General features: G+C 44.1%; 3 protein-coding genes across 4 annotated transcripts; 2 read left to right on the forward strand and 1 right to left on the reverse strand.

Moving 5' to 3' along the window:
* The first annotated feature begins 753 nt into the window (after positions 1-753).
* Positions 754-7,501, forward strand: THAP1 (THAP domain containing 1). The gene is made up of 3 exons (XM_027745146.2): positions 754-993; positions 1,357-1,552; positions 5,479-7,501. The coding sequence occupies exons 1-3, from the start codon at positions 923-925 to the stop codon at positions 5,941-5,943; spliced, it is 732 nt and encodes a 243-aa protein (XP_027600947.1). The 5' UTR covers positions 754-922; the 3' UTR covers positions 5,944-7,501.
* A 15,579-nt stretch (positions 7,502-23,080) lies between these two features.
* Positions 23,081-37,864, forward strand: CHRNB3 (cholinergic receptor nicotinic beta 3 subunit). The gene is made up of 6 exons (XM_027745185.2): positions 23,081-23,426; positions 27,020-27,171; positions 28,210-28,254; positions 34,198-34,307; positions 34,533-35,415; positions 36,288-37,864. The coding sequence occupies exons 1-6, from the start codon at positions 23,384-23,386 to the stop codon at positions 36,420-36,422; spliced, it is 1,368 nt and encodes a 455-aa protein (XP_027600986.1). The 5' UTR covers positions 23,081-23,383; the 3' UTR covers positions 36,423-37,864.
* Positions 37,865-39,703: 1,839 nt separating this feature from the next.
* CHRNA6 (cholinergic receptor nicotinic alpha 6 subunit) lies at positions 39,704-53,241 on the reverse strand. 2 transcript variants are annotated; one of them, XM_027745189.2, is made up of 6 exons: positions 53,027-53,241; positions 50,633-50,772; positions 48,776-48,820; positions 47,592-47,701; positions 46,478-47,465; positions 39,704-41,153 (listed from the first exon to the last, which is right to left on the reverse strand). In XM_027745189.2, exons 1-6 carry the CDS (start codon positions 53,103-53,105, stop codon positions 41,031-41,033), a joined length of 1,485 nt encoding a protein of 494 aa, XP_027600990.1. In that variant the 5' UTR covers positions 53,106-53,241; the 3' UTR covers positions 39,704-41,030. The 2 variants fall into 2 exon arrangements, with proteins under 2 accessions (XP_027600990.1, XP_039235246.1); XM_039379312.1 differs by lacking the exons at positions 50,633-50,772; positions 53,027-53,241 and adding an exon at positions 50,229-50,293.
* Positions 53,242-70,566: the final 17,325 nt, after the last annotated feature.

Consider the following 70,566-nt stretch of genomic DNA (forward strand, 5'->3'; position numbering starts at 1 on the left):
TTTTTGTTTTTTGGTTTTTTTTTTTTGTTTGTTTGTTTTTTAGTTTGGGGTTTTTTTTTCCTTTTCTTTTTGTTAGCCTGATTTGGTTTTGTTTTAGGTTTTTGTTTGGTTTTGTTTGTTTGTTTGTTTGTTTGTTTGTTTTTCCCGAAGGCAGTCAGAACCTCCCGCGGGGCTCACAGTGCCAACTTCTTCCTGCCCCAGTGCCGGCCGCGCTGTGCACGGCCGCCCGCAGCCCTGCCCCGCCGGCCGGGGCGAGCACCGCCGGCCGCGGCCCCGGGCAGAGCGGGGCGGAGGAGCCGCCGACGGGTCTCCGTCCGTGCAGGCACGGCTTCTGCGGGCCTCGGCCCGGGCTTGTGCCCGGCGGGGCGGGAGGGCGGGCGCGCAGCCCTGCCCAGATGTGGATGCGGGGGGGGCGGCCCTGCCCAGATGTGGATGTGGGGAAAAGGCGGGTGGCCCTGCCCAGATGTGGGGGCGGGGGGGGCGGCCCTGCCCACATGTGGATGCGGGGTGGTCGGGCAGTCCTGCCCAGATGCGGGTGCGGGGGGGAGGGGGCCTTGCCCAGATGTGGGTGCGGAGGGGGCGGAGCACGGTAGCGCGACAGGGGGCGGAGCCGGGGTAGGACGCGCCCCGATTGGACGGCCCGCCGGGGTAAGCCCCGCCCCCACTCCAAGGGCCGACTCGCATAATGGGCGGAGCGCGTCGCGCGCAGCTACCGCGAGAGTTTGCGTTGAAGCCGGAGCCGCCATCTTGGAGTTGGGAGAGGCCGCGCGTCCCGTTCCCGTCCCTCTCCAGAGGGTCACGGCGCGGGGGGGGCCGCGGGGGGCGGCAGGAGCAATGGGCGCCCTCCGCTGAGGCCGCGGCGCCCCGCTGGCTCGCCCCTGCCCGCTGAGGCCGCGCCGCCGCGGCCGCGGGGCTGGGCGGGATGGTGCAGTCGTGTTCCGCCTACCGCTGCCGGAACCGATACGACAAAGAGAAGCCCATCTCCTTCCACAAGTGAGCGCGCGCGGGCGGGGCGGGGCGCGCCGGGGGCGGGGCGGGGCCGGCGCGGGGGCGCGCGCGGGGAGGGGGCGGGAGCGCTCGCGCGTGGGCGGACGGACGGGCAGACAGACAGACAGACGTACGTACATACATACATACATACATGCGTACGGGCGGGTCCGTCCGCCCGCGGCCGCTGAGGTGGGGAGAGCCTCGCCTGCCCCTCCTGAGGGTCTCCCTGGGGAAAGCCGAGGGACAGGACCCTCTGAGCCGCCTTTTTCAGAGAGGGCTGGGAGCCCCCGCTGGGTTTTGCTCTGGCCATGACCCCCCCGCCTGACAAAGCTTTCCAGAAAGGCTGAAAGTGCCTCTTACTTGCAGGTTTCCTCTTACGAGACCCGATCTTTGCAAGAAGTGGGAAGCCGCTGTTAAGAGGAAAAACTTCAAGCCGACCAAGTACAGCAGCATTTGCTCAGAACACTTCACCCCCGATTGCTTTAAGAGGGAATGCAATAACAAGCTCCTAAAGGAGAATGCGGTGCCCACAATATTTTGTTACACTGAACCCGGTGAAAAGGTAAACCCCGAGGCAGCCGCGGCCGCAGGTGCCGGAGCGCGGGTGTGTCTCAGCGCGGCAGGGCAGCAGGCGGGGAGAGGATGCAGGCTGGGAAGGATGCTGAGCCTGTGTGCCTAAGGACACCAGGAGGGCTGCAGTGGCCGAAACTTAACCCACAGCTGTTCTCGTTGGCGCTAGCAAGAGCAGAGGTGTGGGCTGTCCCAGGCTGTGGAGCGCAGAGAGGCCGTACAGGCAGGCGGTAGCTCTGAGCAGCTCGTGTGCCCGTTCAGCACGCGGATGCTGAATTGAGTGGAACGACAGCAAAGTAAGAAGATATTACCCTGTAGTTAGGTTGTTCAGCAGTATTTCTGCTGTATCTGGAGTTAGAGAGAGCCTTCAGTAGTGCTCACACCTTGGCCGATGGCTGCTGCTAGCATTGAAGAGACGATGATGTTAATTAACAAAGTTAACTGTCCCCTCAAAAGGGCTCTGTCCTCTGGATTTGTAGAGTTAAAGTGAGGTAAAAACAGAAGGGCAGAACCTTACCTGCATCTACTATCTGTCTGTCCTGAAACCACCTCTGTCTTGCCTTAAGCTTGTGATCAAAAGCCAGACTGGTCCCTGACTTCTAATGGTAGAGTCTCCTGTGAGAAATGTTATTCCCTTCACTGTGCCACAAAAGCAGTTTACCACGAGATACAAGTCACTTATGAGTTCTTCCTTCTTGATAGCTGCAAAAAGCTGCAAGACAAGAATGGGAAAGATTGATTCTTAACTCCTATAAAGGATGTAAAATATTTGATCTCTTGTCACTTCACCATTGAGGAAGTGGCAAAGAAGAGAATGGTAAATACAGTACGTCTAGGGAGCAACAGCATGTGATGGGATGAAGTGCACAGAGGAGAACTCAGACTTTTCTCTTATATACAATGTTGGATTGATGCAGAAATAAAATGGCAATGTATTTGAAAAATGAAAAGTGGCTAATAAAAGATAAGAGAATATAAACAGAATGCATATAAGGAGACAGGCAATTTACAGGTAAATATGGCTATGGTTTTTGTTTGATTATGCTTCCCTGCTTGTCTGTAATAAACACATTTTCTTTGTTGTGTGTAAAATAGTTACAAATTTTTTCACAGTCTGAAAGCTGAGTGGGTGTACAGGATAATCTGCAAAAGTGCAGTTGGTGTAGCAGGATTAGTAGTGAACCATGTTCCCAATTTCATTGTCATGCCTGGATCTACAAAAAACCAGTGATGTGCCTTTTAATTATGAAGGATTTAGTTCTATTCCTATTTGTCTCATGGGACTTTAAATTAACTGCCACATATCTTAAGTAAGAATGTAGGAACAAAGAACAATAGTGGTTGTTTTGGAATTGAATCCACACTGATTTTGAAGTACAGGTTTTTATCTTTGGCACTATGTAGTTTGGTATACTTTCTCTTTCTTTACTTATGTCTTAGTAAAACCATTTATTGGCTGTAAGAAGTAATTAGAATTCCCTGATGTCTCAGGGATGCCAGCTGTTCTCTGTGATACATTTTGACAATAGTAACATATTTATAGAGGTAGCCTGTGCTCGGTAGCTGCAAATAAAAGTCTCTGTGTGAATTCAGCAGTCCAGCAATGATATGATTTTTGCTTTTGTTTCCATCAAGAATGAATTTCTCTTTGCCAGTTACATCTTCACTTTGTATTTTTTTTTAGTAGAAAAACATGATAGAGACAGCTGGTAGGGTCAAGCTCTTTGGAATATTCATGAGTGAATTAGATAGGCTAACAGCAGCAGTTTCTTATAGCTGAGAAATAAGACTGGTAGTTGGTTGGCTGGTTTTGTGCTTTTGTGTGATCAGTTATATTTGAGTGTGTGTGAAACTTCCCTTCATTACCAGTGGCCAAACTGCCTTTTCAGTTGCTGTCTGCCAGGTGTTGTAGTTTTTATGAGGGATAGGTAGACCCCCAAATATCAAATATTGTTGCCTTAAGTCAAGGAATTTAATGACATGACCTTCAAATCTAATGAATTTGATATTTAGATGGTGAGGATTGTCAAGGCTTCTTAAAATCAACATTTTCCCTGTCCTTAAGCTTTTCTGTGTAATAGTAATATTGGCAACAGGTGGGTAGGTAGAAAATTGTTACAGTGCCTCTTTCGCTGAGAATGTCTTAAGCTTTCTTCTTAACAGGAAACCTGCAAGCTCTTTTGTTTCAACAGTGCTTTTTTAATCATCATGAGCACAGAAGCATTTCTGAATTATGCCACATTCCTCTGGGGAAGGAAAAATCTGGTTCTCTGCTCTGTCCTAAACTCAAGTGGTGAGGGATCTGTGTTGTCCTGAACTGTACAAGTGAACCTATCAAGAGAAATGTGATAAAAGCTGCAGTTTTATCTGCAAAAAAAAGCTGCAGTGGAGTTGAGCCAATTGATATTTTGCTGCTGCCAAAAGGGAGAACTGTGCTTCTCCCTTCTCCATCCCATCTGCAAGCCGTGCAGTCCTGTTTCTCCACATGACTGGGCAGCGTGTGCTCACAGAGCAGCCGTATCCCAGGCTGCATCCAAAGCAGTGTGGCCAGCAGGGTGAGAGAGGTGATTCTGCCCCTCTACTATGCTCTGGTGAGACCCCACCTGGCACACTGCATTCAGCTCTGGGGCCCTGCAACATAAGAAGGATGTGGACCTGTTAGAGTGAGTCCAGAGGAGGCCACAAAGATGGTCAGAGGGATGGAGCACCTCTCCTACAAAGACAGGCTGAGAAAGTTGGGACTGTTCATCCTTCATCCTGAAGAATAGAAGGTTGCATGGAGACCTCATAGCAGCCTTCTAGTACCTAAAGGGGGCCTACAAAAAGGCTGAAAAAGGTCTTTCTACAAGGGCATGTAGTGACAGGCCAAGGGAGAATGGCCTTAAACTGAAAGAGGGCAGGTTTAGATTGGATATTAGGTAAAAATTTTCTGTTGTGAAGCTGGTGAGGAACAGGTTGCCCAGAGAAGCTGTGGGTGCCCCGTCTGTGGAAGTGTTCCAAGGCCAGGTAGGATGTGGCTTTGAGCAACCTGGTCTAGTGGAAGGTGTCCCTGCCCATGGCAGAGGGGACTTGAAACTGGGTGATCTTTAGGGTCCCTTCCAACCCAAACCATTCTATAAATCTGTGATTCTCAGCTTTTCCACGTATTAGGGCAGGTGTAGGTTATACCTGGTATTGCATTGCTTTGACTTCTAGAAATGGACAGAATATTTCTGCAGTGATGGTGGCAGAATGAATAGCTTTCTGTCATCTCAGCAGCTACCGAGGATGAGAGGCCTGCTTTGCTGTTGAACGAGCTGTTTATTTTGGCTTATCCTGTCTCTTGAAACCAAAACCAGTGACAGAGTCCCTTCCAGTTGTTGAGAAGACAGGCCTTGCTGTGTCCACCTTTCTGCTCCCTTAGTAGCTGACCCTTGTTCTACCTCAGCTTCTACTATGTTTTTGATGAAGTTAGCTGATAGGTTCAATTATGTAGTGGTAAGATGCAGCAGAAAGGAGGAGGGACAAAGGGGAATGGGTAGTAGCATTGAGTTACTAGGTTCTCTGAACTCCATTTCATGGAACTGCAGCCTGTGTTCTTGCTTCTTAGCTAACTGTGGATACTATTTGACCTAAGTCTTCAAGTAAGAGTAATTGCTACATTATTCAGGTTTTGATTTATTTGAGACATCAAGGGCTTGAGTTTCAAAGAGCCCTTAAAATGAAGCTGCTTAAAAATATCTCCAGTTGAGAAGCCAGACAAGGCAGGCCCAGAACTTTCTCTCAGTTTTGAAAGGGTGGGCTTTGGAATTTATTTTATTAATTTAAATCCTAGTTGTTTATGTTATTCCGAGGCCGTATAGCGAGGGAGTTGCGTTGCAAACAGCCTTAAGCCTGAAAATGTACTTTTTTTTTTTTTCCCCCTCTTGTTCTTTCTAGTCTGAAGAATTTGCAGAACAGCCGGAAGATCCGCTGCCACCTCCCCCGCTGCCGCCGCCGCCGCCGCCTCCGCCGCCACCGCCACCGCCAGCAGCTCCGGTGCTACCCCCACCTCCGTCGACTCCTTTCCATTTGCCCCAGATAGATGCCAGGTTTGTAGACCCGAGTATTGGATTACTGATGCCTCCTCTCCAGACCCCTAGCAACCTCGCCGTTTTTTGTGACCATAACTATACCGTAGAGGACACAGTCCATCAGCGGAAAAGAATTCAACAGCTGGAGGAACAGGTTGAAAAACTGCGGAAGAAGCTCAAGACGGCGCAGCAGCGATGCCGACGTCAGGAAAGGCAGATTGAAAAACTGAGAGAGGTCGTTCAGTTTCAGAAGGAAAAAGACATACTGGCAGGAAAAGGCTATGTGATTCTGCCTAATGACTGTTTTGAAGTTGTAGAAGTGCCTGCCTAGAAGTCACGAACATCACTTTTCACTTTGGCAGGCCAAGAAATTTAGTTTAAAACCTAAGTTCTTTCTAATTCTGTATGTAAGAGTCTTCAGAATTCTAAAACAGTAAGTAAGCAGTCATACAAATGAGGTAATATTTTTTCTTCGCTGTCGTTTCAGTTTGATACACTTTTAATACATTGAAGATGCACACATCTCAGAATTAGAATATGCAGTGAATTTACAAAATCTGAATTCCTTTACAGAAGGAAAGTATGCAAGGTTGAATACACCTAGAAATTTATTTTTTTTTTACAATGTCTTTCTTATGCTTAAAGGGAATGGAGATTGAATCTGGCTGAGAGTGAAGTTGAGGTGGTTGTACACCTGGTGCTTTGTCAAGGCATTTAACGTAGGCTTTGGTAATCCCCCAGTAAGTAATTTTCACTGATTTTTAGAAAGAGCAGAATTAGGTCAGCTAACAACATCTGCAAGTTTTTTAACAAGTGCTGCAGAAAGATAGCTAAGATACACATTTCAGTCTGGGAAAACTTCCAACCTCAGTTTGCTATGCATTTGAAGCACTGCGAAAAGTCTAATTCCTGGATCCCTTTGGGTGAGGTATGTAAATGAACCTCGTCTTTTGGAGTAGCTGTTCAACACATGTGAGTTTTGAGGGCGGAGAGCTGTGGAAGCAGCTTTTGTGAAGTGGAAGGCTGAACTGAACGTGTATGTTGCTGAACTGTTGACAGGATCAAGAGGGCAAAGTACTGTTCATGGTGACTGCTTTGCAAAAGTACCCTGGTAACATACAGTCCCCAATATGTTGTAGTGTCATGTTCCCATAAGCACTGTAATGGGGAGAGTGTTACCCTGGTTTTAAATTGTTGCACTTAAGTCACATGTGAACCCTGTGTAGCTTCAGGAGGTGAAAGTTTTTTTCTTATCCAAGGAGTCAGATATTTGTGACTGGCTCTGCAATATACTGTGGTTTTCTTTCTTTTGGTTTTTTTTTTTTTTTTCACTCCCCAATAGGCATCCACCAAAGGGCAATTAGGGAATTAGACTTTGGAGTTGCTTGGTGCTAGACTGGTTTATAACATCTCAAATGCTGCTGCCTCTCCTTCAGCCTTATTAAGACTCCTAGAAAGAGTTCAGCATGACAAAGTGGTGCAGCAGTTTGCACTTACTTTCTAATAATGTATGTAGTCAATTAATTCATTCAAAATCAGAGAAAAAGGCATCTTGCTAACCCTATTATAATCCTTACAGCTGAAATTCCTGGATGAACTAGATGTGAGGAAGATTGCTTTTCTCACTCTACATCAAACTTATGTGCAGTGTGGATTCTAGTTCTGATATTGAACAAGCCTTGTTCATGATGGCTTTAAGAGCCTCCCTTAATATCCTGTTAGCATGACATTTTGAAATGTTTCGAACCAGTCTTGAAACTTCTGACCTCACTCATGCCATGTGTCTATTTTCCCTGCCATTTCATGCAGTTAAAGTGAACAAAAATGCTGATGCTTCCATTTGTGTACATTTATTATACCTGATTAAAAATAAAAAAAAAAACAAATGACGTGTGAGATTTTTAATTACTCTCTTTTTTTCTTTTTCCCAGGATTTTGCCAAAACTGTCATGACATTTTGCCTTTTTTTTTTTCTTTTTTTTTCCTAGTAGTTCCTGGTTTAGCTGGGTTTTTCTCACAGAGTTCCAAAATCTTGTTGCTGTTACACTTTATGCTTAAAATAAACTTGAAATTGCTGAAATTCAGAAGTGACGAGGAAAAGACGTTTCAACAACTGTTGCCATGCTGTTGGCATGTGTGACCAGATAGCAGATTGCATCTGTTTTCTCTGCAAAATAACCCTCTCTTCTTACTCTACAGGAATTTCAGGTGTGACTTCCTGAGGCGTGGTGGGTTGTTGCAGTGCCACACCCCCGTGGCCTCTGCCCCCCGACATGGAGTTGGGTACTCCCACTATCATTCTTCTTATGCCCACCAGTTCTGGTGCTGGTTGCACTCTTCTGTGGGGCACTTCAGCTCGCTAAAGCAGCAGGTTTGGCTCGTGGCAGAGGAGGGCCAGCAGTACCACATCTGATAGGAGGGAAAGACTATGGCCAAGAGCGGGGAATGATGAGAAATAAATCCTCTCCTCTGGGCGCAATAAGTTGTTGCCTTATGTCAGCTGCTTCTGAAAAATATTAGGGTAACTTCATATTCTTAATGTTCAGCACTGTTTCCTTCCACTCTGGCCAGAGATCCCTGTTTTCCCCCGCCCTGTTATGCTCTGGCTGCTGTACTTGCTCAGCCCTTCCTTCAGATATTTTAGCTTCATAACCCTCCAGGAAAGCAGCACAACAAAATTAAGTCTGCAAGGTAGATTTAGGTGTGCTGATAGGTGGCTGATGTGTGGAGTTCTTGTGTGTTTAAGCTTTTTGTGTTGGTGAAATTGGTTTAATAGCTGACTGAAGTAGATGTTTCCCCCATTGAGAGGGATGATTATTTCTCCCCTGGAGCTTTTCAGAAGTACCAGATTGAAGAGGGGACTGCTGCACAGTTGCTGGCTTCCTTTCTTATTACCAGAGGACTTTTCGAAGAACAGATGCAGTCCATTCTGACAATGGGCTTGGATTTCTCCTACAGGAGCTCTTTTTTTTTTTTTTCCCCTTTAATAAAAAGTCTTGTTAACTGCTGATGCAGTCATGTTAGGGCTAGGTGTGGACTTTACTAGACCCATGAGAGCTCTCAGTATCACAGAACTCTGAAGTAAGGGAAGAAAGGCTGGCACAAAAACAACTAATTGTCTTTCAGTGGTTGACCTTTCATGCACTGCACCCTATTCCTCTCTATACCACAATGTCTCTTGTTTGGTAGCAATACAGAAAGAGAAGATGAAGGCTGTCTGCTACTGGCCAGGCTAGGAAAAGAATTCTGGGTAATAAGCACAATGTGTTTCCCCAGCATGTGTTAAAATTTCCTCGTCTTTTTTCAGGTGGGATCTGTTACATCCACACAATCATCTGTAAAAGAGGTCTGCATCACTTATTGTTTGCATTGGCCACAACTAGCACCTGCACAATAGCAGAAATTTTGGAAACTTCTCTGAAAAAACATGATTGGAAGTTAAAAAGCAGAGATGGGAATTGTAGAATGGCATATAGTTGTTCAATTGTGCTCATATGAAGTAGCTGACAATTTGTTTAAACGCATTTCACTGAAGCCTATTTTATAAAGCAAACAATTCAATGAAGTTAGAAAGTAGCAGAATAGGCAAAAATGCCCCACCCTTAAATTATGGAAAGAGAGATTTGTTTTGAAATGGGCTGATGCTTCAACAGGTAGGAATTGGAGCCAGTTCTAAAAAGAGAAGTTTTGGCTTCCCCCTGTTGCCCCAATTTTCATTTTGCAATGACATGGTATCTGACCTATGTGAAATGTTTGCTTTTTTTTCCTCCTTGCACCTCTGCAAAGTATGAGATTTCCCTGTCTAACTGGGACAGTTCAAATCCACAGGTATGTTTTATGGGGAAAAAATAAATAGCTAAATACTTGTATTACTTCTTGTCATACTGAGGGAGTAACTTTTCACTGGCCTTTTTTCTTCTGTGTTTCCAGTTCCCATCTTGTCTATGTTGTCACTAGCAGGGTCTTAATAACTGTAGCAGCAAATTAATGAAAATAAAATGTCCAAGAAATCTTCTGTCTTCCTAGGATTTCATTTTCCTTCAGCTCTACTTAGAGTTTGGGGTATGGGCACCCTGTGGGAATTTTGAAGGAGTTCTCTTGAAGCTGAAGAAAGTGCAAAGCAAATCCCAGTTTGAACTCAGGAAGAAGGAAAGCAAAGTAATTGCTTTGGTAAAACTAAAACCACAACAGTTTCTAAATACTTTTCAGAAGACTTCTCCTGTTACATGCTTTTCTGGACTCATGCAGTTATTCCTAGTTGCCCTTTTGCTTTCTTTCTTTCCTGAGACCTGTTTTAGGTTTTAATCTACTGGCTTTCTCCATTTCCCATCAGCTTACACCTTCATCAGGTGGCTTTGGCAGGGTGGAAGGGGGTTTTTTGAGCTATTTTAACGACCAAAACACAGTCTGCTGAAGCACGTTGATGACTGCAAGTTCAGGTATGTAACTCCTGCTGTTTTAAGCACAGCAGGTTATTTACCATACTTTGCCACAATAATGATTTGTTTATAAATGAGAAAGAGAAAAACAGGATACATGACTCAAAAGTGTGACAGCAATTGCTCTTAGAGATTTCCCTTTGTGTTCAATGCTTTCAATGGAAATTTTATCTTTGTACAGACATCTCTGATGGAACTGCAGCATTTTATTGTGCAAAATGGAAAGAAGGCCCAATTACAGTGTTACATAGGCTGAAACAGGTAAAAATGGGGGGGGGAAAGTGTTGCAAAGTTGCTGTATAATCCGCTATGACTAACTTGAAACAGTTGCCAAGGAATGTCATCTTAAATACTCCTAAATTAAAGAAAACATTTAAATAGGTTACTGAGAAGGAAATCCTCAAGTACCCCTCTTGAGAATAGTTATATTACATTGTTGTAATTACATTATTACAATAATTAAGTATTTCCACAGTCCTGCCACTATTAGTTCATGTAGCATTGACTATCAATATCAAGCCTTTTGTTGTGTGAAATGATCTGTTGATTCTCCTGTAGCTGTCTCATCCTATTGTACAAGGACAATAGGTTGTAAGGCCTAGGCTCACACATTTCCTGCAAGCTCTAGAACAAAGTGATTGTCCTCTGCCTCTTAATTGGTTCTACTGGTCTCTTGGTCAGGGAGGAGTATGGACAATACCATCTGGCCAATCATTAGGGTGGGGTTCATTCGTTTGTTCTGTTTTGGTTTGGTTTTGAACTCATGAAGGACTTGAGCAAATCAGGCAGGGTCCTCATTTCTTTTTTCAGGTTTCACTGGATGTGACCATTAATGATTCAGGGTGTGTGGCTATACTAGGCATCTATATAAGAATCAGTGCTCTGGTATTTGAGGCTGTGAAAGACGTTGTGACTTCCTACTGGAAAATCTTCAATTCAGTGACAGGTAATCCAGAAGAAGGAGGAGTTCTTGTCTCCAGTGATCATTTCTTCTTTTGCCTTGGACTCATGTTGCATCCCTCAGCCACAGTCCAGTGTTCTCCAACCAAGTTCTCGTAGATGTATCCAGGGCTTTGTTTTAGCAGAATGATACAGCAGTATTCCGAAACTGCAGCACAGGCACAAATATAGCAATTGTAATACACAGCAAAATCACAATACAAATGTACTGTGCAAATTACCATTGCTGGTTTCTAAATGTTTGCCATCATGGCACTGTGTCCCCCCCACTTTCTGGGAAGGAACGTGCAGGTTGAACCCAGATTAAGCCAGTTGTTTGTTTCCAACTGATTTTTGTGAGTTGTTTGGTTTTTAGGCTTTTTGTTGGGCTGAGTCACATACAGACTACCCTCCCACGCTGGTCTGGCTAGCTCAGGAAAACATTACTCTTGACTAACTATTCAGGGAAGGTTGTTTATGCAATCCAGTGACTGAATGATGCAGCTGTATTCCTAAAGCAAAGGTTACTGTCCAGTCCCCCTTGTGCTGAGATAATTTCATCTTCCTTTATGACAATTTGTTGTTTTTCCTTACATTCCTCCCTCAGCACATCATTCTTGCCTATCTCCTCTGGGCCTTCCTCCATTGCACAGATCAGTCACCCACGCTCACAGTGGCTCTTTTCAGGGGTGTCCTCACACATGTCTTTTGCAGAAATAAGTGAACTTTTTTGTCTTCAGGTGCTTTACAGCCTGGGCCTGTGGCTCAGAAGGGAAGGAATTTTCAGGAGTAGAACTTTTTTTCTACTAGGAGGAAGGGATCTTGTTTTCAGCTTGGGAAATCCCAAGATTTCCACCTGCACTTTCAGGTTTGGGATAGCTGGCTTTGCAGAGAAGGAAGCTTCTGGATGCCCACTTTCACAGCTCAGTTCAGATTTCTTGCCTTTTGTTTGTTTGTTTGTTTGTTCTTTTCTTGTGTTGATAGGATCAGACTCTTCATTCACCAATTCACTTATGTTGATGCTGTCAGGTCCAGAGGAATAGCACCTGCATGCAGAGAAAATCTGAAGGGAGTGTTATTCCCAAACTGGCTGTGAGGTACCAAGATGGAGTTTTCTGCTCCCACTAGAGCATGTCATGTGAACTCAGGCCACAGAGGATGGCTTTACTGATACTGTGTTTTATCAAGTGGTGATTATTTTGTGGTGGCAGTTTATCTGTGAGACACCAGGAATTGCTGCCAGAAGAATGAATATTTGCAGTGTTATGTCAAAGGACTGAAAAAGTATTTATTTATCAATAACCTCAAACTCTGTAGTCTGTATATACTTTTATTTCTTATCTTGATTTCTTTCTGTCTCAGTTCAGACGGGAAAATATTTTTATTAGTGTTTTTTTGTTCTTGTTTTTGGTTTTGGTTTTTGGTTTTTTTTGTTTGGTTGGGGTTTTTTGTTCAGGTTTTTTTTGTTTGTTTGGTTGGGTTTTTTTAATGACAAGGGACTGAAATTGCTCAGAGTTTATTTATGTGTTCAGTATGGTGAGGAACTGGGCAGGTTCTCTCCTACAGGTACTGCATCATGGAAATCTCATGGTTGTGGATAATAGGAAACATCTATTTCCCCAAGTGAATGTACATTTGGCTATTTCAGCTTGAAGAACTCTAATTACTTGAAGTTATCTATTTGAAATATAGACACACACAAACCATGGTTATAGTATCCGTGGCGTTATCTTTCTTTGATACTGTCATCAGCTGACAAAACTAGATTTCCATGTGGTAAATTTTCATATAACTAAAACCCAATGTATATATACATATATATATATATAACAACTTTTACACTCAAATGTGCAAGCAAGTTTATGATGACATTACTTAACCTAATTGTATCACTCTGAAAACCATTCTTCCGTCAATATTGACATTTACCTTTTGGCTTGTCTACTAAGGTTGCTAGAACTTATTTTTTTTTTTCTTCATGTGATATCTGTCAGGTGATTTATATGACTTCAGTGATAAGACGTAATTAAAATAAATGGTGCTTTCTTGTATTATTCCCAGTGCTGCCTCACGGACCGGATTCCTGCACCAAATAAAACCCCAGCTTTCTTCAACGCCATTTGCTCCTTCAGGTGCAGAAGAAACTGGAAACTTACACATAGGTTGGCCTTGCTTGTTTTTCACAGTATGATCACCACAAGGCCTTGCTGTCTAGTAAACCCATCATCTCTGTGACGAGATATGACTGTAGAAGTAAAACTTTTCTCCCCATTAGAAATCTTGTGTAATATTGAATGTTATATAATCTTCTCTGACTTTTTCTTGTGGGCCTGGCCTTGCTCCTCTAGAGCACCACTGTTTTCTCTTAACAAAGATTCATATGATTTTTTTCTACTAATACTCTCAGAATTTAAACATCTGTGTTTCTCCTTTTTTGACCTTTAGTACGTGGTAATGAGACACTGACCCATTCAGTTACAGAGGTTGTCAGCGACTGAGCAGGGGAGTATTTGGAAAGTGGGGCAGTAACCTTTTATTATGGACTGGTAACTTTTTGCCATTTCATAGTATCAAATGTGCCACAGAGATGAAAATGCAAAACACTGTTGGAAACAGCATGGGAATGAAAAGCATGTCTCAGCTGAAGGCTGCTTCAGGTTAATGGATGAGTTTGGCCCGAGGAAAGAGGAGGCTTGCTTAATATTTCAATAGATTTCACTCTTTGTGCTTTCAAGCTGTTTTTACTTTTATTCTACTTGCCTCTTGATTTCTATATATAAGAGATATAAAAGTGAGCTTAGCAATTCCCAGGGGACAGTGGAGAGCTTTCTGAGCAATGTCTTCACCACTGATGTAACTTTCCTCCCACAGAAGCCACCTGCAAAAGTCATGCTTTGCGCTGAAATGCTGAACATTTTGGGTAAAGATTTCCTGAGTCCCACGGAGCTGACATTTCTTCTTCAAATTTCTGGGAATGAGCTGGTATAATCAGGGAGCTGGCTGTGGATTTTTCTCATCAGCCTTGTGCAGAAGAGAGTTGTTGGGGCCGCGGCAAAACTAAGCAGCATTGTTCTTCAGGAACAAAGTCATGAAGTCACATATGGCTTCAGCTGCCAAGTGTTTGCTCATGATGCAACAGCAGGAGATGGGCTCTCAGCAGTGTGACAGTCTGCTGTGCTGCTGTCAGATCACGGTGAGGTGAAATCCCGTTGCCACGATGAGTGGTTATTTACCTGAGCGAGTAAGCTGTCTGATAGCATTCCTGTACCAACAGTCACCTGCAGGGGAATTAAACTCCAGATTAGGCTCTTTAGTATTTTTATTGCTCCTTTTGATTTTGCTGATTATCAGGTTGCTTGCACATGGCGTTAATGCATCAAGCTCGCTGGGCTTGCTGAGAGCCTTGGAACATTACAAACCATGTGAAATCAGGACCGCTGCCTGACTTGCATTGAAAGTGAATGTGAGGAGTTGCCCCACTGAGGAGATATAAGGGTGATAGTGTGGAGAAGGATGATGGCAGCCCAGTTTGTTTTGTTCAGGCCTGAGGCAGCTAAAAGGCCTTTTTGGGCCTTTGTGAAGCTTAGTGGAATTGGCGTTTGTTCTGCAAGCTATACAAGAGCCATGGCAAGTTGCCTCCTGGAACTCCTCCCCATCATCCATTGACCTGCCAGGAACTGACCCTACACTTATCAGCCTTCCTTTGGAAAGCTGGATCTCTTCCCAGCCCATTCCTCATGCACCATGGGAGTAGTCTGCAGAGTGTTTTGGCTGTGATCCCATGTGCTCCTCCTAATAGACACAAACAGTTGCACTGTGCTCGCAGTTCAGGGAGTTATTCCAGCTCAGCCTTGGCTTGCTTTTTAGGTGAAGGTACCTAAATACCTTTAGGTTAATTCTTCTGACTAGGCACAGACAGGCCATTAAAATAGTTACAGGAAATAGGACATTCCGACATGGTAGAAGAGGCAAAACTTGGTTTTGCATTTTTTTTTTGAGTAACATCACTTAACACTTTCTAGTGAGGTGAAGCTGTAAACATTTGGGATTTGTATTCAGCTTCTTCAGCTTGTAAAAAGCAAGCCAAATGACAGAAAGTTGTCATGCAGTAGAGATAAAATTTTAGGTCTCCAAACCTCTCAGTTTGCTGTATTGTATCTTTAAGCTATTTGATGAATTTATGCAGTTATAAGATACGTCCATTGGTTATGTATGCTACCAAATAATTGAAGGACATTCTACCGCCTAACACTACTCTCACATCCGTTTTGTTATGATTATATATTGACTAAAACTTAACTTTTGCAAATTATATGAAGAACATACTCTGACTTCATTCAGAAACTGTGAAGGCGTCTCATACACTGTGCTTTGTTTACACTCCTGTTTCACATCAATTGTTTCCATAGTTCCAGACTAGTTGATGTTTCTCAAAACTGCTCTCTTGTAGCTACAAGCTATTATGCATGCATGTCAAAGGCCAGATTTCTTCTGTACTCGATACTCTTGTGCGTGAAAACTGAAAAAAAAAGAAAACCACCAAAAAACTACCTAATAGTCACAATTTCACTTGTGCCACTCAGAAGTCTAACTGGGTTTTATTTGTACATGTTCATGAGCACAGCTTTGAAAACATAACATGACAGGCAAATACCTGGAGGTAGACAACACAGAATTTTAAACATGTAGGTAGACATTCAAGGGGACTATAATGGCTTCATGGAAGTTACCATGGATAGGAAATTGTAGAAGTTATTGTATGTAATTCTAGGTCTATATTTAAGTATACCATCTCTGTTTATGAGCCAGTGAAATGGAAGCCCAAAATATTCCACTGATGTTCAAAACAATGGTTCTGTTTAAACTGTCTTTGGTTCCTACCTGTATTTCTATCTAATCTCTGAGAAACCTCTAGAAGAAGTAAATATTGTTCTTTGTAAATTATTTGACATTAACCCCAACAATATCCACTCAACGTGGCAAACAGACATCTCTGGATAGAAGACTCACATCCCAGGTCAAATCTTCAGGAATTAGTTTCAGAACAGCAGAAAGTTAACTTGAGCTCTGCTCTGACAGCCTTAGAGAAGGATAGACGCGAGTTAGCAGGAGTTAAATTAATTAATTAAATATTAATTAATTAATGACCTCTTGCAAACTCTCCCACTACTGTTTTCCCATGGAGAAAGTGGTTTTATTATTCTGTGACAGAGATGAGGTCTGGTCTGCTGACTTGCTGCTGCCAGAGCAGTTTCTGCTTTTTGGCCGTGGACGATCCAAAGTAAAATTCATGCACTTCATAGGAGCTGCTCCACCCAGCTGAGTCTCCCAAGTGCTAAAATTCCCACTTTGTAAAATTCTTGGCTGTAATGTAGCTGAGCAGGAGTCTTTTGCTCTTGTTGTGCTACAGCCTCCAAATATGAGTCCAGGGTGGGTCCAGCACAGGGCCCAGGCCCCTTCTCCCTGGGCGAGAGTTGCAATCGTTTGTTATCATGCAAAAGGTGCATCTCAAACACAGAATCACAGAACCCTTAAGACTGGAAAATACCTCCAAGATCATCTAGTCCAACCTTTGACTGAATACTGCCATGCTCACCAAAACACACCATGAAGTGCCACACCTACTCATTTTTTTGAACACTTCCAAGGATTTTGACTCCACCTCTTCCCTGAGGAGCCTGTTCCAATGCTCAACCACCCTTTCAGTGAAGGAATCTTTCCTAATATGCAACCTGAACCTCCCCTAGCACAACTTGAGGCCATTTCCCCTTGTTCTATCGCTTGCTGCCTGGGAGAAGGGACCGACTCCCAGCTTACCACAACCTCCTTCAACATCAGGGGTCTTGCTCACAGGAATACTAAACAGCCTGGGTCCTGGGTGGCTGAAGATGCTTGGCATTGCCCGGGGCTCCTACCTCACAGAAACCCAGCCACCATTTGGAGATGGAACATTTCTAAGCGGAACACGCTCGGTTTCCCTTTGTGGGACTTCAGCATCTTCTCATTTGTTGAGCACCTAGAAAGTCAGTCTCAGCAAGACAGGGCCTGAATAGCTGGCCATCCTATACTCAGATTGTCTGTCAGCCAAACGGGGAGCCTTTTGACATCTCTGGCTCTGGTTTTTAGTGGGAAGGTATGCAAGGGGTGACAGGGTATGCTGCTGATGAGTGGTTGGCAGGAGAAAGTTTCTGAAAAGCTCACAGGGTGAAAGGGAAATGGTCAGAACAGATGTGAGTCAGCCAGGGAGCGTCCACCTTGGAACACAAGCAAGGGTTTAATACTTGGTTTTTTTGGTTTGTTTTGCTTTGCTTCGTTTTTCGTTTTTTTTTTTGTGGGGTTTTTTTTTTTGTCTTTTTTTTTTTTTTTAAATGCTCCTATCTTCTTCCAATTTATTTCTGAAAGCTAAAGATGAAGGCACAGGCAGCTGTCCTGTAGTTCAGTGGGAGGGCTGGGGAGCTATGTTTTTCAGCAACCTGAGTTTTGTAAGGCTTAACGTGGCTGAGACAATTGTCCTGCTGCATTTTCTGTAAAAATAGTAGCTCTCAAAAAAAAAAGAAAAAGGTAGAACAACTCACATTGTACAGAAATTCAAGTAAGAAGGTTGTATTCATGAAGCACAGTTTGATTGTGTACTTGCAGATTTGAGTATATGATATGTAACACTTTTCCACAGAAATGTAAGCTGAAAATGGTGGAGAACTTGTGGAATAATCTCTAAGTCTCTAATCCAACCAGGTAGCAAGAGGCAGAGAGCAGCACAGGAAAATGTACAACAGCAACTGCACTTCTTTTTATTAAAACATAATGGAAAAAGCCACAAGCACCACGACAAAGTTCAGTAATGTATGTAATGTAGTGAAGAAAGAGACAAAAGAGTATGGGCTTCCAAACATTCTTAGTACGTGTTGATGAAACATGGTGATTGTTTTAATCTTTTGGACAATACAGAATTATTATCTGTGTCCAGACATATTTCTGAAGCTAAAAAAAACCCTCTTTTTGAATTGCATGGACCCACAGAGCAACTATCTCTGCTGACTCAGGAGAAGATTATAAGAGCAGATGCCCTCAACTGCAGAGAGGGACAGAGCTTCTAGATCTCATCGAATTTCCAACAAAGCATTTGGTTTTGCTATGATATCTTCAAGGAAGTCCCCTACCCTCCCATGCCAGATGCAGCAGCTCCAAAAAGAAAGATTGTCAGGTACCACCATTCCAGCTGTGTGATGGGGCTGTCACATAAGAAGTGGATGAAATGAACAAAGCTGTGTGAGGATTCATGTGGCTTATCAAGGCCATAGGATGTGGCAGGAATTGCTCTTTGAATTTTATGATTGCCTTCAAGATAAAAAACCTTAAATTAAATCGGAAGGAGAAAGTGGAACCACTTGGCATGGAGCACTGCGTGTGCTGGGATAAAGGCTCCCAGGCAGCAGTTGTTACCACTAAAAATGAGAGGCAAACAGGTTGATGCAGAGCTAGGCATGAACAAAGTTTCTCTGACGCTCCTGAAGAAGTTATCTTTAAAACAGAGTTTTCTCTCACACTTTGCAAAGTCTTGGCCCTCACTAGTAGTTTGCCTACCCCTGAAGTCTTCCAAGCCTTGACATCTGAACAGCAAGTCCAGGATGCTGCGGACAAAATTTGGGCTGCGAGGAGCATTTATGAAAGCAGAGATCAATCAGCCTGATGAAATGGAAAGACAGGCTGAGAAAACAGCAGAGCCGAGCCAGATCTTTGTTTACGGTTATCAACTCAGAACAAATGGTTTCGAAGATTTTCATATTCAAAGCTAGGTAGTGCCACCAAAATGCAGGAAGTGATCAGAGTGCCCTGAGACATGATGCCACCTCCTGAATGAGACCTCACCGTAAAGTTAGAACTGGAAAAAGAAAACAAAGATTCTAATGCAGAGGACAATCTGTTAGAAATAATAATGTGCCTACAGCGGTGATGAGCCTGTGCATCTCCAAAGAGCCCAAGTCCCTACATGTCCTCAGTCCCAGTGAAGCAGTGGGAGGCTTTTACGGGGAAATGGGCAGCAGGCAGTTGAGGTACTGTGTGCTGTCAAAAGGCACAGGGACTCAGTACTATCTCATGCATGCATTCACATAAACGTGGTGGAGGAAGGAGGGCAGGCAGAGGCTTCTCGTGGTAGGAAACTGCCAAGGAAGCCAAGGACTGAAACGGCCCTTGTTCTGCCGAACCTTGTCCCTGTACTTGCAGAGCCTGGTCACAGCTGAAACAGCTGCCTGGGCGCAACTCGAAAGTAAATTCAGCTCTGGCAGCCCATCAGCGCTTTCCGAGCCTGCTGTGCTAAGTGTCTGCTTGTTCCCTAGCTGACACACAGACAAGTGCGTGATTCCAAGCACGAGGTTGCAAAGCCACGCGTGTTAGGCTGGTCTCCCGAACAGAGCTCACGCGGCGTGCAATATGCATCGCAGCACCGACAAGTCCGACGCACCAGTTATATCCACGCCCTCCGAAATCCTCCGGGGAGTCCTTAACTCAGCACGGCCCTGGGCACCCCGCGCGGTGCTGCCTGCGCTGCCCGCGTCCTGCCACGGCGGGGAGCTGGGACAGCGGGGACGGGACAGGGAAAAGGCGAGGGAAAAAGTCAGAGCACCTCCGCTCGGAGTGAGAGAAGAAAAAACGAAGGAGGAGGAGGTGGAGGAGGAAAGTGCTGCGGCACCGCGGTAGAGATGAAGGACAGTGGGATGCGGGGCAGCTGCCTACCGGAAAAGGGTGCACGGAGGAGGAGGAGGAGGAGGAGGAGGAGGAGGAGGAGGAAGGGATTAGAGGGTAAACAGCGGTGAGGGAGACACTGAATGGGGTTTGCTTGCTGGGGCCTGTAAGCAACCAAGAGAAAGCAGGAGAGTGTTTTGGGGGGACAGGAAGCCAGAGGAGAGCAGAGAGGTTTCAGGGTGTATGGGCAGGTGGATGGCTGGCTCCAAATTGTGCCCTCTGGCACGTGGAAGTGTCTGGTCTTGCAAAAGTTACTGGTGAGCTGGCTAAAAACATGTCTTGCCCAGCAAAGATGCACGTTTTAAGAAGCTGCTGGTGGGGAGAGGTGTCTGCTGGTGGCCAAAACTGAGATCAGAAGGGACCTGAGAAGTGCCCAGGGCAAAGATGAGGATCCAGGAGTTCTGCTGTTTCCCACCCCACCTTTGCTCCAGAAACCCTTCCTCACCCCTTCAGGGCTGGTATTTTTCTGCTGGCTTCCTGTGTGGTGCCAGATGGTACAAAGGTAGTCAGTCCTCCCTTGGGAGCTCTGGGAAGCTTGGCTCCATCACAAATCCTGCACTCTGGGTGTGCCTTCCTTGGCTCCTGGCATACCACCCCCAGGGAGCAGGGAAGTTGAGGTGGGTTTGGGAGGGAGAAGGCACATCCACCTGAAGGAGTCTCCTGTCCCATAGTTGCTGCAACAGACTCACCTCTGCAGGATCTCTTTTCTCCTCCCTACAGCTGACAAACCCAGTGGTGCATCAAATTCCACTTTGGCTCTTGGTTCTGGAAATGAGGCTTCACAGTTCTGGTTCAGAACATCTCCCATCCGTGTCCTTCCTCTTGACCATCCTTCTCACTTTAGTCCAGGTTGCCCACCCTCTGATTGCCAGCCAGCACTGCCACCTCTCCCTGGAATATGTGTTTTCCATACTTGGCTGCATGATGCCTTCAGGTAACATGGCTTAGCACTCTCCATCATAACCTCGAGTTTTCAGTTGCTCCTAACATTAACCACGTGGGCTCAAACTGATGAACTTGTGCCTCTAGGGGGATTTCTCTTTTTCTTTTTATTGGCATTTTTGCTACCTAGTGGTTGAGACCCAGCTCCAGCATTGCCTTTAGTCAAGCAGTTCTCAGCTCTTTGCAGCCTGGAATTGCAGCCTCATCTCTGTTACAAATCCCATGAAACCTGTGGAAAATCAAAGGCATGTTCTTGATAGGGAACAGCCACTTGAATACTGCCACAAGTAAAGTTCTACCCAAAAATTAATTTGCTGCCTCAGGGGGGATGCTCCTCAGGCTTCATGGCCTGTCATGTGTACCTCCCTTTCCAAAATGTTGGAGGTGTATGGATTAATAAAGACTTGTAAACAGAAAACACCACCAGCAGGCAAACAGAATTTATTTCTCCAACACCCTCCTCTGGCTGTTGGATAACTCTGGAAGACAAAGACCAGGCAAGGTAGGTCCTTACCTCTTGTCACAACCTAGCAGTGGGTGGGGACAATGGAAATGCAACCATACTTCATATTTCCCTCCAAGCAACTATCATGTACTAGCAAAAAGCCTACTCCTATAGCCAGCTAATAAATTAACTCCATTGCCACAAGGCAGCACATTAAAGCCTTATGAAAAACAAGTTTCTCTTGTGTTGTCTAACAGAGCAATGCCTGGACATGCTCTCGGTCAGTAACTACAGTCAGAGGCATCAGTGGGCAAACCTGGGGCTTGCAGTCATGAAACAAAAATGTTGGATGATGCCCTGAGAGTGCTGAGTCCTGTAGAGGACCACAAACATGGTGGAAAGCGTGGGCTAGTCTGCAGAGATCATTTTAAAAGGGTAGCTTTGTTACACAAAAATTTACATTGGGGAGAATAATTGTGTTTAGTCCCCACTCAACTTTATGGCAGATTGTGGTGCTGTCTGTCCACACCATTCCAACCAGATGACTGCTGTTCCTTCGATGCCAGCATAAAAAAAAGGACCCTTTCTATGTATCTCAACGAGTTTGTGTGCTTGTGCCTGCTCTGCATCTAACGGGTCAGCTGAGCAGTCTGGTAGTGCCAGCAGCTGATGCTGACAATACACTTCCTTCAAGGCAGTTTTTGGTAGCTCTCTTGTTTTTGACTTGCTTTCTGCATCTGGGACGAGGAAAGGTGCAGAGGAAGCCAGCTGCTCCTCTAGCCCTGCCGGGTGAACACTGGCAGAACCCAGGAACTGACGAGGGCCCTTGCAGATTTCCCGTGTGCAGCACAGCAGTGGAAAAAGGAAGCTCACTGAGTTGCTGCCGGTGGCCTGCCCAAGAGCTATGGATGAGGCAGGCTGCAAGGCCACAGAAGCAAGAATAAGTTGATAGGACACTACAAGAACGTTACTTGTAGCAGCAATGTGACTTTGAACCGCACTTAAATGACAACTTTTTCATTACAGGAAGCTGAATATAATTTGATAAGGTTACAGCTGACAGTTATCAATCCCCTGTGAGGAGCTTAGATAAGGCAAATCTGAATCACATAGCTTATGACTGTACCAAAATCTGGGCCACTGCAAGAACTGAACCCAATGTTGCTGAATAAAACCCAGACTTCCCATATAAAAGTCAGCAAGCAATTAAATAGCCAGTAAGAATAAATCAAAACAGGAAGAGTTTTGGGCCGGGGGCAAACTAAAAGAATCCTGGACCCCTCTTCCTTGAACTTGAGAAGTTATGGGGTAACTGTTCTTTTGAAAGGGATAGCAAAGGGACTTTCATTTGAAAAGAAAACAGAGAAGATCCTGATATCCTTTGGCAGAGGAATGGCAGAAGAACAGGAAAAGAGGAATGTGCATCCCTTTTTATTATCAGCGATTTCTGGCTGTTTCTGAAAGAAGCCCTGTCCACAGTGTCACTGCGGAGGGCTGACACTTACAAAGGAACTGGCTAAATAACCAAAGGCCCCATCACTCTCATTGCTAAACACAAGACCCCGGGCAACATACTCTATTAAGCTGTGTCAATGATTAGTACTGTGCAAGCACTTCTGTGCTGTTGTCTGTGATGTTTTGTGTAAAGGGTGATGAGATATAAATTTAGAAATCAGCTTTGCCTACCCACCTATATCTTACTGGCATTTTTTCCCCCCAAAATCCATTTTATGGCTGTAAAATGGCAAGTGTAGTATGAAAAATGAATAAGCTAAGTTAGGTCTGTAGGGAGTCTGCCTCTATTATTAGACCAACTGATACAGCTGGAGCAAACAGGAAATCTTTGAGGCATGTGATTTATCTTCGGGTTTGATCTGCAGCCTGTTTTTTTTTTCCCCAGCTGTAATTAGCAGTATAGTGAAAGACATTTCTTCTCCTTAAAAGACTTGCCTCTCTTATACTCCTAGACTGCAGTGGCTCTAGCCACCCAAATACTGCCACAAACAGATCAGTCAGAGTTTAGGACCCAGAGCCCTGTTTTAGACTTACGGGATGTGACAGCTGACTGAAAATCAATGAAGTGTGATCTACCGAGTGTCACAACGAGGGCAAGATAAGGCTAGAAAGGTACTGCCTTGCCTTGCAGACTCAGCTGTCCCCCTTGGTTTTCAACTAGATTGTTTTAGTCCCCTAGTAAGATGAGACCGATTTGCTTCTGAAAACAGAAGATCAGATTTGAAGGAGAAGCCGCGGCGGTGCCCATGCTGTCCCTGGTGCTCTTTGCTCTGTGTCTGAGCCACTCAGGTAGGTGTGATTTCTTCTTCTTACAAGATGAGCTGCAGGTGGTCAAGATCTTTTTTTCTACCGGGCTCTTAGCTTTGCTGTTTTCTGGGTTAAGGTGAATACTGGCTTCCCTTGGTCCTCCTCTAAATCAGGTTTGACTAGCAAAAGAGGCTTATATCGGCTGCTGCCTTTGTGTTGCAACCACAGGCAGTTTCACAACAAGGTTTTAATAACTGGTGGCAGAGTGGTTGTGGGCTAGAAAGTAACAGAAAAAATCCTAAGCTTGACTCTCACAGCTAAAGGAAATCACAGGAGAATCTCCATCACCAAGAGGGGAAACTGAAATACCTCAGGCAAACTGATGAAAGGCTAATTGTCCTGTCTGTATTTCTTGGGGTGTTTTGCACATTTGTTTAGAAGGCTTCCTGCCTCAACACTCCTGTTCCTGCACCAGTGCAGAACTGCTACTTGCACAGACCACAGAGAGAAACAAAAACATGGGGAAGAGTGGGGATGGCAAACAGTGCTCGGGTACTTGCATACGTGGTAACCTGCCAGGGAGCTCCCCAGCTTTTGCCTCCTCTGTGCACCAGTCAGGGATGTATCTGTCCTGTGGCTGTTTCTCTGTTTTTTTCAAAGGCAGTGCTACTTTGTTCAGTGTTTTCTCCGTGGCATTAGCTGGCTTCTTCATCAGATGGGTCTTGATCAAAGAAACTGTTAGTCTATTTTCACACTTGACATGTCTTACTTCCCATTAATAGCTTCTGCTTTTAAATTGTATTTGTGCAGGTACTGAGGCTGCCTTACAAAGGCAGCAACCTTCTTCTTTCTGACTTAATTCTTTGTGAGACTTCTCTTTTTCACTCTTTTGTGTGGCTTCCCCAGCAGATGAGAATCAACACATCCATCCCCCAAAACAGCTTTGTCACCTCTCTTCTATACCCTCTTGGAGCATTAGGGTTCCTGAACTTTGTGTGAGGTGTGGGCTGTGAAATGGCACCATTTGCTTATGAGGGATGTTGTACACATCCACGGACACACAGGGTGTGTGGCTGCATGTGTGTGTGCGGGAAGTCATACCCAAATAAACCCAGAGCAATGTGTTCTAGCATTAAGACAAAGCTGATTTTGATTCTGCATATTTAGGTGTTATGGATTTTTCTATTCAATGTCTTTTCCATTAAATTTCCTGTTTTTAACAACCATATATTCCTATGGAGCTCCTAAAGGGAAGGTGAAAAGTTTAGGAGACGGAGTCTCTGCAGAGACTCTTATGTGTCAGGGGATTGGACCACTGAGGTTGTGGGTAGTGAGGAGGAAGAAATGTGTTCTTTCTCCTCCTTTGGTTGTGGATGCAATGCCTATCTGGCATGTTTGGGCAGCCAATCTATTTTCCTAGGATAGACCCCACACTCTGTCCTTAATTTGCTGTGATGGAGCTAGAAAAATCCCTGGCATGAAAAGAGGCCCTGGTACAAGCAGAAGGGACATTTGTGGTTCCCAGCTGGAAATAGAAGACCTCAAGGGCTTGTGACAAAGGGGCAAGGCAAAGGGTGGCCACAAGAGTTGCTATAACCTGTATTGTCACCTGCATGAGCCATTCCTGGCTGTGGGACAGGGCAGGTGGAAATGAGCTTGAAAGCTCCCTCTAACCAGCCAGCCTCTGTCCCCCCCACGGGATTAGTAACCCCACCACAGCTGCACTCCAAGCACAGGGGACAAACACAGCTTATGCTAGAACATGTGACAGGAAAGTTAATTGTCACCCTGTGTGAGTGGCAATCATTAGATTTCAGTGTTTATAGCTCCTCAAAGAGGAACAGTCATTTGCTGTGTCTGGAAGCTGGGGACGGCAGTGTTGCTTGGACCTTGTGCTATCTTAAGAGAATCCAGACTGCATGAGGGAATGATTTTGTCCCATGGAAAGCTCTGGCATGAGAGCAGGTTTTTGCTTTAGGCAGTCCTTCAGCTGTGCTGCTTGCTGCCAGGTCTTGCCCTGCCCACAGCCTCAGACAGACCCCGCTGAGGTAGAGGAGGCTGCACAGCCTGTCTTGCCCAGGAGATGTGCAGCAGCTGCTGGGGAAGGGGAAATGGATAGAGACAGTGGTCTGTGGTTATACTTTCTTCCATGCATGTGACAGAGCACTACCCTCTGCCTCCTGTTTTCTCTCTGGACGAGCTGCTGGGCTCAGATGCCCTCTCCTCTCTCCCTGAGGCATAGGGACCCTTCTGGGGGCTGCCTTGACTCTCATGTTTGCTGCACAGTGTGTGTGAGCCCATTAACTGTGCCCTCCTGCCAGGGCTCTCCCACAGTCCTGTCCTTGCACTGTCCCTCGGCCATGACCCTCTGCCTGCAGACCCCTCCTGCACCTGATGGCTGGCAATCCAGGCACAGGGGGCTCACCCCGGGGCTGGCACGGCATGAGCTGGGCCCCGGGCAGCACCCTGTGGAATCCCCTTTGACCGCTGACACAGCAATACTGGCTGTCACCCCAGCAGTATGGGGTCAATCAGCAGGAGCTCCTTTTTCCTTCATGGTGGCTTTGAAGAAAGGTAAAATCCCTCTCATCCTTGTGTGCTGTGTGTACTCACAAGGGAAGGGGAGGAGGTCATGTCAGGACCTTGGCATCACAGGGAGTGGGGATGAAATTTTAGGAAGGCTGGAGGGTCTGAACTGCCCTTCCCCTTTCACAGTAACAAGGAGAAGGGAGAGCATGGTGTCAGTGATCGTGGGAGTCCCAAGTCTTGCAGGTACAGCCTATCATGCCTCTGTGCTTGCCTTGCTTGCCAGGGCAGACCTGGCCCTGGCTGCATCATCCAGCTCCTGCTGCTGCCAGATGAGCTCCCTTTGCTTTTTGATATTGCCTACCTGCCCCACCTGTCCACTGGGAGAATTCAGCTTTCTGGATGATTTGCTGCTATCCCCTGGTTAATCCCAGAAGGAGGATTCACTTTCAAGTCCTGCATGAGGCTCCCTCAGGCTTGTCTCACAGTGAGGAAATCCCACCACCCCAATCCTTGTGCAGAACAGCCTCCATCTCAGAGAGGCCACAGAAACTGGCCAGGTGCAAGTGAAATTCCTGGACCCTGAGTTGCCCACAGTGAATTGCTGCCACAGCTAGCCAACTGGGGTTTGCCCCACAGTGACCAGGTCTCCCCTGTGGCTCCAGCTCTCTGTCGTACAGCATAGATATCTGAAATATCAGAACACTTTCTCAAGGTGTTTTTTTTATCAGGCTGGATATTTGCTACTCAAGAGTGAAAGAGGGAACCTGATGTTCTGAGCCTGTGGGTCTTCTAAAGAGTAATAAACAAGAAAGACTGGGTAAGTGTGTTGTCCCAAGACAAAAAGGCCACAGAAAATATAAACCTAGAACAGAGTCAGTGCTCTGGACTGAAGGGGTTTTTTGTGTGTGTATCTTGTCTTTCCATCCTCTTGTTCTGGTTCTGCTGAGACTCCGTGCATCTGAATTCCTACAGATTTTACTGTACAAGACAAGAGCTGCCCAGAGGCAAATTTGTCTCACATGATCGCTCTGCCTCACTCCTTCATGTCGTGGCTTTCTCCATGTCTGCTTTCTGGCATGTCCCCACTCTGTGTTGTTCTCTTCCAGACGTGGATGCCTTCAGTTCAATCGCTGAAAACGAGGATGCGCTCCTCAGGCACTTATTTGAAGGCTATCAGAAATGGATCCGTCCTGTGCAAAACTCCAATGACACCATCAAAGTCTTCTTTGGGTTAAAGATATCGCAGCTTGTGGATGTGGTAAGTGTTGCATCAGGCTTGGTAAAACACTCCTTCTTTTATGGAGAGCCATGTATCCACCTGGGAGGGCTGGTGGTGCCATTGGCTTTTGCCTGCTCACGCATGAAATGCACAGTGATGGTTGGGCAGCAAAAGGCCGAGCGTGATACGGTGCTATGGCCTTCTGCCCCACACACAGCATGGGCTGTAGGACTCATTTGTTTTGAAGGAAACCTGAAGGTCCTTTTTCCCCTCCTGTTCTCAGGAAATAAGGCCTAATGTCCATCAGGTTTTTATCAAACAACCCATGCCAGACAGTCCCTGGCATCTGTGTTTGCAGTTTAATGACAAGGCAGGGTGGGCGAGAAAGAGTAGAGCTGGTTGGATATTATTCATCCTAAGCAAGCTTGTCTCCAGGCCAAAGGCAGTTCATGTCTTAACCCAGCTGGTTACTCAGATAAAACTCTAGAGGCAAAACAGTCAATCCCATGTTTTTGCCCATGTGGAAATTTTCCCTTCCCTTTCCACTGCAGTGCACAGCAGAATTTCCACAAGGCCCAGAGGTACCCACATAACAGTGTGCTCCTTACATCCCTCAGCCCCTGGCAGTGTCCTCTTGTGCTGTGGAAGACAAACTCTAATTTTGTGCTTTATTTACATATTCAGGACAATGTTTCAGCTTGTATCTTCCCAGACTCCCTCTAGGTTGAGCAGTGTGGGGAGCTGAGCCACCCTGTGAGCCCACAGCCATGTGTGTGCGACCTGACACCACTGGCTGGCTGAGCCCTTCTGCCTCCCTGTTTTTTGGCATGCGATGCCTTTGAGCTCCTGTGAAATGCCAGACCTCCGTTTTCCAGCTGCAGGAGCTCCCAGTGAGAGCAGGGACAGCACCCAGGAAGTCAGTTCATTTCCCCCAACAGTGACTGAAGAGCCCAGGCTCACGGGGAAACAGGACCACAGGGATCTCCTCATCTCAGCACAGGGTAGGACTCAGCGGGCTAGGTCTGCTTCTACTGTCTGTTTTCATATTGCAGTCCTCTCTATCTTGTGTCACCCTAGGATGAGAAGAATCAGCTGATGACAACCAACGTGTGGCTGAAACAGGTAAGTTAAACCACATCAGATCTCCCCTTTCCCCATGTGGGGCTACTGACCTGAGTGGCCATCCCAGTCTGCTGCCCACTGTGTCATCCATCCCATTTCATGGTGCTGAGTGGCCAGAGAAAGGCTGCATCATGTTACCTTGCCTGAAATTTTTACTTCAGTCTTGTCACTTCAGAAAATGCATACAGAGACAGAAAAGCAGGCAGGTGGGCCTTTAGGACATAGGGTACCCTCTTTTCCTGAGCTGCACTCCAGCTCTGTGCTCAAGCCAGCTGTATTTCAGGGAAGCAACACACCTGATACTGCAGTGGCTATCCCTGGGATGTTGAGTGTGCCCTGAGGGACTATCCTGTCTCAGACTTAGAGGTCACACAAGTACTGTCTCCCTTGCCTGAGGTAAGAGTGGTGCCTCAGATAGCTTTCTTCTTCATTCTTTGGTATATGTAAAGAGAAAGAAAAGGCCAGCATGTTACACACACACCCATACACCCTTCTCCAATAAAACCTGTAGCAAATTAATCATATCTCTCTCACATAACTGGTTCTGGAAGTGACAGTGATTTATACAAATGCAGGAACGGTGCAAGTTGAACTGCTAGGTCTCTTTTTGTCTTCAGTCCTGAAGAACACTGCTGTTGGTTTAGGTTACATTGCACCAGCTTATTGACCTTGTGACAATTATTTTAAGTCTCTCAGCCATGTGAGTATCTACAAACATGTCAGCTGATCCCAGGCTGAGGACATAAAAAACGAGCTGCACTTGAAATCATGCCATGGAAAAAGGTCCCTGGGGGTCCCTGGGCTGGTGGAGGAGAAATGTGGCTCAGATTTTGTCTCAGTCTGGGTCCTGTAGTGCTGCAGTGAGTGTGAGCTTCTGGGTGGAGCGAGACCCCTAAAAACTATATGGACATTGTGTGCAAAGATGCTCTCCCTTGAAGAGGGAAAAGCTCAGGGTTCCCCTCACTACACGATAGACAGGAATTTCTCCTTTTGCTGGAGGAATTTGCCTCTGATCCAAATCCAGATGCTGAGAGCCTGCCCTAAAATATCTGTGGTATTACATTTTCCTCACCTTCAGCTGCAATTGCAGAGCCCCTGTTGTGCACAGGGACAGGTCTTGACTTCTTTACTTTGAGTATCCACTTGGGCAGACAGCAGAGCCCTTTTACAGAGGTCACCCCTGTGCCCTCCTCTGTCCTGTCCCCCCTCCCATCCACTCTCCTCGCAGGCTGCAGCACCCACCTTCCCCTGCAGATCCAAGCCCTGCAGCCTGCAGCTGTGAAATCAACCCATTTCACCCTCCTCATTCTCTTTGTTCCTACAAGTGTCCCCCGAAAGATTTTACAGCCTTTTGCAGCTTTTGATAGAATATTCCTGGGTTTGGTTTTCTCCTTCTTCTTAGGGAAGAGCTGGCTGCTTGCTCAGTCTAGGACAGCAGTCTCATGTGCCCCAGGGCAGCCTCATCCCTCTGGTTGGGTGATGTCTTCACCTGCATTACAGTGGCTGCAGAGGAGGGGGACCTTGACTCCCACCAGGAGGCCAAACGCAAGTTCAGACTGTCCAAGGGTATTAGGTCTGAGAAGCTAATACAGATAGGCACCTGCCAACTCTCTCTCCATTGCTGCTTAAACCTACGTGGGAACATTTTGGGTTAACCCTCCCATGCTGAGCACCCTGTTTGTATTGCAGCAGTGACTTCCCAGTGTCACAGCCTGGAGCTTGGGTCACCTCTCTTACTGTGGCAAGTCAGGTTCTGCTGGAGGTTACTCCAAACATGCTGCAGACATTAGGGACGTGCCACCATCCATTCAGTGTCTCTTGGGGTGGAAGAGAACCAGGGCACTTTGTCTGATCCTTTTACCTATGCTAAAAGAAGGATGTACCCAAAAGTGTGCACTGTAGACACACTGACTTCTCTAGAGGCCTTTGGAGGCTGTGCTCAGATTTTAGCCAGGGCAGCTCCCCAGGGTAACTCAGCCCCAGGGTAACTCAAACTGTGATTTTCCAGAGTTGCTGAGCTGGGCTCTCAGGAGTTGGTGCTGTTTCTAATACCCCTTCTCAGCCTGATGGGCTGAGAGCATCAAGACCCAAATGAAATGCGAAGGGAGCAGAAAATGAGGCACAGATTCTGATTTTCACACATTCGGGTGGCCCCAGAACGTCAGGCTGTGCACTAAACACCTGTAGCCTGACACAGGTATCCTGCTCTGGGAACTGTGCATTTGTATAGGCTTAGTTTGAACTTGTCCACATGCAATCCACTGCTTGGGAGATTATTAGAGTGCATAAGCACAACATCTAGGAAAAAAAGCACATAAAACCAAACAGAATTAATTTGTTTTTTCATTTGGGTTGGGAAAAGTGAAAAACGCTAAAACAAACCAGAACTCTCTAATGACAGAGGGACATTAGACATTCTCCTTCTGCAGCTGCTGGGTAGGTGAGGGAAGTCTGTCCTTCACCCTGGGTGTTTGAGGTTGAGGGGGAATCACAGCCATAGAATCACAGAATGGGTATTTTTGAAAGGGACCACTGTAGGTCATCTGCTCCAATCTCCCTGCTTAAGCCCTGTCATTTTAGAGTACATTGCACAGGATCACATCCAGATGGTTCTTGAACGTCTCTAGTGAGGGAGACTCCACAACCTCTCTGGGCAACCTGTTCCAGTGCTCGGTCACCTGCACAGTAAAGAAGTTCTTCCTCATGTTCAATCATGTGGAACTTCATCTACATCAGCTTCTGCCCGTTACCTCTTGTCCTATTGTTCATTACTGAGAAGAGCCTGTATCCATCCTCTTGACACCCTCCCTTCAGATATTTATATAATTGATGAGGTTCCCCCTCAGTTGTCTCTTCTGGAGGCTGAACAGGCCCAACAACCTCAGCTTTCCTCATAGGAGATATGCTCCAGTCCCTTGATCGTCTTTTTTGCTCTCTTCTGGACTCAATTCAAGAGCTCCATCTCTCTCTTGTCCTGAGCAGCCCAGAACTGAACACAGCTCTGGATGTGCCTCACCAGGGCAGAGTTCAGGTGCAGGATCACCTCCCTCGACCTGCTGGCAATGCTCTTCCTAAAGCACCCCAGGATCCCTTCTTGGCCACACAGACACACTGCTGGCTCATGGACAGCTTGTCCACTGGGACAGCTTGTTCTCCACAGAGCTGCTTTCCAGCACGATGGCCCCCTACCTTTACTCGTACCTGGGGTAATTCCTTCCCAGGTGCAGGACCCTGCATTTGTCTTTGTTGAATTTCAGAAGGTTCTTTTCTGCCCAACTCTCCAGGCTGTCGAGGTCCTTCTGAAGGGCTGCACAGCCCTCTGGGGTGCTGGCCACTCCTCCCAGTTTTGTGTCATCAGTGAACTTGCTGAGGAGGCATCTGCCCCTTCATCCAAATAATTGATAGATAAGTTAAATAATTCTGAGCCCAGTATTGAACCTTGAGGGACACCACTAGTGACAGGCCTTCAATTAGACCCTCTGCCACTGATTATGACACTCTGGGATCTGCATTCAGCCAGTTCTCAATCCACCTCACTGTCCTCTCATCCAGTTCACGCTTCTAGAGTTTGCCTACAAGGATGTCGTGAGAAACAGTCAAAAGCCTTGCTGAAGTCAAGGTAGACAATACCCACTGCTTTCCCCTTATCCATCCAGGTAGTTGTTTCATCATAGAAGGCAATATGGTTAGTCAAGCATGATTTATTTTTAGTGAATCCACACTGACTACTCTTGATTACCTTCACCATTTCTCTGCAAGAGTCTGACTTTTCTTAGGTGGGCAAAAACTTAAATCCAAGGATTTTAATTTTTTTGTTAAACTAAAATATCCTTATGCTCAAGATGGTGGGACTTGATGAGCATGCAGGCAGAAACACACAAGGTGCAGAGAGGCTTTTAGTGGTTGCTAAGAAAGTATCTGGACTCAGGCAAACTATGGAGTAAACTAAGGGTCGAGAATCTGGATCCTGTGTTTCTTGGTCCACTTTCTATGGGTTAAGCTCTTGAGTGACAGCACAGAGATAGGAATTTGACAGAACTGGAGAAAAGAAAGAGCAATTAGAAGGTCTAGAGCAGCTTGGAAGAAGGGGAGAAGAGAGGAAGGGGCCTGCTGCCTACGTGTCAGCATAGCCCACAGGGAGATTCCTATTTTTTCTAAACTGCTCAGCTTCAAAATCTGCACACATCCTATTTTCTGCTCTAGTAAGAAGGCATACAACCATTTGCCTTGCAGACATGAAAGAGCACTTTAGCTGGGAGAGAAATCAATGCAGGGCGGGGAGAAGCGAGGAGTGTTACAGATGCAGCAAATAACCCAGGCCAAGGGCCTGCTCCAATTCAACTCCAGAGGGATGATTATATCTCCAGGTGGGTCACAGGGTATTTACTGCTCTTGTATTAATGCAGGCTACAAGCTGACTGTGTTGGCTGCTGCTATCAGCCCTGACTAGCCCCTTGAATGATGTATGTTTCCAGCCTAAGCCTTGTTGCACCTATTACAGGAAGTGTCCAGGACATCTGTGAGACTGTGACCACTTAACAGCCCAGGCTGCCGTAAACAAACCAGCCTCAGTGGTGTTTTCTGTTCCTGATGCTGAGGCTGAGAGCAGCAATGACTCCTCTCTCCACACCTGAACAGCTCCCATCCCTTCTTCAGGAGCAAGGGGTGGAAAGCCATGCCTGATACCTGATACCAGCCATTTGGGCAGTTCAGAGAATAGGTGCATATCTCTTCTGGTGCAGGTAGTGGGGCCATTAACTCTGCCGTGGTGTCACCCTGAGCAACTGCCTCCTTTGCTTGTGCCTTGTGCCACGTTTTAGGAGGGGTCTACCAACCACCTACCCTTGACCTTGGGCTCTATCCCTTCCCTACGCCTGGAGGACCAGGATGTTCACTCTCCCTGTCTCTGTTTAGGTCTCTGCTGAGGCTCTGGGTCGCTGTCACACTGCAAAGGGTTGCAATAATAAGTGTCTGTAGGTATAGCTGTGAAACACATGTGGAATCAAAGAAGTAATAGGGGAACAACACAGTGGAAGAGGAATCAGAGAGTACAGATTTTTTGGTTCTTCCTTAAGTTGTGGAGGAAATTGTCCAGGGAAGGCTGAGGCCCCCACATCCCTGGAGATTCCTTAGTGCTGGAGCCTAATGGAAACTGGTTCATCTTCTGCTTCTTGGTTTTGGCCGCAGTCTACAGGTCTTGTGTCTTATTGCTGCTGTTTCTGTGGGCAAGTGAAAATCCTCATCAATAATGAACAGAGATCAGAGAGCTGATTTTCCACTGCATTTCCATGGTAATCTCCAGATTGCTGGAACCACTTTTTTATTATCTCTCCATCTGAAAAAGCTGCAATAGTGTACAGGTCTTTTTGATGAAAGAAAATGATTTTTTTGCAAGGATAATGAACACAGATATTAGGTCCTGTGTTCTGTTCACGGATAAAAGCCATGTCTCCACTGAAAAGTGAATAAAGGCCACCTCTTTTACACTTAAGTAGTAGTAACCATGCCACCTGGCTCTTCTGTGGGGTCTGTGCCAGCCAAAACCACCATGGGCTGGTCCACAGAGGGAAGCAGAGGTGCTGTACTAAAGTGAAGTGGCTCCTTCCTTTTGACTACCCTCAGGTGGGCTGTGCAGGATGGTAGGAGAAGTGAGAGTCAAGTGCCCTCCAGGAGTGCCTACCTTGAGGTTGCCTGCATCGGGATGGGTTTTTGGGTCCCAGCTGTGTACGGAGGGGCAGTGCTTGTGGGAATTAACATCCCCCAGCCATGCCTGTCTGGCATTCCCTCTGCGTCTGAGCAGCCTTACACCAAGCTCTGCCCGTTGTGCTGTGCAGGGGCAGGGGCACAGCAGGGGCCCTGCAGCACTGGGGGAAGGTAGGAGCTGGGGGAAGGAATGAGGCTGCTACATATGAGTGGGCAGAGGACTCTGTTGTTTTGTTACAGGAATGGATGGACCACAAGCTCTCCTGGATTCCAGAGGAATACGGTGGGATCACTGCTATCCGTGTCCCCTCTGAGTCTCTGTGGCTTCCTGACATTGTTTTGTTTGAAAAGTGAGTAACATGGTTCCTTGCTCAGAGCTTAGGCCAGAGCTCGGGCAAGGCATGTCAGCTGCCATGAAGCTTGGATGTGCTGACACAGGGCTGCTTCTTTAGGCAGCGTGAATGTTGGCTTCCCTTGTGCTCCGGGTAAGGGATAAAAAGCAGAGCTGAGAGGTGGTAGGACTGGGGCAAACATAGTCCTGAACTTGGTACTGTTTCTTCCTATCCAACTCCCAGTGCTGATGGACGTTTTGAAGGATCCCTGATGACCAAAGCCGTGGTGAAGTACAATGGAGTGGTGACCTGGACACCACCGGCCAGTTACAAGAGCTCCTGCACAATGGACGTGACCTTCTTCCCCTTCGACAGGCAGAACTGCTCCATGAAGTTTGGGTCGTGGACATACGATGGCAATATGGTGGACTTGATTTTAGTGGATGAAAACGTAGATAGGACAGACTTCTTTGATAATGGGGAGTGGGAGATCTTAAATGCCAAAGGTATGAAAGGCAACAGGAAGGACGGACTGTACTCTTACCCATTTGTCACTTACTCCTTTGTGTTGAGACGCCTTCCCCTGTTCTATACTCTTTTCTTAATAATACCTTGCCTGGGATTGTCTTTTCTAACTGTCCTGGTGTTTTACCTACCTTCAGATGAAGGGGAAAAACTTTCACTGTCTACGTCAGTTCTAGTTTCCCTCACCGTTTTCCTTTTAGTGATTGAGGAAATAATCCCTTCTTCTTCCAAAGTCATCCCCCTGATCGGTGAGTATCTGCTCTTCATCATGATTTTTGTGACCCTCTCCATCATTGTGACCGTGTTTGTCATCAACGTCCACCACCGATCCTCAGCAACTTACCATCCCATGGCTCCCTGGGTTAAAAGACTCTTTCTCCAGAAGTTGCCTCGGCTGCTCTGCATGAAGGGCCACGTAGATCGCTACTCCTTCTCAGAAGCTGAAGAAAAGGGAAGCACCTTGAAATCAAAGTTTCTGGGGAAGCAGAAATACAGGCAAGCAAAAGACAGAGAAAAAATTGTCGTTGCCTTTCTGGAAAAGGCCGCTGACTCCATTCGGTACATTTCCAGGCACGTTAAAAAGGAGCATTTCATCAGACAGGTAGGTGAAGGACAAGGAGAGATCACAGTATCCTTGATAGCAATAGCTTGCAAGTTCTTTCCTTTTCTGCATGCTTTTCCCTTTGCCTCTCTTTCCTGCTCTCACCTGGGACGTGTTCTTCCTTGGACCTTGATAAATAATATGGGTTTTGGGACAACACATTGCTTCAAGGTGAAGTGTATTGTGATGTGAGAGTCCCAGCTCTTCACAGATGCAAGAGGCCACAGTAGACTCTCCTAGAGGAAATCCTGATTTGGGATTATTTTAATAACCTTGTCCTGTGTGAGTTTGGGACACATGCGAATCTGGAAGCCTCTGAACAGCCATTTTTAATGAAAAGGTCCCTTGAATTCATTTAATAAATAGCACTGTTGTGTGTGCAGGGTTGTGCCAGCACTAGCAATTCAAAATTCCCCTCCTGCATGTACTCAATCCGAGTCAACAAATCACTTAAGCAAACACAAGCCAGTCGAACCACTTGTGCTCGAAGCAATGCCTGCGTCCAAGCGCTGTGCCAGAGCTTCGTCCTGGCACTTCAAGGGAAATGCCGTTCAGTGAAATGAAACCCAGTTCGCTATAAAGCCACCTTCAAGCTTTAAGTCTGTAAACTTTCACATACCCACCTAGCTAAAAGCTTTCACACAGGCTGAAAAAGTCTGATTACCATGTGCGTAGAACTGTGGAATTGTTTTGGAGTTCTGGGTGATTTGCAGCTCTGAGTGCTGAAAAGGTGATCTGTGTCAGTTTTAAGATACAGCACGCTACAAACTTCTAATTTTAAAAAGAATTTGGGGAGCTGAAATACATGTAGCAGTATCAACAAAGTACTAGGCTTGTTATGTTTATGTTTGTCTTCCCTCTGTCCTTCCCAGGTTGTACAAGACTGGAAGTTTGTAGCTCAAGTCCTGGACCGGATTTTCCTGTGGTTATTTCTTGTGGTGTCAGTGACGGGTTCAGTTCTCATCTTTACACCTGCATTACGGATATGGTTGAACAATGCTTTGTAGAAAATACAATAAGTACAATGCCAAGGGATGGTGGTGCCTTCAAACTTAGTCTGTGTTGTACAGGAGGGGAAGCAATAGCAAGAATGAGGGAAGGTGATGTTTGATTGTGAGCATTGACCAGTGCTTTCAATCTACATATAACTCTGCCAGTTACAGATTTTGCTGAAATCAGAGAAGGGCTGGGTGCACAGCCAAGTCCTAAAGTAAACTGAGGTTGCACATCTGGGTTATAATTATTTTGTTGGTAGCTTGGTTATATTACAATAAAAGCTAAGATTCTTAGTTAAAATTGGAAATAGTAGTTCTCGCACAGTGATCATACTTGAAAGGCAGATCTGCCAGTTAAAATGCTACTTTGTAACAGAAGTTACAGTAGGAACACAAATCTGTACTCAGTTATCTATGTTCCCAAGTAAAACCCACAAAATCTCTACAGGTTACTTTATGCACATGTCAGAACTGATGATTGCATAGCATGTGCATCAGAAAAAGTACAAATACTTTTTAGAGGGGATGTTCAAAACCTTGGTTCTCCGGCCTCACCTTGCAGCAGGATCAGCTCGACAGTGGCAGAACCTGCATTCTGCCCAGCCTTCCTGGCATGCACACCTCATCTCTCATCTCAGCCATCAGGAAGCTACCAGGTGTTACCCACTGTTCTGCATTACTTGCAATTTTGCTTGCTGCTCAACCGGAGGGCTGAACAAGTGAGGGTTTTCCCTATGTTCCACACTTAGAAACTATGATTGTCTCACCTGCTAGTTCACAAGACAAGTGGAAGATCACCTGAAGCATATGGCTTGGAGGAACATGGTTATGCTGCTCCTTAAGGCAACAGTGATGTTCCTGAACAGTTTGGTTGGGGGGGAAGCCGCAAACATTGTTTTTGGCAAATGAAACTTGTGGTTGTTGCAGGAGTGGCGTTTCTCCTGAGTGCTGTGGGGTGGGCTGGTTACCAGGAGGATACATCCTTGGATGTTGGCTTGTTCATGTTTCCTGGGCAATTCAGAATTTTATTCCTTTGATTCACTTATATGGGATCCTCCTGCATATTAGAAACAGCTCTTAATTGTTAAGTGAGATGTGACAGAAAACACACAAGTGAAACTCTTGAACACACAGGTAAAGCTCTCACCACTTTTACTAGGGCAGTGTTTTCCAACTTGGAGTGCTGTAGAAAATCCCATTCAGAACTTGCAAATGTTTTCAAGGCTAGCGAGGGGTTGGAGATCCAGTTTTTGACTATCTAAATGTATGTAAAAGCTTTAGGCAACCTTGAAACTGTCTCCCCAGGGATGCAGGTGAGAAAGTGTTAAAAATACATAGAGGTATTCTTGTGCTTGGGTTTTGCATGCATGCCAGACCTCTGTCAATTAATATAATCATAGAATCATAGAATCATAGAATCGATTGGGTTGGAAAAGACCTCCGAGATCATCGAGTCCAACCCTTGGTCCAAATCCAGTCCTATCTCATTGTGTCAATGCAGAAAATTCTGTTTATTTGTGCAGTTATTATTAATAAAGATATATTTAGTGAATGATTCCTGGGGTGAGAGTGGTTATACACTGGGTTTTGTTGTTGATTTATTGTCAGCAAGGCTAGATTGTAGTCCATTTAAAAAGCCTGGTCTCAAATCTGTTCAAACAGAGGTGTCACATTCTTGGAAAGTCCTCATAATATTTTAGCTCCGTATGTGAGTTTGAGCAAGGAGCAATCAGATCTGGTCATTGTATTGAAGGAACCTAGAACAAACCCATTTAGTTTAGCATATATAGATAGATGTCTTAACATAAGCACTGGTATAAAATTTATGCACGTTGACCTTTCTACCAGCTGCTCCTCTCTTCTTGTGTAAGTTGCATTTGTTCCCCTGGCTGGTACTGTGAAATATCCATAGGGAAACAGCCAGGAAGCTCTTCTTTCCAGTATTTACAGACTCTTGAATTCAAGTAGTGATAGGCATTCCCTCTGAGCACTGCTGCCAGGAGGCTGTTAGCTGGGATAGATGACAACCTCCTCTCCCAGGCAAGTGCTTCAGGTGTTTATCCGACAGATGTGTCTGATTCCAGGCTGCTTTGCCTGGCTTATGCTGGTAAAGGTCAGCATGTTCAGGTGATTGGAGTGTGAGGTGTGCGAACATTGCACGTGTGTGGCTTCCGGACTCCAGTCTTCTTAGCATTGCATCTGGGACTGCTGCCTCTGTAGTCTCACTACTCACTCCCTTGAGCTGACTGTTCCCAAGCTTCTTTAAATCCCTTTGCTGCTGGCCCACAAAAACATTCAGTGTGTTCCACACGACGAAAACACAACTAGGAGAACATTTGGGCAGACAGTCCTCCATCCACGTGCTCTGCCAGCAGATGGCAACATTGCAGATTACAAATCCTAACAAAAAGAACCGGCCAGCGTGTGCCTTACTACTCTCTCAACATATGGGTCCTCGATTTCTGGGTACTGGCTCACCTGTCAGCGTCTGGGATGGCACTAGCTCTACTTGTAGCTTTTCGTGTTATTTCAGTTAGAAAGTCCTGCAACAAGAGCTGGGGCAAGCAGAAATGTAATTTTTGTGTGGGTTCTTCCATGTTTGCTGATGCAACTTTCTCCAAGGTGACATGCTTATCATGTCCCCCATCCCCACTCTCTTTAATCAGCCAAGTACTTTCACAAAGCTGACAGGAGTACATTAGGCTCCCAGTCCTGAATGCGCCAAACACAGCTGAAAATGACAGAAGATATAATGGGAAATAGTTAACTCAGAAAGAGACAGAACATTACTTAAGATACCAGGCTGATGAGCACAGAGAGATGAGTAGTTCTGTAAATGACAAAGTGAGGGAGCTGGTGCTGAGGCATAAAGGCTTCCTAACTGGAGATGAGGAGCTGTACAACTGGGAATGCTTTGACAAAAAATCAGGGATTTTGCTGAAGTCAGATTATTGACTATAGGGTAGTAGCTGTCATGCTTAAGACACCTGTGCAATACAGCTTCCACCACAATATTCTCATTGTTTGGATGGTCATAGAGTGCAACAGTGAATGCTGGCAGTCAGATGTCTTCTTCCAGAAAATGCCTTTTTGTAGAAATGAGGCTTTCAGGCTCAGATTGCAGCTCTCCTCTTCAAATTTCCTTTCTTTTCCCTCATCTCCTTTCTGATTAAAGAGTCTGCATAGTAAATGTCATCTAGTAATATCTATGAATGTGTTTATAGATGAGAGTTTAAAAAAGACAGAGTTTAAATAAACAAACACACAAATTCTTCAAGAAGGTATGTCTCAGGAGTGATATTTAATTGACAGGCTGACAAAATAAGCCATGCTTGTTCACATATCTGTTTGTCAGTCACTACATAATTATGCAACATTCAGGAAGATTACAGAAAATATAGTTTTCTTCTAGACAGTCATGACTGGCTGGATTAAGACAGTTATATTCTTGTCATTCCACCTTTATCTCTAAGATATACATTTATTCAATCCTATTCTCTTTATTGTGGAGTAAAAAGAGTAAAAGGACAGTGAGTTCAGAAACAGCGATTCATACTTTCCACAGATTGGTGATGTTCAGAGCAGAGACTGATACGTGGCAGACACAGAAAACACTGCACTGACACTGTACAGTTAAGGTTAGGTGCTCCTAAAAGAAAGAAGAGTTTGGTACTGTTGAAGCTACCGGGTTTAATTGGAGTGCTGCCTTTTAAAGAAGAATCCTTGGGCACAAACCCAACAGGAATATAAACGGACAAGGGACCTAAGGGTAAACCATCCATATATTATAGAAACCACATCAGGGTCACATCTGCAAAGTGTTTCAGGATTAAGCACACTAGGATTGGGCATCTGGTTATGTAGCAGCAACCTCAGCCCCAAAGGATGTGTCCCTGCAGTTACAGGTTTGCACACACAGCACTGACCCACGAGGAACCAGCAAGCAGAACACTGCTGCACAGCAGTGCTCAGCCAAGGTGCTCAGCTTTGCACAGGATTCATGATATCCAGCCTTTTTCTCCTGAGATGTGTATAATCTCAGTTGGCCTGCAGCTTTAAAAACAGAAAAACTCAGAACAACCTGATTCTGTCAAGCCAATTCTGTCTGTGATCAGTACCCACTCAGGAATGAACCCTTCCATACTGGGCTTATGTCTGAGCCCAAGCAAGCAAGAGTTTTCAGAGAGGAAACTCCTTTGGAACTAGGACCATTGTTAATCTGACAAGAGAGATGTGGCTTAGAAATCCCACTGAAGCTCATCAAGGTCTTGGTATTCAGTATTAGGAAGTAGAAGGGACTTTAGTCACATGCAAAGCTAAATGGCAGATAAACTAGTTTTTCAAGATTTTAGGATCATGTAGTTTTCAAATGTGTACGCCTCACATGGTTAGCACATTCTAATATTAAGTCAGTTTGTCTTCAAATATGATTAAGTGTTTAAGACCTGTCTGATTTCAAACACAAACATAACCATGTGCTTTATTGATCTGGGACCCTCTGTGGCTGGGTGCTGAGGAGGTGATGAGCAGATGGGTTATGTAAGAGGAGAGAAATATAAGGTAAATTTACAAACCAAAAATGAAACAAACCCCAAAGTGGGTAAAAAGCAGCGGATCAAGTTATTTATCTGCTATTAGTGGCTGGATAAAGAGTCCTGCAGTCCCAAACACACAAATGATTATAAATACCCACAGAAATACTCTGTCTATCACCATAGCTACATATTTCCAGTCATCTTCCACCTGCAAGAGAATAAAGAAAGAAAAGGATAAACTACATATGGTGTTACATTGAATTGCTAGTTGACAGCACGCAGTAGAAATGTCCCTTCTGCTTTTGAACGTGAGGAAGAACATACATGCAAGTCAGGAATGTTGCTTGTCATGCTTACAACTGCTGCAGTTTTCAAGTCTCTTCCGAAGGGGCTGATTTTCTAAAAGTGTTTTGCCACTTTTGGCTGAGAACGTACAACACTGTCCTAGTCCGCTGAATTCTTCTAAATGTTCAAGTCTGTTGGCAAACTCCGGCTATGATGCTGACACTAACAAATAGGACCTGGCCCTGTGCTGGGTGCAGAGTGGGGTGATGTAACAGCAGGCACAACCACCATAGCTGCACATCACTAGACTCTGTCAAGGGATTTGTCCCGACAGCCTGCACAAGAGAGTTTGCTATTCTGGTCTGATTTGATGCACTCTCTCTCCCATCAGGCTCTGTTGATTTCAGAAAAGTGGACAAATGGACACATGGACTATAGCAAGTCTGACAGAGCAAACTGCACTGTCTTGTCCTAAGCAGGACAGAGTGGACTGTGTTTGCCTGAGACATAGACCTTGGAACCATGTTCAGTGAATTTGCTGTCCTTTAAATTGTACCTTTTAACTCGTACTACATACAAGAACCACTGTATCAGATGAACATTCACTCATATAAACAAGTGACTGGTTAAGAGCTCTCTGCTGAGGGATCTTTCACTTGCTTTCCCAATTTTGTTATATTTTCATCCAAGGTGCTGCTGCTGTGCTTCACATGAAAAAAACGCAGGAAGAACTCCAGCTGCTGTAAATGTTGACACAATTTTTAAAGGACTTTTATTTATGTAGGACAAGTGCATGATACCACCCATACTGCTTTGTATGTCTGGCTGAAGCAGAAACAGCCTCCAGAAAAATTTTCGCAGTCCTTGCCTGAGAAAAAAATTCCTTTTTTTTTCCCCCAGAGGAGGGTTTTGGTAAATGAAAAATCCTGCTTCCCATCCCTTGTGTGTTTTTAAAGGCAAAATACAGAGCTGTTGATGCACCCACTAGACTAAGAATAGATTTTCAGGCAGCAGGAGAGATTCGCAAAAGCAAATAAATGAGACTGGCAAAGGAAGACTTTTCATGAGCTAAATAATGAAGACTAAATAATATTATTCAGTGCATCAGAGAAATCAGCTGAATATAGTACATGGGCATGTTTTATGCACCTGATGGGAAAGTGAAAGCAGGGCTGAAATGTTTGGGTTAAGCAGAACAGCCAGGGCATAGGTACTCAGCAAGGCTCAGCTCAGTTCCCATCCTCCTCTATGTTAATAGATCCCTTTCTTTTGCATTGGTCTGGCATGTACTACCCACTCATCCTATGAATTCAGCCACCACACTCTAGCCCTTTATTCACAAAGTTACAGACTTTGTTTTTGTATGAAACTTCTTCTTCAGGGCATAAAGAAAAAAGAGGGGGAAAAAGTAATCTTTGGGTTTCACAGAAGTTTCATGAATTTCAACAAAATATTCTGATAGAAAGTATATATCTCAACATTTCCCTTACAAAGTTTTTGTGGTTTTCAGCACAAATACAGCAGTATTTGGTTTTGAAATTGATTTTGCTATCAAAGAGCACGTAAAAAATTTCAGAGGCAAAAATTTCATGACAGATCAAATATATATGTTTCATTAGGTTCTAAACTTTTTAAAAATACCTTGAAGTCAGAGCATTCCTGATCCTTGTGAGGTCTGGATGTGAGGGGATATCATAAAGTCTTTCTCGCAGCTGCTTTTAGTTGCTTGTGATTACACCTGACGACATGGCCCCAGAATTCTCTAAATTCCAATGTGGATAATTTTCTATGACAGTAATCCCAATCAGGGTGAAAGATTTGCACCTTCACACAAGCAAATTCAGTAGTTTAAATGCCAAATCTCACTTTTAAACCCCTTCTCTTTTCTTTTTAGTTGGTCGTTATTCATCTCATCTGTTTTTATTCAGTTGTCTTCCCCCAAAACTCAGCTATTATTTCAATGTATGTTTACCATGGCTGAAAATACTGTATTGCTGAAGCCACAATTATTCAAATCACTGTAAAAAACTGGAACATATCAGACTGCAATGAAGTACAGACAACAGCATTCTGGATGGATTATCTTTGCCAGATTTATCACTGACTGAGAGTAGTTCTTCTCTAGATCAACTGCTGCGTTGCTAGACAGGCCCTGTTCTTTAAAAAGCAGTTTCCAAATTTACTTGTTCCATTACTAACACAGAAAAGCAACCTGCTTTGCAAACAGCAAACTTGGTGTTGGGATGTCACTGCTTACCAGGCCTGAGTAGTCAAAGAGGGTTGCTTTTGAGGATCTACAGAAAGAGGGCTGGAAGAGACCCTGGAAAGCCCCATCTGGTTTATCCCCCGCTCTATGGCAGGATTGACTCTGAACCACTGCTGACCAAAGTTCATTTCTTATGGGTGTAGCAGGCTAATGCTCCTCCCCTTTTTCTTTGAAGCTCGAATCTTGTGTTTATTCTAAAACTGTCTTGCTGTCTAAACTATCCTCTAGGGATAGAAGAGGAACAGATGAGAATACTTTTCTTCTTCCATTCCCAATGGATCATCTATCTCCTCCCTTTCTGTAGGAAACTTCAGCCCATTCACAGATATAAAAATTTTCATTTCTACACCCAACAATACAAGTTCCTCTGGGCTGTCCTTCTAGACCAGGTTTTCGTTTGCCAGAATTGTGGTGCCATGCCTGTCTGGATCACAGAAGCACAGAATCATCAAGGCTGCAAGAAACCTTCAAGAACATCTTAGTCCAACTGTCAAACCAGCACCACCATAATTGCTCCAAGCCATATCCCCAAGCCACATTCAGAACACTTCCAGAGACAGTGACTCACCACTCTTCTGGGCAACTTATTTCAATTCCAATGAAAGTTTTTTTTCTAATATCTAATCTGAACCTACCCTGGTGCCATTTAAGGACATTGCCTCTCATCCTTTCACTTTGCCTCTCATCCTTTCACTTGAGACATGGCAGAAGAGACTGACCCTCACCTTAATAAAACCTCCTTTCAGGTAGAGAACAGTGAGGACCCCCGAACCTCCTCTTCTCCAGACTAAACAAACCCAGTTCCCTCAGCTGCTTGTCATAGGATTTGTGCTCCAGACCCTTCACCAGCTTCCTTGCCCTTCTTTGGATACACTCCAGCACCTCAATGTCTTTTTTGAAGTGAGGGACCCAAAACTGAACACAATACACGATGTGTAGCCTCACCAGTAGCGAGTACAGTGGGACAATCACCACCCTAGTCCTGTTGGCCCCACTATTCTCGATACAGGCCAGGATGCCCCTGGCCTTCTTGGCCACTTGGGCATGTAGTTGACTCATGTTTGGTTGGTTGTAGAACCAGCATCCCCTTTTCTGCTGGGCCACTTTCCAGCCACTCTTCCCTAAGCCTGTAGGGCTGTGTGAGGTGGTTGCAACCAAAGTGCAGGACCCAGCACTTCACTCTATTGAACCTCATGCAGTTGTCTTGGCCCACTGATCCAGCCTGTCCAGATCCCTCTGCAGAACCTTCCTACCCTCCAGAAGATCTACACTCCCGTCCAACTTGGTGTTACCTGTAAACTGACTGAGGGTGCACTCGATCCCCTCCTCCAGGTCATTGATAAAGATATGAAACAGTACCGAGCCCTGGGTCACAGCACCAGTGACCCAGACGGATATAATTCCATTCACCACCGCTCTCTGGACCCAGCTATCCAAACAGCAAAGAATCCATCCATCCAAGCCACGAGCAGGCGGTTTATCCAGGAGAAGGCTGTGGGAGGTGGTGTCAAACGCTTTGCTGAAGTCTAGATAGACAACACCCACAGCATTTCCCTCATCCACTAAGTGGGTCACTAGAAAGAGATCAGGTTGGTAAAGTAGGATCTGCCTTTGTGAATCCATGCTAGCTGGTCTTGATACCCTGGCTGTCCTGCATGTGCAGTTTGATGGCACTCAGGATGGTCAGCTCCATGACCTTCCCCAGCACTGATGTCAGACTGACAGGCCTGTGGTTACACAGATCGTCCTTCTGAGCTTTCTTGTTGATGGGTATCACACTTACTAATTTCCAGTCAACTGGGACTTCTCTGGTTGACCAGAACTGCTGGTAAATAATGGAAAGTGGCTTGGCAAGCACTTTTGCCAGCTCCCTCATTACTCTCAGGTGCTTCCCATAGACTTGCAGGTGTCTAACTGGCATAGGAGGTCACTAACAGTTTCCTCCTGGATTATGGGGGCTTCATTCAGCTCCCCATCACTAACTGCCAGCTCTGGGAGCTTGGTATCCTGTGGACAACTGATTTTGGTATTAAAGACTGAGGCAAAGAAGATGTTGAGTACCTGAGCATTTTCCTCATTCCCTGACACTGTGCATCCAGCAAAGGATGGAGATGCTCCTTAGCCCTCCTTTTGCTACCAGTGTACTTATAGAAACTTTTTTGTTGTCTTTAACCACAGTGGCTGAATTAAGTTTCAGTTCAGCTTCAGCTCTTCTAATTTTCTCCCTACGTAACCTCACAACATCCTCGTAGTCACTCCAAGTTACCTGCCCCCCCCCCTTCCAGAGGTGAAACATTCTCTTTTTTAACCAGCCTAAGTTCTCCATTTAGCCAGGATGGTCTTTTTCCCCAGCAGCTTGTCTTACTGTTCCTGCACCTTTCAGATTTCCTTCTTAAAGCATGTCCAGATGTCTTGGACTGCTTAGACCTTCGGGTCTGACTCCCAAGGGATTCTGTCAATCAATCTAAACAAGTCAAAGTCTGCCCACCGGAAGTCCCAGGTGACAGTTCTGCTTGCACTCCTCCTAACTTCATCCAAAATTGAAAACCATCATTCCACAGTCACTGTGCCCAAGGCGGTCTCCAACCATCACATCTCCCACCAGTCCTTCCCTATTTGCAAACAGAGAGGCCAGTGGGGCACCGCCCTTTGTTGGCTGTGTCAGGAAGTTATCTTACACACACTACAGGAACCTCCTAGACTGATTCTTCTCTGCTGTGTTGTACTTCCAGCAAACATCTGGCAAGTTGAAGTCCCCCATGAGTACGAGGGTTAGTGGTTGTGATACTTCTTCCAGCCTCTGTAGAATGCATCATCTGCCTGTTCATCCCGGCTAGGTGGTCTGCAACAGACTTCTACCAGGACGTCTGCCCTGCTGACCTTTCCCCCCTGCTCTTTATCCACAGACACTCAACCCTCATCATCACCACTGATATCACTACAACCAAAACAATCCCCAATGGGAGGGTTACTTCCCTTACCTCTTTGGTTTCATTTTGAGACCTCATGTTCTCTGCGATGAACTGGACGTTGCTGATGACATCCTTCACCTCTGGGGAGTACTCCACCTGCTCCACCATCCATTTCGGTGACTGATGGCTCAGTCCTCTCGTGGTGGTAGCGAGTTCAGTTGCCTTGTCACAGTGACTGCATCGCTGCTGCTCCCTCTGCAGTTTGGTATCTTTGTGTTTGCTGTGCTTTGACTTGCCTGACTTACTGTCCGATACTTTCTTGGGTTTTTTGGAGTAATTTTTTTTCTGCTGTTCTAGTGGCCTCTGCATCAACAGGACTTTGGGGAGCAGGTTAAGAAAGATGGTTTTTACCCATTCGGGCATTGTGTGTGTGGTTGGAGTCCTGTAATGTATATTCAGGACAAACACTGTAATGACAATTGACAGAGTCACAAATATCATAGTGAACAGTAAATATTCACCTACTAGGGGAATTACTAAAGAGGTGGATGGGATTGTTTCTGTGATCACCAGTAAAAACACAGTCAAAGAAAGGAGCACAGAAATGCAAAGGGTCACTTTTTCACCGCAGTCAGATGGCAGATAAAAAACTAACACAGTCAGGAATGAGATGAAAAGACAGGGAATGATCAGATTTATGGTGTAAAACATTGGCAACCTTCGAATATAAAAGGAATATGTTATGTCTGTGTAGATCTCTTCACAGCAGTTATATTTGATATCATGTTTGTAGCCAGAAGCATCAACTATTTCCCATTCACTATTTTCCCAAAAATCATTCATATCTACTTTGGATCCAATGATCAGAAGATCAATTTTGGCTTTGTCATAGGTCCATGAGCCAAATTTGAGCGAACAATTCTGATGATCAAATGGGAAAAAAGTAATATCCATAGGACAGGAGCTTTTAAAAATAGCTGGTGGGGTCCAGGTGATCATTCCATCATAGCGAAGGAGGGCTTTGGTCTTTACTTCAACTTGAAAATCTCCCACAGCACTAAAAAAGACAAATGGGGCAAAGAAAATCATGAAAGTAAAATGTCTGTCATGGAGGCTGCAAGAGGACACTTTTGAGGGAGAGGGTAAAATGAATCAATAAAATGGGTAAAATGAATCATCATACTTATTATACAAGACGATATCTGGTTTCCAAATTTTATCTGCTGGTACACGAACAAATTCAATGCCATCATATTGGCTGGGATCCCATCGCAATTTGTAGTCATTCCAAATCTGAAAGAAGAGTGGACGAAGATTTTAAACCTTTGAATTATCAGCAAATATCTGCTTCTCCTATAATATCTGCATCCTCCTATAAAATGACAGGTTATGATAAAGATGTAAAGTGCAGCACGTGGGGGAGGGATCAGTGATCTGAAAGACAACAAGGCCACGACCTGGAGAAACACTGGACATACGTGAACACTGCTCACATTGATTTGCTACTCGGTTCTCTGTGAGGAGATGGGATGTCAATTGTTATCCATCACTGGCATGCTCTCCTCTGTCTTCCTACATCAGTAAAGACCCTTGCCTGTGAAAGGTTACCTCCCCACTACGGAGAGGAGATATGGGCCCTGCTGCTGCACTCCACAGGTTAGAGGAGGAGAGCATCAAAGGAGACCAAGGAGAAGGGAGGTACATGTGCACACTAACAGGCAGCTGCTGCCAGGGGACATTACTGCTTTCACAAGAGCAGTGAAATATCAAGCCAGGGCACTGAGGGATGCTGAGCAGCCCTCTTGAATTGCTGCCTAGTGCACTATCATGGGGCCATGCTCCATTGTCTCTCAGCCTATCATAAGTGCAGCATCTTTTGCAGAAAAGTTTGTGTGGATCACAATCAGTGCCTGGAGAAAACTGGTGCAAGCTGACTATATTTTCTCAGTAGTTTAGGTCCTCTAAGGATTTTTATCTATGTAAAAATGAAAAAAAAAACTATCAGGAAAAATGGAGGTATGTTCCTCTTGCTAATAAATGTCTTGGTGGAGATTAACTAGGAATGCAGAGCTGCATGTTTAATCACTCTTTAATGGATACATCCAGCTAGATTTACTAGGAAAAAAAACTAGAAAAAACCCAAAAAACCACTCGATCACAAAGCTGGAGGAGAATATGCTACACAGGAAAGGAGACAAGAATTAAGAAATTACGTTTTGAGATATGGTTAATGGGGCTTCTCCTTTTCATCCTTTAAAACCCTTGTTACAAGACAAGAACTTTAATTCTATAGTTGTAGCTCACAAGGTAACACACATTTGATCATATCAATGCAAAATACACGAGAAATGCAACACAGTCACTTACATGTCTAAGCCACAAATTTGTTTCCATAATCTGATTGACTTCATCCTAGAAAGAAACACAGGCCAAAAACTCAGTCCGTAAAAATGGAAACTAGAATTCCACATTTACTGAAACCAGATTTTTTTTCTGGATACTTTTCAGGGACTTACATATTGGGCGCAGTCATGTGCAGCTCTACTGCAAAATTTTTAAAGCTCTATTGAAAAATCATAGTCCATAAATATCAGACATACAAAGAGCTCCACTGTTTTGCCAGTGGCTGGGAACCTGAAGAGCACAAAACTTAGAATTCCTCTGAAAACAGCACCAGAAGAACAACGTTCTTCTGGTGGCTGTGCATTTTGTGGGTTTCAGTGTTTGAAAAGTTTTGATTACACCATACAGAACTGGTAACATTCAAGAAAATGGCAACTGTATCACAGTGTTCTTGAATTTCTATACAAACCTCTAGAGCAGACGCATTCAAACAGCACTAAACTAGGTCACTCTATACAGAGACTTTCTTTTTACAGTCAATTATTGCTATTGCCAGTCAGTGAAGAATCAGGAAGGTGATGCAAGAAACACAAATATAAAGTTTTGGATCCTGTTCTAATGAGCCTTCAGCCTAAAAGTATTCAGAAATACTCGTATTACATATATGTATGAATGCAGGCTGACATTCACAAAGAAATTATCTGCAAGAATATTGCTTTGGGTAGTTTTTAGTTTTTAAGCATGTGAACTCAAATGAAATTAAGATATTTACCATACAAAGATGGAAAATGTAGATTCAATATTTCATACTAATGTAAATATTAACGTAGTTCTACATTTAATACTAAAGTTTAAGCACAAAATTAATTTTGAAAGGCCAGTAGGGCTACTGTCTGTGGGTTAAAACATCTAAATTATTGTAAAAATCATGACTTTATCCTGAAAAAATCCACCCGATTTATTTAAAATGCTCATTTTTTTCTTCAAAGGCAGCACTAGGAGCAAGGGGCTGCAATGCCAGAGAGAATTGTGGAAACCTGCCAAGCTACCTGTAACAATGAAACAAAATACTTCCACAGAGGAACTCCAAAAGGTGACACTCTTCACCACGAGGACTTACAATGCCTGCATTTATCCTCTCAGGTAACTTCTCTCCCTGGCACTTGTTGAATGTTGCTGCTTGCCTGTCATTTCATTATGGACTCAACCAGGTGCTTCAGAATCAAAACTCTGCCTTTGTTCTGCAGATAATTTGCTTCACAGAGAGATTTCAGCAAGGGCTGAGGCCAGGCTTTGCTCCTTCGAGAGACCCCCTGTCCTGCCCAGAGGGTTTGCCACCCCAGACACACTCACCCTTGTGCACGGTGCATCCCAAAACATGCAACACTCATCTCCCCCCCCGCTCTGCAGGCTGCACTTCTCTTATGTCATGTTGAAACAAAGAGACTGAAAAAAAGGCATGCAGAAAAGATCTTACCCCTCAGGACCACAGGGAAATGACAGTAGACCCACAGGAGAACTGGTCCCATGCTACAGGCAACCCGGACATACCAGGTGTCCCTGAAGTGGTCTATCCCTGTGGAGAGTGGGCTTGAACATTCAGTACTGCTGCTCTGGGCTCTGGAAGCTGCTACCTGGTGCGAAGGGGTTTGATGCTACAGAGTAAGCAAACGAATCTGCTGCATTCAAACCGCTTGTTTGAGCAACAGGAACAACTCTGCTAACTGAAATAACAGCAAAGGTCTCAGCACGTACACTCAGGCCCACGCGAAATGCCAGTTAGGGTGTGTGCAGCCATCACAGTCACATCTCCTGCGTCAGCGATTCGCGTGTGTTTACAGCCGTCCCCAAATCTCAGCAGTATTCCCTAGTGAGTCTTACCACGTTTGTAAGCTGGGTAATGGCCAACTCAAAATACACTCTGACGGGATCAGACACATTTTCCACCGGCCTGATGAACTGGTTGTACTGGGAGAAGAGTTTGTGAAATAACCGTTCCTCTGATTCGCAGGCTGTGGTATCTGTTAGTAAACATAAAGAATAGCTATGCCAGAGGTAAGAAAAAGGGAAAGAAGGTGCTGGATAATATACAGTTATCCAAATCTGGGCTATATTTCTGGATCTTGTGCTTGTGACCATGTATCAAGCCACCAGCCTGTGGGCCTCTCCTTGGCTCACCCTGGTATCAGACCGAAGTAGAATGAAGTGTGAAGTAGAAGAAGCAGCAATGTGGTAGATTTAACCTTTGCGAGTCTTTATGGCAAGACAGAGAGTCCATGAAAAACACAGCTACTTACTCAGTTGAGGCCTCAACTACTCTATCAAATGTGAGAGATTCTGGTTAGGTGGTTATAATGATGCCTCCTAGTCTAAAACGCTATGACTACATTTCATTCTCATGTTTCCTGTTTCAACTCTTTAGATAGCACAATTTTTATTCTGAAGGAAGTTCATTTATTAACTTCTATGAACAAAAAAAAAGTGGAAATATTAAAATTTCTTATAGAATAGCATGCATCTTTGTGATATAGAGCTGTTCTTTGGGAACAAGCAGATCATAGCTGTAACCCCCAGTCAATAAAGAATAGACCAGGTGGCTTAGCAGGAACAAGGTGTGTGTCAGGCACTGAGCTGACTCACTGCAGAGTTAAGAAGAATGTTCTTAACCTGTTACATACAGTCCAGACCTGAAATAGTTATTTTGACAGTTCTAAAGGCTGCAGACTTTGTTTTGAAAAGGAAAATATTCGATCATGTTGGCTCTGGCAACATCACCTCAAAAGAATAATTTTCTTGAATAACTTTGCTATTACAATGCACTACTATAATTCAGCACTTCCACTCAAAATACTTTATGAAGTCAAGATAACTTCCCTCTTACACTGTGCACAGCTTTGTTATCAAAGCTCTTTGATGATCCCAAAGATATTACCAATACAATTGAGGAAAAATTAGTTTTTCAGAATCATGTTCTGAAATTTTTTGCATTAGTTCCAGGCTGCACTAGAATGTATCAAGAAAGCAATCATGATAAGGCTTTATGATTGCAAATATTAAACATAGAATGGGTTTGTGTCAGGCAGCATGGTCTCTGGCACAGCATAGAACATAAATTTTCAATTTACATATTCTTCAGTAAACACAAGGGCCTGTGGATGCACAGATGTCTTAGAGGATCCTACAGAGAGACACTTGGTCTAAGTATACTGCACTGTTTTCATGCTTAGGCTGCCTTTCCCCTGTTTTTTGAAAAAAAAAAGAGTAATTTTGCATCTAAGGTGATATAAAGCATCCTCATATTGCAGGAGATTATCATAATTACAAGCAGAAATGCTGGTTACTGGTGACTTACACGTATGGAAAGAAAATTGTAGTAAAAATTTCGTAACTTAATGTTTCATTTCATCCTTTTAGCATCATGAATAGATACATGAATGTCCGCAAAGTTTGGATGTTTGCACATCATGTATTGTGCCATTCAAAAAGGAAATCAAAATTTCAGATTTCATCATCACCACTCACTGCTCTGTGACTAGAAGTACACTACTATGGGAACATGAGTTTCTTAGCAAAGTCTCATGACTAAAGCCAATGAGTCTAAAATCATGTTTCATTTGGAATTTTCCTGCTGGCCTTCTTAACAGATGCATGCTTTAAAATAAAATAACAAAACCAGACAAGTATTTAGGACTTTCATTTTCAAACTTCAGTTACAGATTCTCATCCCACTGGTGCTGCTGTAAGACAATACTTTATACCTTGCTAACACAAGCACTGTATTTCATACACATCTTGGTCATCAACAGAAGTGACGCTTTCAAAAAAGATATAGTGCCTTAAAAGCAAAAATCCTGTTGAACCTCAGTGAGACTTGTGCCTGGAAATGACTCCAGCATATTTAAACATAGATTACCAACAATGGTGAACAACAATAGACCAAGTTCTCACTTTCAAAGGTGTGAGTACTGAATGTGAACATCTTTAGCCTGCATTATTTAAGCACTTGCAAATTCAAGCACCAAATGAAATTACTAGAACGCTATTCCATTTTTGTTGTTTGCTAGAAACATTTCTTCAATTAGTTATCAAACAAAAATGAAGAGTTTTATGTGAGAAAACAGGTACTGCTTTAGCTCTCTTAAAATACTGTTGAAATGTTACAGATTTCAGGTTAGAAATACATGGTAGAGGCTTTACATTTAGTTCATTTAGGAAAACAGGAGCAGAGACAGTGACTAGCAAATACTTTAGAGACCAGTATCAAAGAGAGCCTACCTTTAATCAAGGATGTGAACACGAATGCCCACACACAGAAAGTGGGGTAGCACGAACATAGCCACCTCTCAGGATGCATTGCTAGCAGCAGAACAGAGTTTCCTTTTGAGAACAGAGGTTTGGGGAAAGACACAGAAGGCAAGAAGACGCACAACCCCCCTGGACGGTAAGTGGGTGGTAGAAAGCTGGATTTCAGTTTTGCAGCCTGCTGAGCAGAGCAAAGCCCTGCAGAGTTGCTTTCACTACCACTCGGCAAGGAGAGCTTGTGCTGTGCAGAGCGAAGGGAGTCAGGCAGCGTCCTGTCAGGTGACTTCACATTTTCAGTCACCCGCACCCGTGCCTCTGGGGGAATGTATAAGAGTGCAGAAGAGAGAGGGAAGGCAAAGACACAGGACGGCCGTTGTGGAGCAGGGGAAGCAATTAACTCAGCCCTTCACCCACTCGTTAAGAACTCTCATCGTGCTAAAGCAGCTGCTTTAACTATTGCCTGGTGCTCACCTGAGTGAGTCTGTCAGAGTTTGCAGAAGTGAAACAACTTCAGTTCCTTTGCTGAGAACTAATTCTGCAAACAATGGAAATGGATTCTGTATGGTTTTAACATACATCTGAACATTGAAATAAACACAGCATCAAGTGGTAGAATTGCTTGACAGTATTTGGAGTGAATAAATCTAAGGCAAGTAGATTCATTATTGCCATCTGACAGGAACAACTGAGCATGCTAAGTTCTATCCTGACAGACAAGTCAGCTCACAAAATCAATTTTTCTACCTTTTTTGTGTGTGCGTGCAGTCATTCCTGTGCCAGTATCCTGGTGAAGAAGTAAAATAAAAAAACCTCACCATCAGATGCTGTTACAGGCCAGCTTAGGTGCTGTTACAGGCCAACTTCTCTGCAACAGTGTCACTCTAAATCACATAATTTAAAAACAAACTATAGAGGTTAAGGCATGTTCACTCCTCAGGTGTTCAGTACACGTGTCCTTGCAACAGGAATTCCTGAAAGGAATCTGTAAGCAAAGGGCCTGAGAAACTGAGGGTCCTGTTTAACTGCAGTGGGGTGGAAGGCACCACAGGTTATTTAGTGACATCCAGCCTCCCAGAGAGCAGCTCGGACAAGGAATCTCCTTTATGTGTGTTCAATCCAGCATGAACAAGTCTGAGTGACTGGATGAATGATTTGATCAAAACAGAAATGCTGCTGATCTCCCAGCAGTTACATTGTTGTGTAAGCATAGAGAGAAGGAAAAAAAGCTAAAAAGTGGGAAAAAAAGATGCCCTTCACACTGTATAACAGAGGCAATGCTGCAGCTCAGAAAAAGAAAGTAATTTATCATTTATATAAATTGTTAAAATATGGGCAGAAGGGAAGAGGCCTGTCTGGAAGAAAGAGACTTAAGAATGAGTTGACTGCGTAGAGAAGATACCTGAAGTAGACAAAGTTGCCCATGGCAAGTTTGGAGGGATGAAAAGAAAATATTTAAGGATTTCCAGCAGAAGCCTTATTCCAGAGCTCACTGTAGTCAGGGAGCCTTGAGCAGAGAGAGGAGAAAACAAAAGAATTGAACCACATGAGTGTTTGGGAGGCTGGCAGTCATTTTGCCCTCAAAAGCAGAAGCAAATTATAGTTGTAAGTAGAGACCATAAGGCATGTCTGTGAGGCATCTTTAAGCTGAAGTTAGACATAAATTCTCCTCACAAATGATTTTTAGATGAAAATGTGGGTTTCAGCATAGTGATTTTTCTTGCAAATTTCCATTTTGCCATTATTTTCCAAGGGGGGGGGGGGGAAGTTAAAACCACAAAAAAAATATTTTGCTTTGTAAGATGATCCTTACTCTCACACTCAAGGTGAAGAGCTGTTTTGTTATGGGGGGAAAGGGACCAAGGGAAGCAGGTTCAATCAAGAGGCAACACCAATCCTTCAGTAAGCACAGGGCAGGAGGGACTGTGCTGGTAGGATCCTGCTGGAGTAGGTGCTGCCTTTGGGAAAGGCTGAAGAGAAAGGCAAAGTTCAGACTGAGGCATGGCAAGTGGCTGATGAGGCATCCAGATGGAGAATACAGAGAGACCAGCAGAGGTACTGCCTCAGCACAAGGATGCCAGCTGGGAGCAGAGCAAAAAGTTTGTGAATCTTTGCTGCTTCAGGAGGTACTTAATTTAATCTAACATGAACTGGCCAAAAGAGGTGTCAAAATGCCAGTCTCAAATATACGGTACATACTGACAGGCTTTCACTCTTCCCTTGACCTACAAGTGTGGAAGAAGAGGCTGATTTAGTCCCTTTACATGTGCTTTTGCTCTCCAAGAACACACAGACTCAGAAAAAAAAAATAAATCTGGTCTCTTTTCTTCATGTGAGGTGGCTAAGGAAAAAGAGGGCAAGCAGCTTGTAGGGATGCACAAAATCTGCCCACTATGAACGTTTCTAGCACACAGATGCACCTCACCGCTGCATGGGGGTGGTAATGGCTGTAAAAAACCTACAACATCTGGACCCATTTGGAGGGTTGCCTGTGAGTCCTACAATTCTGCCTGGAGGCATCTGTCCTGGCTCTATTTGCAAGCCTAATGATGGATCCTAACTTTTGGAGTCAGGCCGAGGTCTGAATGGTTGATTTTCCCTTACAGAGCTACGGAGTTCACTGCTGAGAGACACATCTGAATTGTTTGTGGGCTTTGACAATGCAAGGTGTTCACCTGCAGTGGGACTGTGACAAACACCTTTCCCATTGTGAGATACTCACGACCATTTGCTGAGAAGTCCCTGCCTGCAGTGTAGGAGTTCACAGCCTGCCAACTCTTTGCTAACTACCACTAGGCAAGTGAGTTTGCACTTAGAGGCACCAGTTACCCTTTCCATTGCTGGTCTGAAAGCACTGTAGGGGAATGAGACACTATTTCAGGGCTACCCATATGTTTCTTCATTGTGCCTGCCCTGAAACAGTTGGCTGGGGCCTCAGCAGCATTGAATTTTATGTCTACTCTGCTACTTACTGCTTTTCCAAGCAGACAGTTATTAGAGAAGCAACCAGCTCTGCTAGAGCTTGCTCCTACCTGTGTACTCACAATGTGCTTCCACGGGTATGGGACACCCAATGCTAATAAACATTATGCCAGTGGAAGGAAATCCACTGTAAAGGAATCACGAAAGCTCAGGCAAATCCCACCACCTTACTGACAGTTCTGTAGTCAAGCTTGGATAGGTTGTGCATTAGCCAAGTTAAGGTAAGGACTTGGAAAAGCTCACAGAGGGAAGAATTCTGAGAATGGGAGATGCTTTAATTGATCAGGCAATTAAAGGACAAACTCTAAAGGTTGGGACATGAAGCTGCTTTGCAGGTTCTGAGTGATGAAGGAATAATTTATCTTGCAAAGTTTGTTTTGAATAGTGCTTTTTCTGCACCTGTGTTGCATGGACAATTCATCACCTTGTGAACACTAATATTTTACCTTAAATATCTTAATATCTCAATATCTTAATATCTTACATATGTTCTGATTCATGGCATTTGAACACTGTCATGTTCCAGGTCTTTCAAGAAGGCAGACTGTAGAAATAAAGCAAGTCTGTCAACCATTCAAGGTTTTGGAGACATCAGGCAGGGAGGCAGAGGCTACCCCTGTGACAACTCCCTGGGAGAAGTGTTCTATCTCAGTGAGCACTGGGCTCAAAGGAGGAACCACCAAGAGACATTTTTCACATAAGTAGTTCGGGCAAAATGCTCACAAAGATTTATACCTCCCAGAGGCAACTCCAGAATCTCTTAATTGTGTTGTTAGAGTTATTCTTCACTAACAAATGTTCACATATTACTAAGGCAGAGCAAACAATTTCTTCCTACGTTCTCCCCTCTGACATCATCCAGATGCTTTCTCAGCTTCTTTTCTTGGTTGCTCCTGCTCTGTTTCTGAACTGCATTTGCCCAGCCCCTTCCCCCTCCCCCAATTCAGTAGGCAAATGCTTGTCTGATAAGCTCTAGCTTTGTGTCCACATCTCACCTTCCCTACCCAGTGTAATTTCCTACAGCTGCATAGAAGCAATACTGACAGCAGGACCTCTCCATCCCTTTTTTTATTCTCCTTCTGTGGATTGAGTGCCATAAGGAAGTGAACAGGCACGCCTCCTGCCAGGGCATTGAAAACCAAAATATTGTATCATTGTTTTCTCTGACGTTTCAGTGCTGTACCTGCCTCATCTGTGACAATTACAGTCTCATCAGGGTAGGAGGTTGCTATTAATCTATGTTAGCCCTGAGTGCTGTTGAGATCCCATGTTTTGTTTGATTCCTCGATATCATTACAACAAATCAGGCTAATAAAGCATTTATCAGAAGACTATTAGGAATCCAGCTTTCACAGCCTCGTTGGAAGTCATTCAGCTGTCACAGAAGCACTTTTAGGTCACTACCTGTTGCTGAAGTGTTAGTACAGTCTAGCTTGCTAAGTGTCACACCCTGAGCAGTACATTCACACTCCCTGCAGCAAAGCCTGGCTGTCACCCATATGTAAGCCCTGGTCTTTGGCCTCTCTCCTGCTCTGGGACCTCATGTGCCAAAGGTGTTTGCTCTCTGATCCACTAGGCACTGACCAGTGGCTTCTAGTGTGCAGGAAATACGAAGCACGAGTGAGGATGGAACTTCAATGGCTACTGTGTGCACAGTAATGTGCTCATGTTTCAGGATCTTTTCTATTACAACTTCTTTTTTTTTTTTTTTTTGTTAGTCACATTTTAAATGATGGGTGGAAAGAGGTCTTGAAACTTGTATTGATTAGGGCATTTCCACAAACTGAGCATAGCATTTCTTCAGTTCAGTAGCTTGCTCTGTCATGAAGTCCTTTCTTCCTTTCTCTTTCATTTTAAAGAGATTGAACCACAGTACCACTGTAGTCTTGCCTCTGCTGCCCCAGCCGTGAAGTAGGTACTCAATAAATAAATAAAATAAAATAAAATAAAATAAAATAAAATAAAAAGAAGTAGCCAAGTGTTAATAGGGATGCCTATTCTCATGATCCTGCCTGCTAAGCAGCTGCAATAACCAGAGTACAACACAGAAATCCATCTTCTATAAGTTAAAGCATCACTGATGGCAACATGTCCAAAGCACCTTCCATTATACATATGGGGTTGAACATTTTCTGCTTCAGTGATCTCCAGTTTGGACTGGAGGGTGGAGATTATACAGGCTGATAAAACCTGATCTGTTTCAAGGAACTAAACTCCAAAACAATCACCTCTGTTCAGCTTTTTTAGAACTCTTACTAAAGGAACAAGTCCTAGGAGTAGGTTTTCAACATGTAAAACACATTTCCACACTTCCCTGGTGTAGATACATTTCTTTGCTGCAAACATATTTTGACCTTGTAGAGAGGGTGCATTGGCTATTTCTGTACCCTCTTTTGATCTCCTTGCCATAGATGCCATTTCTCCTCAATCCTAAACTGAAAAATCACAATATATTTTGAAACAACTCTGAAGAGATATAAATGGAGATAGACAAGCATAAATCTCTTTCTTTATGCACACAGTTGTGATAGCATAAATAACATAAAGACCACACAAGCTAGAGTAGGATCTCTTGGAAGCCACCTACTTCTATACTGACAACTGCAGTGCCTCCAGGGATGCTAGTATAGACAACATTTTATTTCTAAGAAATTTAGCATTTCATAAGTAGGGAAAAAAAACTAATCAAGCAGAAGTGTAAATGGGAACGCTTAAAGGGATGCTATGACATAATATCCTGAAATCATTGGACTCAGCGACCGTAGGGGGGTCTCCTAATGCCCTTTTCCTGTAGTGATAATAATGGTTATACTAGCAATATTGTTAAGGAATATACAACAGTTGTGAGTGTGATGAGTGGAAAGGGGAGAGGTGTTTGAACAGAAGGTACAGGGCCAGATTGAACAAGAGAGTGATGGGATATGACTGCAGCAAAGAGTTGCAGACTGAAGGTCTGGATTTGTCTAGCCTAAAAGGGATGAAGGAATGAAGATGAAAATGCCCAGTTTTAGCCCTTAAATGTTCATTAAATTGTAGACCATTGGAAGGAGGAAGTAACTCAAGCACCATGTAAACAGAGCCACACAGAAAATGCACAACAAACAGTGCTCTTGTTGATACAACAATTCAAAATGACACTCATGCACTGGCTGAATAACTTCTCTGAGGCTGTATCCTAGTGGACTGAGATTTCAACCTTAACAATATTTTAACAAATTCATGAGTGTGTTCCAAAGAAATAATATAATCCATGGGGAACTTTCTAGTTGGGGGGAGAAAAAGAAGTCCTTAAACTAATTAGTGTGGAAAAAAATCCTTAATAACTGGGGGGGGGGGAAATGATCATAGCTGTCAAGAGGAAGAGGGCTGGCCAGTGAGCTGGAGGACTTATTTTTTGTGCATGCATCTTTTACCTGAAAACTTCCATTACCTCAACAGCTGTAACCATTCTTCTTGCTCCCTTTTAGATCTCTAAGGGTACAAAACAGCATGGGCAGAAGTTAGGCAGGAGCTACGTGTATGTGTGGTGATAAGTGAACTGACATATGTGTGCTGACTGACCATGTGGTTACTTCCAAATGAGACACATAGTCTGTCTATTTTTCCTTCAGATGGGGTAAAGTGGTAATCTCATTTGGATTGTTCCCTTTATGCAGTTTTGGATTCACAACAAATTTACAGAAAACTCAATATCTTTAAAACTCATTTCCAATTGACCTTTAGAAGGGTCAGTGAGTGGACAGAAAAACATGTGACGGTAAAAATGTTGCTTGAACAGGAAGCAGGGCTGAAATAAAGAATAGTTTTCCTACTCTTGCTTTAACCATTAGCAAGAGATATACAGTATATAGTATATATACAGTACCTCTTCTAATTTTTATCCCAGATTCTGGAGCAGGACGAACACTAGATTGAAGATGGAGGACAAATCTTCTTAATATAGGTCTATTTCCTGAAAGCTCTGGGCCCTCGTCATGCCCAAGTACAGCAGAAATAACAGATGCCTGCCTACATAGTGATAAAGACTGTATCCATTTATGTGCTAAATGTCAGATTCTACCTGGGATAGAAACCTCAGAATACACCAGAGAGCTCTAGACCAGGCAGCTTGACATTCCTTCTGTCACTAATGCTGCATCAGGGGACAGAAGCTGAAGAGAAGCTGAGCGTGGTGAAAGCTTTCGTCAGGTTGATGCCTTGCTGATGCTGGCTACTCTGAAAGTCTAGCTCCCAGCCGCCACCCCAGACAATACCAAAAAATGTGCCATTTGAGAGAACTTGTGATTTACTTCTCAGCTTTCTCCTGTAATAAATCTAATCAATGCCCTTCATCACTTTCCCAGGTGATGAAGAAGTTGAAGGACACAGCTTGTCCACATAACATAAAGAAGTCATAAGGTTTTGTTTGAAAGTTGTTATGAGTTTGGTCCCTACTCCTTATTCTGGAACACTGGAATGATCTACAAATGTTCCTCTTAAAAATTACTCATGTCCAACTCCCCAACGTTTCCCAGGGCATTACAACATTTTACTGACTCTACAAGAAGGTTTGCACATGGTAAAAGGGCTCAATATGTTTAAGACATACTCAAAAACTTCACGTGGGAATGGAAAATCCTAGAACAGGGAGCTGGAAGGCTAAGTAATCCTGTTCATTTCAGAGTCTGTGAGGTGCTCTTACCTTTAGTGTCCTGTGGCTTTTGAAGAAACTGTTTTGTGTGTGATTATCTGTGCTTAGTTTTGTGAGTCGTTTTGATTCCTTGTGATTAGTGAGAATAAAATTTTTTTTTAACTTGGTTTACTCCCTTTTTCCTCCCAAAGACCATATCACCACTCTGGAACAAACAAACAAGAAGTAGTAATAAAAGTGTTTCTGTCTCAGAGAATCCAATATTTCCCTCTCCACCCATCACAAAAGGTTTCTGGAGTTCCTTAAAGCCAGTGGGCAGTGAAGATGCAGTCCTGTAATACACAGGCAGCCAAAATTCAGCGTCAGAAAAATTCAGTGTCAAAAAGATCTACTGCGCAAGAGCTCTGCACAAACACACTGACACAGAGCCAATCTTCCAAGAAGTCAATATCTAAACTGGCACAAGAGCCAGGGTATGAGGGAAAAAAAACCTCAGTGGTCACATGAATATATGGAACAGCCAAAGCACTGAGCAATCATGCGAGCCAACAAAAATTGAACACGAAGATGTGGGCTTCAGTGCATTAACCACTAAGAGATACTTCCTGGACAATCAGGCATATTCACAATTATAATTTCATCTGAAACTAAGCCTCTATTTCTGTTTTTAATCAGATTTCACTGGAATTTGGTCAGCAGAAGCACTTCTGGCACAAACTAAAGACACAAAATATTGAGAAATATTAGAGCAAAATCAGTAACAGAACAGGCAGGAATTTAGTCAGGCGGACCTCAATAGTCCTCTTAAGATTCCACATGGAACTGAAAAATTGTGTAAATGGTTTTCTTTAGATTCCATGAAAACTGATCAAAGGATGCAGATTTAGAGCAGCACTGATGTCAGACCCTTGACATGCAATAAAGCACAATAAGTGTGCTTGGATTTCCCATCAGCTGAGACCTTTGTCAGAATTGTCCTCAGGGGACAATTTTCTTCTCTGGAAGGAACTGTTGCAAGTCTCTGGAGAATTTTGTCCTCTTTGAAAGAGAAAATCATTATCTCAGTGCTAAAAAATGAGTCTACACTGTGCCACAGAACTTGTACTCATATTGTGCCAAGGTGTCTTAGCAGTGCTGTTTTTCATAGCCCAGAGCTATTTACCTCAGCCATTTCCACAGTTTTTCAGAAAATCACGCAGATTTTCACATGAAATTTTAATTTCCCTTTAGGTAAACAATGAAAAATTAACAAAAGGAGTATTTGGCCAAACCTAAACTCCCTGACAGAGCTCCTGGTGAGGGGAAGCATGCCATGGCTGCAGTGATGTACGGCAGCCTCCAAAGAGCAAGCAGCCAAGTGACATCTCCCCTGAAATCTCATCATGACACACATGTGAAACATTCCAATGGACAGTTGATTTATATGAAGGACAGGGAGAGGACTCTTTTATCCCTAGAAAATGGTGCCATCCTTCTATAAACAGAACCACTCAGACAAAAATCCAGCTCAGATGAAAATATTTTTAATCCATTTTATTCATCACTTAATTGCTGGCTCTTGAACAAAGTATGTTGAGAAAGACAGCTCTGGGACTGACACAATTTAAATCTATCACCATCTGCACAGCATAAAAGAACAAAGACACTGCAGCATGAGTGGCCAAAGCTCCAGAGGTCCTGAAACATAATTTTTTAACCTTTTAAGGCTGGCCTAAGTTTGCATCTGGAAGGAGAGCACCTCAAGGCTGCCAAAGGAGACTATCTGCCCATTCCCATTTCAATGGGTAATAAATTAAGATCCAAATCTTCCAGTAATTCAGAAAAGAACAAAACAAACATCACCTTATCCTCTGCTATGTGAAGAGCAACCCCGCTAAGAAAACAGTAACTCTGTAACTGAACACACAACTGGGAACATTCAGATTAACAAGAGCTAAGTGGCAAGATCTTCCTTTTGGTAGGTTGGTGGACTTGTCCATCTCTCCTGCGGATACCTTCATATTACTGAGGGAGGCATGGAGGCCATCTGCAAAGTTGACTGACTCTTCTTTATATAGCAAAGCTTTATTTTTGTTAAATTACAGTCTCACAGCTACAGAGTTCTGTACACTTCATTTAACGTGTGGCTCTGTGAACCTCATGAGTTCTGACGTTTCTAGGACAGGCTGAGCCATCAATACCTCCTGTGCCTCCGGCCAAAAAGTGTAAGGAGAAAGTCTGATGTCATTATGGTCAGAAATCATCTTTTCTTTTGTGCTCTGTCCGAAAAAGCTTTTGGAAGGAATATCAGCAACCTCATAATGAGCATTGTGACTGAGAGAGGGAGGAAGCGGAAAAATTAATTAAACACAATTAGTTACACAAGTGTTGCCAGTGGCTATTATCTGTGAGTAAGGCAGTATCTGAAAGGGAAAGGCTTCAGGTTTTGTACATAGGCATAGGATTAGACAAGAGTGTTTGGTGACCTGTTGCCAATGCTACATTCTTTGTGATGAGGTTTTAGGTTTAGGCAGAGCTGAGATATTCCTATCTTTGCTTCAGGCAGAAGCAGATAATCTGATTAATGGGGGATTAATTCCATCTAACTCCAGCTATCCAGAAATGAGGTGTCCATTTCAAGGCTTTCTCTGTTATCACTGGAAGAAGATTTGCTGCTGCAGAGCTTGACTTCAAACAGAGATATCCCAGCCTGTTTTGCAGGTACTAGCTAACTCTGCATTCTGGGTGGTTTAGGTTAGGCTAGCTAGATCCCATCCTTTTCCCCTCCTTTGTTTCATCTGGCACAACAGGATAGCAGCATCTCTAGACTCCAAGACTGGCACAGACTCTCCCTTTGCTGTATGTTTATACCACCCAACACCCTCTAAAATTTGAAAAGTAGGCAATAACAAAGAAGATGTTCAGAAGTTCAGGGCCAATTTACATGAATAATGAGAACTATTTGCTTGTCTTACGGAGAAAACTGGGTGACAGAAGTGAGGAAAAAAATGACAATTCCTTTGCAGGCCTCCAGAGGCTGCGCAGCAGGTCCCATGTTAGCTTCCTGTGACACATGCCTTAAGGCATTGTAACTATGATATTGTACATCTATGGTATTTGAGCTCATGACTCATCTACATGAGTATCTAATGAAGTAAAAATTGCTGCAAAACTTATGATAGCAATCACCAGTACAGCTGGGCAGCTGAATGCTGTAACTAACTCTGGTGATTTGCTTTTTGTCAGAGCACCCAGTAACACATTATTAAGAGCATCTTAAGTCATCCTGTATTACCTGCTTAAGGAGAAACGTAAATATGGAGATATAATTGAATCCAAAGCATGTGTTGAGCTGGAATGTGTATAAAAGGCCAGGAAAATTTCAACTGTCATTCATTCATTCATACTACAAAAGATGCAGCAGTTTTGAATCAAAAGTGGCAGGACACCCCTTGGCTTCAGGGTGCCAATTCAGCTAAAACATTCCAGAGCCACAAATGAAAACATTTCGGGAAAACACGATGAAGAGCAAAGACTGTCACAAAGTGGCAACTGGGCATCACAGCAAGTTGGTGCCATGTCAAACATCAGCACCAAGACAGGCAAGGGCATGTCAGTGCTTGTCTGACATATTTATGCTGTCAATGAGATGCAGCTTGACAAGGAAGAGCAAAGGGTGAAATTCCCTGAGTAGACCCACGGGGAGCAAGCAGCAACGACAGCTAACATCTTCTGGAAGTAAAGTGTTGCTGGCTCAGCCGAAAAGGACTCCCTGTTTAGAGTTTAGAGATGGCTAGAAGCCTTGAAATTCAGAAATAGTCAAAGTTTGGAAGAAGGCAAAAAAGGAAAAAAGAGACACATTTTTTTGCAAAGACACCTCATTTTCCTTAGCCACCTCTACGGCCAGTAGAAATTTTTCGGGTTAACCAGTTTGTGTTTAAGTTTACTAACTTGTGTTTTTTTCAAAATTAGATTTCTCAAACAGAAAATGCTTAATTCTGAGAAGGTAAACCATTAAAATTCAAAGTCAGCCTGATAAACATCTCTAGATTTTACTGCTGTGATAACCTGAACCCACTGAATAATTTGTTACTTCTTACATAAAAAGCCAGCAAGGAGATTTCCAAGTCCTATTTTGTTTCTCTTGTTTCTATACTTTGTTTCATCCTTCCACCTTCAACCTAAAAATTCCACTGTGAAGAAATTCTTATCAATATGGTTGAAGTTGGCAAAATACAAGCCAAAGAAGAAGAAGATATGGTTTGGAAAACATAGATTTCAGTGTTGTTCCTTTGCACATCCTTTTCCCCCAGAAAATCATCCTTTCTCACCCCTTTGGCCAGAGGGAAACTGTAAGAAGTAAGATGGAAATCTGGGAGCAGCAGAATAAGCCCCATGAAGAAAAATTCAAGTACCATGTAGAAAAAGGATAATACACGATGTCACTCTAAGGAGACCTGTTTACAGACAGCAACAGCTGATTGGCAAGACATTGAGAGCTGATTTCCCTGAAAATGGGAATATGTATCTGTGTGTTTGTGTCTGTGCACGCAGATACATTTTTACTAATCATGTTAGGTAGGGAAGGCCCTAATAGAGCAAGTGCAAAGCATGCTTGAAATTGACACACTGTGTTAATCTAAACCCCCTGATGATCCTGTCCTGTCCAGATTAGGTGCATCACAGCATGTCATGGTACAGAAGCATGCACCCATAAAATCCCAAATGGCTGTGCAACGCTCATATCTGTTGAGCTGCTAAATCTGCTTAGGACTCTGGAAGAAAGTAGTTATGCTACAGCTCAATGAGTTCACCAGTTCATTTTCAGAAGGAGGTAAAACTGAGAATTGTAACTGGGCAAAAGAATTTCCATCGTCGATGCAGGAAGCAGCTGCAAACCTTGAATGACCTTGTGCTCTGTTTTAATTTGTTGTCTGAACTTCAAAATTTGCCCGTTTTAACACACATTATTTTAAGAGTTCTGTTCCTTGAAAAAGAGTACTCAGTTAACTTAAGCACACCTGGTTCTCCACTTGGAAATGAGAAAACCTTGCCTGAGAAGTTTTCCCATGAATTACCTACCCACAATTATAACCTACATCTTCTTAGATGGAAATCTGTGGGCAAGCATAGCAACAAACTTTCAAGCCATGCAACAAGTCCACCTCACTCTATACTGGGCACCACTGTGCACAGTTTCCAGGATTACTTGTTTCTCTCATTCTGCATCAGGCTAAGCATGACTATGAGGCTGGGGTGCAAATCCCAAGCTTTTAACAGGAATGCCATGTGTGTTTTAGCAGACTCCTCCTGCCATTACAAAAAGCCTCTAGAGAGCACTGTATAAAATGGTGAAGCAGCTGGCAAGAGGCTGTTGCCTTGGGACTGGTCATTGCTCTTGCAGAAGGATGGGCTTCCTGGAGAAGCTGTATGAAATGCTGGCATGAATATTCTGCATTATCATTTGGAATGGCAATGAAATGTGAACATTATCACAAACTGTCACCATTTATATATGGCTTGTGTACAACTGTGACCACAGGTAAACCTGTCAAGATACGAGGTCTGCTATGAGTCTAAGACAGGTGGTGCAGGGGAGGGTATGTGCCGAAGAGTGATATGCAAGCACCCAAAGAGACCTTGGGGAAGCAGGGAGGAGACACATAGCCATTTTGCAGACAGCTTGAGACTGTCCAACTCTGGAGGGCCAAGGCCACAGACTCGTTCTGGTCTTGCAAGGCAATGTGCCAGCAAAGCTGCCCAACGGCTGAAGTTGTTGACATCTCTTCCTTTCTCCCTGCTGGTGCCTTAACCAGATAATGCCCAAACACTAAGAGTGCAGAAAGGCTTTTATCAGCCTTCCACAGTGCACTGTCAGGGCCATGCTAAGACAGCAGAGGTGTTTGTCATCCCTTACACAGCTTCAGAGAAGTGACAGTGCTACTTCTTGATGGCGAGAACTGTGTAAACCCATGAAACAAAAATATTGCAAGTTCTGCCCTGCTGAGGAGATTTCTCTGAAGCAGATCTCCTCCTCTAATGCACTAGTATTAAACCTTTGCAAACAAGTGGAACAACTTAATAAATCATTAGGCAAAGCATTTCCAGTGGCCCTTCTGAACTTCATTCCTTCAGTTTTTAAGTATCACTTAGTGTCCTGTTACTCTGCTCTCTTCTGCAGTTCATGACTAAAATAGAATGGCTACAAAGCTACAGGGAAGATACTGATGGACAGCTCTGCAAATTGTTCCAACTGAACCATAAAACTGTCAAACAAATGATACATGTTAGTTGTGATGGCCCTGTGCCTCCCAGAAATAAAGTGAATCCTTAATGGAAGATTATAGTAAGGAATTAAACATTAATTAGGGCATATATGAGATAGATATAAAAAGGATTAGAGACAAACCGCAGGTTTGCTGTAGCAGTGGTAGAATGAAAGATAGAGAAGTTATTTTAAAAGTTTGGTTTCTTGACTGGTTATGAGCAATAAGACTGAGAAGACCATATGAAAGAGGAACACATCTTTATTCCTTGTTTTGAAATGGATAGTGGCCCAAAGCCCTTAGTTTTGTTTATTTGCGTCACAAGCACAGTGCTGTGAGAGTACTTATCTTGTCAGTTACTGACATGGTTCCTAACTGGAAGAGCTTCTAATGACTCACAAGCTCATGTGATAGCCACAGGAGGTCTAATACGGAAATTAAGGTTATACTTGGTGTCAAAGTGACAAATAGCTCTGTAAGGGAGAAACAGTTTTAACTGAGTACAGCTGGGTTGACTTGTTCAGACAAAATGAGCCAGTGTAAGCTTTCCAAAGGACTCACAGAGTAGCCATTCTCATTTTTCTAGAAGACTCTCTGATTTATTATTATTTTTGCCTCTGCCTCTCTTAGCCAACACAAAACACCAGTTACAATCCACGTCCTGTGGAATAAACAAGTGTGGATGCATAAATCCTGTGTCTTTCAGTTTTGGGGGCAGGCTTCCAAACCTGTATTTATTAATTGTTGACTGCCATCTAATCTGAATTTCAAGTTCCATCCATGAGTCATCTTTCATATTAACACAACCAGCATCACAGATTTCCAAAACTCGCTTTCAGACCAGAAACAGAGAATTTAATTCTAATTAAAAAAAAAAAAAAAAAAAGTGTCTCTTGGATTCTGTTTATTATGACATTATGATAATGGATAATTTAACTGATCCATTAAGAACAGATATATAAATAATAACTATTTCCATCTGGATCAGCTGCAAACCAAAAGCTGGCACAAATCTTGTAGCATCCAGAAGGACCTCGAAACTGTAACTATAGTTTAAGAATTTGCTCTTGCCCAGCTACCAGTGACTGATCTCAACTTCCACTTGTTTAGTAACATGAAGTGTAATTCAGTGCTGTAAAATGTCTACTGGTTAATGTTCTTTGCATGGTAGTACACAGCACTATCCCTGTTGAACCACAGACCTTGAAAGTTTCCCCTCTGGTCTTCAGTTATTCCCACTCACGTAGGAGAAAGGTGCTGATAGAGGATAAGAGAGATTCATTCCCCTTCCTGTTCAGCTCCAGTGCATATAAGGAATCAGAAAGTTGCAGGCAGTGTGATTTTCTCCTGCAACTATACCTTAGATCCTTGAGAGGTCTTAGTAGTCAGGAGGTGTGACTGAGGACTGGCAGAAAGCAAATGTCACCCCTGTGTTCAAGAAGAGCAAGAAGAAGGACCCGGGGAACTACCATCCAGTCAGCCTCACCTCAATCTCCGGAAAGGTGATGAAGCACACCATTTTGGAGAACATCTCTATCCACATGGTTGACAAGAAGGTGATCAGGAGTAGTCAGCATGGATTCACTGAAGTTAAATCATTCTTGACCAACTTAATAGCCTTCTATGATGAAACAACCACCTGGAAGGATGAGGGGAGAGCCATGGATATTCTCTACCTTGACTTCTTTTTGAAAGCTGTTGGCAGAGCAAGCCGTGGAAACCAACTCCCCATGCCCTGTCCACCCAGTTCTAGGAGCAAAGATAGCACCAAAGACTGTCAAGGTTTGAGGGCTAAATCTGTTCTTTCTTCCACACTCAGCCTCCTTTCCTTCAAAGCAAGAGGTGGAACGTGCTCTGACCATAGGTAAATATATGCAAATCCACATTTCACCAAAAGACCTAAACGAATTGAAAAAGAAATGACTATGTGGGCTGCCACACAAGTAAAGGGTAATTTTTGCCCTGGGTAGGTGATGCAGCCAAAGAGGAAATTGAGGAAATAAGGTGGTTGGTGAGGAGGATGCGAGGCAGCGTATCATCCTCAGCTAAGCAATATAGTTCTGCCTCTCCTCTACATGACCCCAGACAAAACAGATGTGACTGCCATGTAACATCAATGTTAGTCTTTCTGGTACCTCTGCAACACTCTCCCTACATTATAAAATAAATTTTGCTGTGGGCAAAAGGGAATACAGGTTATATGTGGAGCTCAGAATTTATCATTAGACTAATTAAAGTCTCTACAGTCCAACTAAATACAGGAGATTACTATCTTTAGTTCAGCTACAGTAGAATCAACATCCTGAAAATAAGAATAAGACTGTCCAGGGACACTAAATTCCTACTATCCATCCCTTTTCTCTGTCCTTAACTTTAGCCCACCATTGTCCTTCTGAGAACTAAGACTAAGGGAAGACATAAGTTCTTCCTAAACAGAAGGTGGACATCACACTGAGTCCTTGGCATGCCAATTTCTTCATCAAATTCAGGCTCTTGGTCACTGTAGGGTGGCTGCCTGAGCCCCATTTGGGGCTCTTTTCGATGTTTTCTTAAAAAATCTGGTTTGCTTTCATTAGTTCCCAGCTAAACTTTGACACTTGGACACAGTGTACCTCTTTGCTCAGGGACAGTGGAGTAAACCCAGAGCTGTACAACCGGCAGCAAAATCTTTCAGATTTATTTATTGTAGCAAAGCAATCTCCCTGAGTCATGTTGAATCAAGGTGGATTAGGAGGCGACATCGGGGTGATGAGGTCCATGTTCCTGTTAAAACGAGAAAGCATTTATCAAGTAACCCCAGGCTTTATAGACTGAGTGAAAGCCAGGGTAATATGACAGATACCACAAATGCAGGGAGATGTCAAATCCTGGCCTTGAATGTATATCTCCTTCCAGCAGTCTCCTCTGGTGCTGCATGTTGATCTTGGCTCCCCCCCCTCGCACTGCTGCCACGGTGGCAGCCTGAGAGACAGGGCATAGAGGCCCTGCAAGAGATACCAGACCGTCACGAAGACCCCCCTGTGTCTTCGTGATATGACGTGGTGAAACGACCTTGTCTGGGGTTACGAAGCCCACGGAAGACCCCTCAGTTGTGAGGCGATGGGGCCGAGAGAGAGGCTTGGATACCTCCCTCGTGGATGCTGGCAGAAATCCAGCTATCAGCTGCTGCATGCATGAGATGAGAAGAAACCTGCTGCCTCAGAAGCTGCTGCTGCTTAAGGACTGGAAGGGATCTGTCCTTCTTTCCCTCCTGGACTTTTATTTGGAGGGGAGAAGAGATCTGATCCATTGTAAATACTATATGTCATGGTAGAGATAGTTATGATCATGTGTATAATGTGATATGGTATTTATTTGTACAGTCATTGTAATATATTTCCCTTTCCCCCACTTTGGAGTCTGGTGTGTTTTGTCTGGAAAAACCTCTCTCACATTAGGTTGAGATGTGGGAGGGGGGGGATGGAGCTAGGGAATTGGATTTTTGGGGCTATCTCAAACCATGACACTGTGCTTCTTCAGTTGCAGAGTAACAGGAACTAGAGCCACACGGTGTCATGTCTCTGCAGCTTATCTGTCCACAACAAAACAAATTGACCCACAAAGGAGATGCTTCCCATCCAGTCAGCCAGAGGAATTATCCTCGCACCAGTTGTCTTGCT

This window comes from Pipra filicauda, unplaced genomic scaffold (genome assembly GCF_003945595.2).
Source record: "Pipra filicauda isolate LSUMZ 115617 unplaced genomic scaffold, ASM394559v2 scaffold163_size1657671_pilon, whole genome shotgun sequence".
NCBI lineage: Eukaryota > Metazoa > Chordata > Aves > Passeriformes > Pipridae > Pipra > Pipra filicauda.

Excerpts from the sequence above, each read along its gene's own strand:
- THAP1 (XM_027745146.2), top strand. The coding sequence starts at position 923 with ATGGTGCAGTCGTGTTCCGCCTACCGCTGCCGGAACCGATACGACAAA. Across the intron at positions 994-1,356 it reads AAGCCCATCTCCTTCCACAA|GTTTCCTCTTACGAGACCCG; the intron begins GTGAGCGCGCGC and ends TCTTACTTGCAG. Across the intron at positions 1,553-5,478 it reads ACACTGAACCCGGTGAAAAG|TCTGAAGAATTTGCAGAACA; the intron begins GTAAACCCCGAG and ends TGTTCTTTCTAG.
- CHRNB3 (XM_027745185.2), top strand. The coding sequence starts at position 23,384 with ATGCTGTCCCTGGTGCTCTTTGCTCTGTGTCTGAGCCACTCAG. Across the intron at positions 27,172-28,209 it reads TATCGCAGCTTGTGGATGTG|GATGAGAAGAATCAGCTGAT; the intron begins GTAAGTGTTGCA and ends GTGTCACCCTAG. Across the intron at positions 35,416-36,287 it reads AGGAGCATTTCATCAGACAG|GTTGTACAAGACTGGAAGTT; the intron begins GTAGGTGAAGGA and ends TGTCCTTCCCAG.
- CHRNA6 (XM_027745189.2), bottom strand. The coding sequence starts at position 53,105 with ATGCATCCTGAGAGGTGGCTATGTTCGTGCTACCCCACTTTCTGTGTG. Across the intron at positions 48,821-50,632 it reads TTACCCAGCTTACAAACGTG|GATGAAGTCAATCAGATTAT; the intron begins GTAAGACTCACT and ends GTTTCTTTCTAG. Across the intron at positions 47,466-47,591 it reads GATATCGTCTTGTATAATAA|TGCTGTGGGAGATTTTCAAG; the intron begins GTATGATGATTC and ends TGTCTTTTTTAG.